Genomic DNA, 71846 nt, shown 5'->3' with positions numbered 1-71846 from the left:
GTCCCACACACTCCAGATTTGAACCCAAGGTTACAACCAGGGTTAACTACCCAGGGTAGAAAGTAGAAAGCTCTCAGACCTTCAGAACCCATTGAAAGTAGTGGAGGTACTCCAGAAGTCCAAATGCATCTCTTTTTTTTTTTTGAAATTTTCTTTTTATTGTCAATGGTCATTGGTTACAACAATCGTCATTACATTCAACATATCACAATCAACTCAGTTCCTATGACCAAAGTCTTTTTTTCTTTTTTTATATTAAGTAAAGTAAAGACAAGACAAAACGAAAACAAAAACAAACAAAGAAAAAAGAAAAACAATAGCGAGTGAACTTTGGGAGCTTTCATCTTACATATGATAGATTAGAATAGAAAATGATTCAAGAAAATAAACACAATTACATCACCCTCTCATGTTCTTTTAACAATTCAACAGAAATCTGACCTTACAGGTTTAACATATCCAGTCCATTTCGTCCAGATCCGATAGAATTTTTCTACCTGAATTCTAAGGGAGTATGACATCTTTTCCATTACATATATATCATGAATTATATCTATCCATTCATCCACTGTGGGTACGTCTGGCTTTAACCATTTTCTTGTGATAGCCTTTTTACTTGCTACCAGAAGTATCAATATCAATTTTCTGTCGTTATTGTCCCAATTTTCGAATGAGATGTTTCCCAGGTATAAGGTGTCACATTTGAAGGGGATGTTAATTTCAAAAATAGCTTCCAGATTATTGTGTATCTCCCGCCAAAAAGGGACTAGATTTGGGCATTCCCAGAATACATGGTAGTGATTGGCTTCATTCAGTCCACAGGATCTCCAACACGCTACACCCGTCCCCTGATGTCGTTTTTGTAGGGGGGTGATAAAAAACCTTGTAAGGTTTTTCCAACTAAATTCTCGCCACGTATTTGAGCATGTCGTTTCCCATTGTAGTTTACATAATCTGTCCCAATCCTCCCCAGAAATAGTAAAATTACCCTCTTTCTCCCATTTCTCTTTAATATATATTGTATTGACTGTTTTGAGATTGATCTGGCGGAAGCCATTGTATAGTCTAGATACCACCTTGTTGCATATCAATGATTTGCTTGCTGATGTAAATACTTCCATAATTCCTGTTACCCCCTCTTCTGATACTCCCCCTAAATTCTGATTGAAATGGTGTCGGACCTGGAGATACCTATAGAAATCATTTTGTTCCAAACCATGTTTTCTCTGTAGCGATTCAAAGCTATGGAATGCCCCCTTGTGGACAAAAGTTAAATAGTTCGAAAGGCCTTTTCCAACCCAGACTTTAAATCTAGCATCTGTTTTGTTTGGAGGGAAGTCTGTGTCATATGCACACCATCTTAGCATTTTAAGTGAGTCCTTTATACCACACAGTTTTACTGTCTCCTGCCAAATCTTCAAAGCCACGTTAATCCAGGGATTATTTTTATTTGTCATGTTGTTTATTAATTCACTATCTGCAACTATCGCTGCTATTTGAACCCCTTCTGTCATTGCACTCTCAATTTCCTTCCATCTTGCAGAGTATGATGGAATACACCAACACACTACAGGCCTTAATTGAGCTGCGCAATAGTATTCTCGTAAACAAGGAAGGCCAAATCCCCCGTTTTCTTTTCTTAACTGTAGAGTTTTGTATCTGATTCTGGGTTTTTTCCCTTGCCATAAATATCTAGATATTAATTTGTCCCATTCTATAAATTGCTTAGCAGGTATCTCCACTGGAAGAGTCTGGAATAAATACAGTAACCTTGGTAGGATGTTCATCTTAACAGACTCCACCCTAGAGCTCAAACTCAAGAAGGGAATGAGACTCCACCGTAGTACATCTGATTTTAGTTTTACATTCAAAGGGCCATAATTAAGATCAGATAATTTTGAGACATCTTTTGGCAGGTTAACACCTAGGTATTTGATTGAATCTGCATCCCATTTCAGGTTATATTTCCCTCTAATATCGTTGGGTGGGTCATAGTTAAGTGTTAGTACCTGGGTCTTCTGAATATTTAGTTTGTAACCTGAAAGTGTCCCATATTCCTTTAATAAACCCATCAATTTTGGGATTGTCTGTGTGGGCTGTGTTAGATATACCAGGACGTCATCCGCAAAAAGACCAAGTTTATGCTCACCAGCTGCCATGTCTATTCCCTTAATTTCAACATTTTGCCTTATCCATTGGCTCAAAGGCTCAATAAAAAGGCTGAATAGGAGTGGGGAAGCGGGACATCCCTGCCTGGTTCCACGTTCCAGAGTGAAGGATCCCGATAGGGCACCATTAATTTTGATCCTTGCGGATGGGCTATCATATAATGCTTGGAAAGTTGCAATAATAGACTCATGAAAGCCGAATCTCGATAGTACCTTGTATAAAAAGGTCCAACTAACTGAATCGAAAGCTTTCTCAGCGTCCAAACTTACAAGAGCTGCCTCTATTCCGTGTTGTGTGATATGTCTGATAATGTGCAATGACCTTCTAATGTTGTCTTGTGTTTGCCGTTGTCTAATGAATCCTGTCTGATCTAAATGAATGAGTTTAGGTAGAATCCTATCTATTCTTCTGGATAGTATTGATGTAAACAGTCGATAATCGAGCTGGAGAACACTGATAGGGCGATAGCTATTACAATCTAGTTTGTCTTTCCCTTCCTTCGGTATGACTGAAATTATTGCTTCCCTCCACGAGGGTGGAATTTCCCTTTTCTGTAGTACCCAATTAAATGCCTTCAGTAATGTTGGAGCTAATTGTTCTCTAAATGATCTGTACCATTCAGCAGTGAAACCATCTGAACCCGGGGATTTGTTTGCCTTCAATCTCGAAATTGCTGATTGTAATTCCTCTATTGTTATTTCGGCTACCAAGTCTTTATTTTGTTCATTAGTGACAGAGGGTAAATCAAGAGAGGCTAGGAATGACTCAATCTGTAGGTTGTTGTCCACTTGTGGTTGGGAATATAGTGTTTTATAGAACTTTTCGAAACTCTGTTGAATTTTGTCTAGCTTACATTCTATCGCTCCGGATTCGGGGTTCCTTATTTTATAGATTGCATTATCTGCTTGTTGTTTTCTTAGTCTATATGATAAGAGTTTCAATGATTTCCCACCTACTTCATAGTATCTTTGTTTTGTAAATAATAGTTTTTTTTGGATGTCCTGATTGCCTATTTCATTTATCTCGTTCCTTATGTCTTTCATTTCTTGTTTTACCCTGTTATCCAAATTGTTACTGTGTTGTCTTTGTAGATGTTTTAATTTAATTTCCAGGTCATGCAGTCTTTGTCCTCTAAGTTTTTTTATAAGTGAAGTAGTGGCGATGATGTTACCCCTCATTACTGCTTTAAGTGCATCCCAGAGCATATTCGGAGCCACTTCCCCGTTATCGTTTATTTCAAGATATGTTCTAATTTCAGTCTTCATGGCCTCCCTTGTCTCTGGGTTATTCAGGATACTTGAATTCAGCCTCCATATTGTAGACCTTGGCTTTCTATTGAGACACACAGACATGTAAATAGGGCTATGATCAGAGAGGGCAATCGGTCCTATGTCACATTGACTTATTCTATGTAGGTCTCTATTGTAAATTAAAAAATAATCTATCCTTGAGTATACGGCATGGGGGGAGGAGTAGTGGGTGTAGTCCCGGCTGGATGGATACAATTCTCTCCAAACATCTATGATTCCCATTTCCTTCATTAATGCTTTTATCTTCCTACTTATAGGTTTTGACTCTGGATTACCGCTAGATGCATCCAATCTTGGGTTTAAACGAACATTAAAGTCCCCCCCACAGATTAAGATTCCCTGAGATTTTGTGGCCATTAAGTCAAATATCTGTCTATAAAACGTCCAGTCACTACCAGGAGGAGCATATACATTCAGTAAACTCACTAGGGTTCCCTCTATTTTCCCTATTATCATTATAAACCTACCATCTTTATCTTTAAACTCTGATATGTGTTCATAGGTCACTGTATTTGATAACAGTATGGCTACACCCCTCCTATGACCTGGTTCGTATGAGGATGAATATACATATTTAAAACCCAGTTTATTCAATTTGGCATGCTCTGTATTGGTAAGGTGGGATTCCTGTAGGTATGCTATTTGTATTCTATCTTTCTTTAATTTTGTTAGGATCTTCCTTCTTTTTATCGGGTTAAGTAAACCATTAACGTTAAAAGAAACTATTCTTATATCTTGCATTTAGGTTATAACATGTGATATTTCCATCATGTACCTGAAAAGCTTCCCAGTCGCTACAGTAAACAGTTGTAAATGAAATACACAAACATAGTACTGAAAAATGAACAATGAACAATGAAAAACACAAAAATAGTACTGAACACTGAACTGGACTTCCGAAGGAAAAGGTGACATATCACCTTTGGTAATGAGGGGTGCTGGCCACTAAGTGGGGCCCCTCTGTTGCAAAAATAAAAAATAAAAAAGATGTGGCTCTTGGTCAATGACCGAATAGGCTGAAGGAAAAAAAAGAGTCTAGTGACTGTCTATGAACTGTCGGTGTCAGCCTATGTTAACATCTTGAAAAAATAATAATAAGAGTCTCTGGGCTGAAGTGAATCACTCACTCATTATCTGCTGTAGAATCCACATCTCCCCGACGAAACTGCTTCAATCTCTCCCGGACTTGCTGCTGATGTTGGTTCTGGGCTCCACCCCTCCGGGGCTCGGTTGTTTCCCACGGTAGAAGTCGAGTCAGCGTTTCCTCCGTTATGCCCTTGTCCTTGGTCCCGCGAACAGCTCCGTCCAAGATGAATCCCCGTCTCCGCAGGTCCTCTGCTGCTTGTGTCGCGCTGTTATACATGACGGTGCCTGTATCAAAAAAGACACGCATTCTAGCCAGCGGGGTCTGGAAGCGTATTCCCCTCTCCTTAAGCGCCTTCTTGATGGGTATATATTCCTTCCTTTTGTTCTGCACGTCCGTCGCATAATCATGGTCGAAAAAAACACGTTTGTTTTGGTAAGTGGGTTGCTTTTTCCAGGCGGTATAGAGGACCTTTTCTTTCACTGTAAACTGGAGGAACTTGATGACCATGGATCGCGGTGGAGCTCCTCCGGGTGGTCTGGGCGCCAAGGCACGGTGGGCACGCTCTATCCCCAGGTCACAGTCAAGATCACCTCCCAATTCTGACTTTATCAGTTTTTCAACAAACGCTGCTACGGAGGTACCCTCCGAGTCCTCTGGGATGCCGTAGATCCTGATGTTGTTGCGTCTAGACCTCCCTTCCAAGTCAGACACTTTATCTTGCAACGCCCGCTGATTACCAAGTAACTGGGTGAGGGCATCCTTGACACCAATGTCCCACCGCTCCATTTCAGCCACACCGTCCTCCATCTGCCCCACGCGCTCCTCCGCCCCCTCCACTCGGCCTATCACGTCTTGGATTTGCTGGTTCACTCCTGTCGTGAGTTCATCCATTTGTTTCTTAATGTCCTCTCGGAAATCCGTGAGGAATTCGGAAAAGTCCTTTTTCAATTCAGCTTTCCAAGTTGTCATACCCGCATTCACGACTTCGCTCACCACTTTACGAATCGAGTCCAGCGTTTCATTCTCTCTCAAGCCTCCATCTTGTTCCGTCGGGGTAACGTTAGCTCTGTTGCTAGCTGCTCCGTCTTTCTCAGTTATTCTCTCAGATGGCTTTCGGACCCCAGTACCCTTTCTCTTATATTTGTCCCCCTCCATCATTACGTTGATATATATCAATTCGAGTGCATAAAATATCTTGAATTAGGGGTAATTTAAGGCTGACACCGGAGCTCTGTTATCAGGCTGCCATCTCTGTTCGCGCGCCACCGGAAGTCCCAAATGCATCTCTAATCCTAGGAAACCCTAGGAAGCAAGTTGCCTAATGGCATGAAAATGCAACATGTTGTACTTGAGTGTGGCAGAGAGGTGGGACCCCCGGGGATGGTGGTGTGCTAACAGCTAGCCGCCGCAGAGGCACCGTGCTGGGCTGGCCACCTCCACATGTCACCACCCCGGGCAGCATGGGGCTGGGGACTGGTCATCTGGATGTGGGGTAGTTTAATACCCCTAGATGTGGAGTTGTCTGGCCACCGTGTGTGACTGATGTAGCCTGACCCAGCAGCAGGGAGGTGGGCAGCATGGAGACAGACCTCTGCATGGCCTGGCTGGGCTGCTAGCTGACAGACCTAGCCCTAAAGCCTGGCTGGGCTGCTAGCTGCTAGCTGACAGGCATGACATGGATGAATGAATGAACATGCTGCTAACCAGGAGAACTTGACACAGCTAGTTACCATAATACAATGCCATCAACTCTGCGTCTAGTAGGGCTGTAGGCATGGGCCAATGTGTGATTTTGGTGCAAAAATTGCAAAATCACTAATAAAAATGTGTTATAATTACATTTTTCACTGTGCTCCTAAATTTCTTTGTGTGCCCCTAACATTTTTCATTTAGGAGCACATGTGCTCCTAGTGAAAAAGGTTAGCGTAGAGCCCTGTAGAGGAGGCTGTGAGAGGGTAGAGGAGGTTGTGAGAGGGTAGAGGAGGCTGTGAGAGGGTAGAGGAGGTTGTGAGAGGGTAGAGGAGGCTGTGAGAGGGTAGAGGAGGCTGTGAGAGGGTAGAGGAGGTTGTGAGAGGGTAGAGGAGACTGTGAGAGGGTAGAGGAGGTTGTGAGAGGGTAGAGGAGGTTGTGAGAGGGTAGAGGAGACTGAGAGGGTAGAGGAGACTGTGAGAGGGTAGAGGAGGCCGTGAGATGGTAGAGGAGGTTGTGAGAGGGTAGAGGAGGTTGTGAGAGGAGGAGGAGGGTAGGAGGGTAGGAGGAGGGTAGAGGAGGTTGTGAGAGGGTAGAGGAGGCTGTGAGAGGGTAGAGGAGGCTGTGAGAGGGTAGGAGGCTGTGAGAGGGTAGAGATGGCTGTGAGAGGGTAGAGGAGGCTGTGAGAGGGTAGAGGAGGCTGTGAGAGGGTAGAGGAGGTTGTGAGAGGGTAGAGGAGGTTGTGAGAGGGTAGAGGAGACTGTGAGAGGGTAGAGGGGGCTGTGAGAGGGTAGAGGAGGTTGTGAGAGGGTAGAGGAGACTGTGAGAGGGTAGAGGAGGTTGTGAGAGGGTAGAGGAGGCTGTGAGAGGGTAGAGGAGGTTGTGAGAGGGTAGAGGAGACTGTGAGAGGGTAGAGGAGGTTGTGAGAGGGTAGAGGAGGCTGTGAGAGGGTAGAGGAGGTTGTGAGAGGGTAGAGGAGACTGTGAGAGGGTAGAGGAGGTTGTGAGAGGGTAGAGGAGGCTGTGAGAGGGTAGAGGAGGCTGTGAGAGGGTAGAGGAGGCTGTGAGAGGGTAGAGGAGGTTGTGAGAAGGTAGAGGAGGCTGTGAGAGGGTAGAGGAGGCTGTGAGAGGAGGCTGTGAGAGGGTAGAGGAGGCTGTGAGAGGGTAGAGGAGGTTGTGAGAGGGTAGAGGAGGTTGTGAGAGGGTAGAGGAGGCTGTGAGAGGGTAGAGGAGGCTGTGAGAGGGTAGAGGAGACTGTGAGAGGGTAGAGGAGGTTGTGAGAGGGTAGAGGAGGCTGTGAGAGGGTAGAGGAGGTTGTGAGAGGGTAGAGGAGGTTGTGAGAAGGTAGAGGAGGCTGTGAGAGGGTAGAGGAGGCTGTGAGAGGGTAGAGGAGGCTGTGAGAGGGTAGAGGAGGCTGTGAGAGGGTAGAGGAGGCTGTGAGAGGGTAGAGGAGGCTGTGAGAGGGTAGAGGAGGTTGTGAGAGGGTAGAGGAGACTGTGAGAGGGTAGAGGAGGCTGTGAGAGGGTAGAGGAGGCTGTGAGAGGGTAGAGGAGGTTGTGAGAGGGTAGAGGAGACTGTGAGAGGGTAGAGGAGGTTGTGAGAGGGTAGAGGAGGCTGTGAGGGGGTAGAGGAGGCTGTGAGGGGGTAGAGGAGGTTGTGAGGGGGTAGAGGAGGCTGTGAGAGGGTAGAGGAGGCTGTGAGAGGGTAGAGGAGACTGAGAGGGTAGAGGAGGCTGTGAGAGGGTAGAGGAGGCTGTGAGAGGGTAGAGGAGGCTCTGAGAGGGTAGAGGAGACTGTGAGAGGGAAGAGGAGGCTGTGAGAGGGTAGAGGAGGTTGTGAGAGGGTAGAGGAGGATGTGAGAGGGTAGAGGAGACTGAGAGGGTAGAGGAGGTTGTGAGAGGGTAGAGGAGGCTGTGAGAGGGTAGAGGAGGCTGTGAGAGGGTAGAGGAGGTCGTGAGAGGAGGCTGTGAGAGGGTAGAGGAGGCTGTGAGAGGGTAGAGGAGGTTGTGAGAGGGTAGAGGAGGCTGTGAGAGGGTAGAGGAGGCTCTGAGAGGGTAGAGGAGACTGTGAGAGGGTAGAGGAGGCTGTGAGAGGGTAAAGGAGACAGTGAGAGGGTAGAGGAGGCTGTGAGAGGGTAGAGGAGACTGTGAGAGGGTAGAGGAGGTTGTGAGAGGGTAGAGGAGGTCGTGAGAGGGTAGAGGAGGTCGTGAGAGGGTAGAGGAGGCTGTGAGAGGGTAGAGGAGGCTGTGAGAGGGTAGAGGAGACTGTGAGAGGGCAGAGGAGACTGTGAGAGGGTAGAGGAGACTGTGAGAGGGTAGAGGAGGTTGTGAGAGGGTAGAGGAGGTTGTGAGAGGGTAGAGGAGGTTGTGAGAGGGTAGAGGAGACTGTGAGAGGGTAGAGGAGGCTGTGAGAGGGTAGAGGAGGCTGTGAGAGGGTAGAGGAGGCTGTGAGAGGGTAGAGGAGGCTGTGAGAGGGTAGAGGAGGCTGTGAGAGGGTAGAGGAGGCTGTGAGAGGGTAGAGGAGGCTGTGAGAGGGTAGAGGAGGTTGTGAGAGGGTAGAGGAGGCTGTGAGAGGGTAGAGGAGGCTGTGAGAGGGTAGAGGAGGCTGTGAGAGGGTAGAGGAGGCCGTGAGAGGGTAGAGGAGGTCGTGAGAGGGTAGAGGAGGTCGTGAGAGGGTAGAGGAGGTCGTGAGAGGGTAGAGGAGGCTGTGAGAGGGTAGAGGAGGCCGTGAGAGGGTAGAGGAGGTCGTGAGAGGGTAGAGGAGGCTGTGAGAGGGTAGAGGAGGCTGTGAGAGGGTAGAGGAAGCTGTGAGAGGGTAGAGGAGGTCGTGAGAGGGTAGAGGAGGTTGTGAGAGGGTAGAGGAGGTTGTGAGAGGAGGTTGTGAGAGGGTAGAGGAGGTTGTGAGAGGGTAGAGGAGGTTGTGAGAGGGTAGAGGAGGTTGTGAGAGGGTAGAGGAGGCTGTGAGAGGGTAGAGGAGGCTGTGAGAGGGTAGAGGAGGCTGTGAGAGGGTAGAGGAGGCTGTGAGAGGGTAGAGGAGGCTGTGAGAGGGTAGAGGAGGCTGTGAGAGGGTAGAGGAGGCTGTGAGAGGGTAGAGGAGACTGTGAGAGGGTAGAGGAGACTGTGAGAGGGTAGAGGAGGCTGTGAGAGGGTAGAGGAGGCTGTGAGAGGGTAGAGGAGGCTGTGAGAGGGTAGAGGAGGCTGTGAGAGGGTAGAGGAGGCTGTGAGAGGGTAGAGGAGACTGTGAGAGGGTAGAGGAGACTGTGAGAGGGTAGAGGAGGCTGTGAGAGGGTAGAGGAGGCTGTGAGAGGGTAGAGGAGGCTGTGAGAGGGTAGAGGAGGCTGTGAGAGGGTAGAGGAGGCTGTGAGAGGGTAGAGGAGCCTGTGAGAGGGTAGAGGAGGTTGTGAGAGGGTAGAGGAGGCTGTGAGAGGGTAGAGGAGGCTGTGAGAGGGTAGAGGAGGTTGTGAGAGGGTAGAGGAGGCTGTGAGAGGGTAGAGGAGGCTGTGAGAGGGTAGAGGAGGCTGTGAGAGGGTAGAGAAGGCTGTGAGAGGGTAGAGGAGACTGAGAGGGTAGAGGAGGCTGTGAGAGGGTAGAGGAGGCTGTGAGAGGGTAGAGGAGGCTGTGAGAGGGTAGAGGAGGCTGTGAGAGGGTAGAGGAGGCTGTGAGAGGGTAGAGGAGGTTGTGAGAGGGTAGAGGAGGCTGTGAGAGGGTAGAGGAGGCTGTGAGAGGGTAGAGGAGGTTGTGAGAGGGTAGAGGAGGCTGTGAGAGGGTAGAGGAGGCTATGAGAGGGTAGAGGAGGCTATGAGAGGGTAGAGGAGGCTGTGAGAGGGTAGAGGAGGTCGTGAGAGGGTAGAGGAGGTCGTGAGAGGGTAGAGGAGGTCGTGAGAGGGTAGAGGAGGCTGTGAGAGGGTAGAGGAGGTTGTGAGAGGGTAGAGGAGGCTGTGAGAGGGTAGAGGATGCTGTGAGAGAGTAGAGGAGGCTGTGAGAGGGTAGAGGAGACTGTGAGAGGGTAGAGGAGGTTGTGAGAGGGTAGAGGAGGCTGTGAGAGGGTAGAGGAGGCTGTGAGAGAGTAGAGGAGGCTGTGAGAGGGTAGAGGAGACTGTGAGAGGGTAGAGGAGGTTGTGAGAGGGTAGAGGAGGCTGTGAGAGGGTAGAGGAGGCTGTGAGAGGGTAGAGGAGGTTGTGAGAGGGTAGAGGAGGCTGTGAGAGGGTAGAGGAGGTTGTGAGAGGGTAGAGGAGGCTGTGAGAGGGTAGAGGAGGCTGTGAGAGGGTAGAGGAGGCTGTGAGAGGGTAGAGACTGTGAGAGGGTAGAGGAGGTTGTGAGAGGGTAGAGGAGACTGTGAGAGGGTAGAGGAGGTTGTGAGAGGGTAGAGGAGGCTGTGAGAGGGTAGAGGAGGCTGTGAGAGGGTAGAGGAGGCTGTGAGAGGGTAGAGGAGACTGTGAGAGGGTAGAGGAGACTGTGAGAGGGAAGAGGAGGCTGTGAGAGGGTAGAGGAGGCTGTGAGAGGGTAGAGGAGGCTGTGAGAGGGTAGAGGAGGCTGTGAGAGGGTAGAGGAGGTTGTGAGAGGGTAGAGGAGACTGTGAGAGGGTAGAGGAGACTGTGAGAGGGTAGAGGAGACTGTGAGAGGGTAGAGGAGACTGAGAGGGTAGAGGAGGCTGTGAGAGGGTAGAGGAGGTTGTGAGAGGGTAGAGGAGGCTGTGAGAGGGTAGAGGAGGTTGTGAGAGGGTAGAGGAGGTTGTGAGAGGGTAGAGGAGGCTGTGAGAGGGTAGAGGAGGTTGTGAGAGGGTAGAGGAGGCTGTGAGAGGGTAGAGGAGGCTGTGAGAGGGTAGAGGAGACTGTGAGAGGGTAAAGGAGGTTGTGAGAGGGTAGAGGAGGCTGTGAGAGGGTAGAGGAGGCTGTGAGAGGGTAGAGGAGGCTGTGAGAGAGTAGAGGAGGCTGTGAGAGGGTAGAGGGGGTTGTGAGAGGGTAGAGGAGGTTGTGAGAGGGTAGAGGAGGCTGTGAGAGGGTAGAGGAGGTTGTGAGAGGGTAGAGGAGGCTGTGAGAGGGTAGAGGAGGCTGTGAGCGGGTAGAGGAGACTGTGAGAGGGTAGAGGAGGCTGTGAGAGGGTAGAGGAGGCTGTGAGAGGGTAGAGCAGGCTGTGAGAGGGTAGAGGAGGCTGTGAGAGGGTAGAGGAGGCTGTGAGAGGGTAGAGGAGGCTGTGAGAGGGTAGAGGAGGCTGTGAGAGGGTAGAGCAGGCTGTGAGAGCTGCTGTATGTAAAGCTGCTGTATGTAAATTAAAAAGGTGATCCACTCTTTATCCAACTCATCCATTCTATCAAAGAATACAATTCAGTGACTAAAAAAAGGTATGGCATCATCACTAGCTGTAGATGGACTCAGACCTCTCCTGACCTCAACAATGTATTTGAATACCTACAGTAATAGCCTACTGTAGATTTCTGAGTTACAAAACTGAACAGTAGTGAAAAGTGAATAAACAGAGGGAAAGACAAATGGTGAGGGGTAGGGAGGCATCAGCTAAGATGGATGAGATGAGAGGAAGAATCAAAGAAACACACTTCTGACTTACAGAGCGGAAGGCTACTGGCACAAGTTCGCTGGGAATCAATTTCTGGGGAGGAAAAACAGACAACTGCATAAGTAACCATGCAAAAGGTACAGTTAAGTGATCATCAGTTATTTTAACATTGATTTATAATCCTAGCAACACTAAATTCAATTCCACTCAATTATATTATTCTATTTTCTCCCTATATGCATAACTAAAGTAATCTTAATTTATCCAAAAATATCTAGCCCAGTCTAAGTAGCCTACATGAAATAAACATCTGTGTAGCCTAATGCAATATATTGGTAAAAATGTCTACAGAATTTCAAAATCTCATCTAGAAACGTTGCTGCTTGGGAGCTGGTAGCTAGCCAGACAATTGTTCAACAACCTAACACTCAATGTTCTAATTGGAACGTTTGAATATCCTGAGTGAATGCAAATAAGCCTGTACTTAGGTATAACCATAGCGGGAGGTGCTCGCCATACTCCGACATAGACCTCTAACGGTCGGAATGGCGATACTGCAAAGTTTCGGGTTAACGTTCCGCCTTTCCGACTAGGTGTCGGACTGGTGGCACTGCACCTTTTTTTTCAAGAGTGCCGCTATTCCGACAAGTGTGTGTGTGTGTGTGTGTGTGTGTGTGTGTGTGTGTGTGTGTGTGTGTGTGTGTGTGTGTGTGTGTGTGTGTGTGTGTGTGTGTGTGTGTGCGCGCGTCCAAGCGCGCGGCGCTGTCTTTCAGCACCCGCCGTGGTGAGGGCTGCTTTGCAGTTCTGGGGCCGGATTCACCAAAGTGTTCTTAAGATAATTCTTAAGACAATTCTTAAGAAAAAAGATAAGATGTTCCTAAGAATGTTCTTAAACGCTATTCACCATTTTTTTCCATGTCTTAAGAACTTCTTAGTTTTCTCACTTAAGAAGTTCTTAGATTTTGAACTGTGATTTTTACACCTGTGTGTCTCTCTCTCTCTCTCTCTCTTTTGAACTTCCATCTAAAATGTGAATATAAAATAAATAATAGTAAGGACATTGTTTCAGTTACTTGGCCTACTTAAATAACATGTTCATAATGATTAATTAAGTAGTATACATCAAATACAACAACTGCCTCCTTGATTTACTTTCTGAGTACATTGTGGTGTAATCTAGGAATAGGCCTACATGTGACACAGGCTGAAAGGCCCATTTCAGTTATATCTCAAACATACAAACATGTGATAGACATTCACACATTCACACAAAACATTCACACAAAAGTACTCTGACCAACTTGAATTAACACATTGTCTAGGGCTAAACTAAATATTAATAAAATCAAATAAATGCAATACAAAATTGTTCAAGTAAGACGTACCTTTCACTTTAGCTGCTTTAAGACAGGTGAGAGCTTCTCTTAAAGTTAATAAGACATTTGAGAAGAAATCTAAGAACTTTGTTTTGGAGAATCTCATTTGTTCTTAAGTTCTATCTTAGGAAAAATCTTAAGAAGAAAGTTAAGAAAAAACTAAAGTTAAGATAAGATTTTCTTCTGGAATACCAAATCTTCTTAAGTTTTGTCTTAAGAATAAATGTTGTTCTTAAGAACAAATTTGTTCTTAAAAACGCTTGGTGAATCCGGCCCCTGTTATTCAGTGTGTCGTTCAGTGACTGACAGCTTTAGTTTCCATCTCTACATATGTACGCCTTTAACTTTGAATCGTTGTTTTTATTTCTATTTCCTTGTCTGAGAAAACTATCTCGCCGAGATGTGGAAAACAACACTGCAATTACGCACGCTGCAATTACGCACGCATATTGGCCAGATCTCACACACGCATGCAAATGAACATCATTGCCAAACCCGCCCTATTCACCAAGATCAGCGCTAATTATCACATGAGGAATATCATTCCATTGCTCTATTTTGATCACAACACTCAGGTTGCATAGCCTACCACAGGTTGAATGCAATTGCAGAAAAGAAGGAAAATCAATGCACTTGTACAAAAATAGCTAACATTGCATTATTAATAAAAGCGTAGTAATGCATGAGAATGAAATAATACACTGGGAAGCAGCATGTCGGAATGGCAGCATGTCGGATAGCCATTTTCACTCAAAGTTTAGACTCATAAATCAATGACAGTCTACCACTAGCTACTCGTTACTCTATGATTTAGAAACTGTATGTCATATCTATATACCGTCGGGCTTAGATATGACATACAGTACCGTAGGCTACAGCTAAGCGTTGGCAGGCCGTCGGCTAACATTATCCTAGGCTAGGCTATCAACACTGCTAACATGTCAGTGTAGGCTTGCTTCAGATTTCGGTATTCGGTTACAGTAATAGAATCCTGGATGAATGTAAATACGTGTAATGTATGTAGGTTATATAACATTAGTCTACTTACCAGTTACAACAACGTGAATTTGGGGAAAGTGGGATGCTGACTGTATGAACCTGCCGAACATGTGCCGCGGTCGAGTGGAGTGTTTGTTGGTTGCCCATGCGGTGCGCTCTGATTAAATTGATATCACCTGGCACCTCCAGAGTCTCTGCAATTAGCTTTTTTAGAAACTCTCATATTGCTGGCTCCGTTTGTTTCCTTGACATTATATATACACATATTGTTCTGTCTGGATTTATTTTCTAAATAATCCACCTGATCTGAAAGCTCATCAATTCGATCCTTTGTCTGCTTCAGCTGCTTCACCCGTGTCTCCAAACAATCCACACGTGTTCCTGTTTTCTCCACGTCCTCACGCAGATCTGCTGTTTGGTCCATAATTGTTTTAATGTCTTTTTCCGTGCGTTGTTGAAAGGTTTTGGAGTCGTCTCTGAACTCCTGGATCTCTTTAGACTATAAACTAAAAACCACAGTGTGTTTGTTGAACTGAATCCTCCACTGTGGGACTGCAGACTAAAGGGAGCGGCAGCGGCAGGAGTCCCGGAAAAACTTCTTTATCGGCGGCGGACGATCCATCTCGAAGGGAAAGGCTGGCGGGTCCTCCAGTCTAGTAGTCGTCCTTCTCAGTCTTCAGATTCAACCCGTGCTGAACTTTTTGGGAGAATGAGGGAGCGAAGGACGCCCCTTTATATAGCACCCCAGGCGGGCGCAGACATTGAAAATTCAGTCATTGGCTACTTTAGGTAGCGGGTAAACCAATAGGAGCAGAGCTCCCCTATGGGGCGGAGCTCCACGATATAGAACAGGTGAGCTGCCTGCTGGGTGATTAGTGAATTGATTTCAGCTGTGCAGGCCATGACTGTCATAGTGCAGCAGATTAAATCAATATTTCATAAGAATCGTTCACTTGGTGATACAAGCACCAAATTGGGCACAAATGATGTCCAGGATGTACTTTCTAAGAAAAGTACGGTTTCCAGCTGAAAATCCAAGATGGCTGCCACTTTTCAAGATGGCCGCTTCATCAGATGCAAAATAACGTTTTTTGGAGTAGAACTTGAATGAACAGAAATGGGTTAATGGTCCAAACATCAACATGAATGTATCCTTACTGGAACTCAATTGTGTCAATTAAATTCCAATATGGCCGCCAGTTTTCAAGATGGTGGCTATTACGTAACTCAAAATAAGTGTTTTTGGAAGCTGTCTGATCACAGATATTGCATTAAATTGAAGGGCAGCATTCATCACCATTAATTGAGATGATGTGGTCAACCATCTGTCGACATCACTGCTGTGAAACTCACCATGGGGTTCAGTCCACCATGCAGAGAAGAAGCGAGGTCTTGAATTTGAAGTGGGCATTACCTCACTCTTGCCCCTTCTTCGTGATGAGGCACATTCTGTTGCCACAGTGAGGCATTCCATGAACAAAGTCAGGGATGCTATTGCACACCTCAACCCAAACCAGGTTCCCGTGATAACTGCAGACCAGCCTATTTATGCTCTTGCCAAACAAGTCCAGTGGCACTGGCCTGACCTGTAGCCTATGGCGAGGACAAATTTGTTGTAATGTTTGGTGGACTCCACATAGAGATGGCTGCATTCAGATCACTGGGGACCCTGCTTCAGAGTAGTGGGTGGACAGGTGCTCTTGTGGAGGCTGGGGTAGCTTCTTCTGGAAAAGCTGACTCCTTTCTTTCTGCCTCAAGTGTCACAAGAACACGCCTAATGCACCAAGTTACAGCATGCTGTCTCTACATGCTCCGAAAGGAAGCATATGAGTACCATTGTGCAGAGGAGAATGAAGGAGCCCTGAATTTCAGTGACTGGTGTGAGAAACGCAGGGAGGAGAGCCCCCAGTTTCAATTCTGGGAGCTTGTGTTGTCAATGGAATTGGTGGTTTTCTCTTTGGTCAGATCTTTCAGAGAAGCTAACTTCAACTTGTATTGTCAAGCACTGTCTGCTCTAATTCCATTCTTCTTTGCAAACAACAATGTGAACTATGATCGATGGCTCCCCATCCACCTCAGAGACATGGCGTCTTTGGAGCAAACTCATCCTCAGGTTTTCCATGAATTTCAGCTTGGAAAGTTTGTGGTCCACAAGACTCACAGGGAGTTCTCAGGCTTACCCATTGACCAAGCTCACGAGCAGGCCAATGCAGTTGTTAAAGGTGATGGTGGTGCCATTGGCCTTACAGAGGATCCATCTGCACTGAGGCGGTGGATGGTGTCTGGACCAGAAGTTAGCCAGTTAGTCAACCAGTATGAGTTGGCATCTCAAGTCAAAGAAGCAAACAAAGATGTCAGGCATCATGAGCAGACCAGTCATTCTCAGAAGTCCTTCACTGACAAGGTCCAAAAGTTGTTTGATGTGATGAAGGATCTGGGCAATCCTTTCCAGGAAGAGTCCAAAGATCTGCTCACATTGGACACAAAAACCATCGCACATCCCAGTGCTGCTGAGCTTGTAAGAACTCACTTTGAGAAAGGTCAAGCTGCCTTCAGAGACTTTTTCAATGGTCTGGGGGATGAGGGTTCCTTCTATAAGCCCATTAAAAAGAACAAAGCCGACTTCTTTCGCCAAGAGGCAGCTGCAGCTTCCAGTGACATGAAGAAGCAGGTACTCAAAGATGACTGTCGTCTGTTCTCGCAGCTTTTTATATCGTGCCAATCACGAGAGTGTGACTTGCTTGAGTTCTTTAAGCATGAGAATCAACCTTTCCCTGCTGCACTGAGTGACACAGGGAAACTCCACTCTGGCCAGAAGTCTCAGCTTTCAAAAATTCTGGAAGCTACCATTTCTCCTCCTGACAAACAACCAGAATGTGATGCCTTTATCATTGATGGTTCCTCTCTTGTGCATTCATTGTCTCCTACGACATCAAAGACCTTTGAGGAATATGCTGTCCAGGATGTAGTTCCAAAAATCCAGACCTACTCATCAAAGTATGAGCGAACAGATATCATTTTTGATGTCTACTGGACTTCAAGCCTGAAGGCTGAAACTAGGTCAAACAGAGGTATGGGAGGTCGACGAAGAGTGACAGACAAAAACAAACTGCCACCCAACTGGAAAAGCTTCCTGCGAGACAGCAACAACAAGACTGAGCTCTTCATGTTCCTAGCCGACAAGATAGTGACCCTGTGTCCCAACAATGTCATAGTTGTGACCAAAGGGGAGCAGGCTCTATCAAACAAGCCCATCAGCCTTGAAGGCTTAAGTCCATGTAACCATGAGGAAGCTGACTCCAGAATCTTCATACATACTCTTCATGCAGCCAAGCAACAGATGAAGTCTGTGTTGATCAAGGCATGCGACACAGATATTCTTGTTGTTGCAGTCAATGTTTTTGCGACTCTTCAGGATGCAGGCTTAGTAAGGCTTTGGGTAGAATTTGGCCAAGGTCAGTCCATTAAGTGGTTGCCTATCCATGACATGGTGCTTTCTCTTGGCCCAGAGAAATCCAGTGGCATGCTGTTCTTTCACGCCTTCACTGGCTGTGATGTTGTGTCAGCTTTTCGTGGCAAAGGCAAAAAAACGGCATGGCAAGCATGGGAGGTTTGCCCTGAAGTGAGCCCTGTCTTCAAAAAGCTCAGTCAGTACCCACCTATCATAGAAAATTCAGACATCAACATCCTTGAGAAGTTTGTCATCACCATTTATGACAAGCAGAGCACTACAGGCAAGGTTGATGAGGCAAGACTAGAATTATTTGCGCGGAAGCAAAGGTCTTATGATGCCATTCCACCGACAAGCGCATCCCTCGTTCAGCATGTGAAACGGTCTGCCTTCCAAGCTGCCTGCATATGGGGCCAGGCAACAGTGTGCAAAATGCAAATTGAAAGCCCTGCCAACTGGGGCTGGAAAAAAGATGGTGAGGTCTGGCAAGTGGTCTGGACAACCCTTCCACTGATTGTTCAGACGTGTGAGCAGTTGACGAAATGCGGCTGCAAGACTGAATGCAGAGGACGATGCAAATGTTATCGATTCGGCCTGAAGTGTACCCAGTTGTGTGCCTGTGAATGTGAGGACTAAAAGAAGAAACAGCCATGATTGCCAGCCATGTTTTGCTCAGAATTGTACAATGCAGCCTATGCTTGGACATGTTTTCTGTGTTTCCGCTAACTACAGTATAAATAAAAAATAAAAAAAATAAATAAATTAAAAATAATAATAATACAAAATACAAAAAAAAAGACAAAGACAGCCTCTACGTGGCCTTACCTACAAGTAGCTTACAGGTCCAATAGCCAAAAGTGAAACTAATGTCTTTAATGCATCTTTTAGGAAATTGCTCAATCATTCTGGTTATTTTGTGTCCTTTTTGAAATGATAAAATAAAATAAATTTGTAGCACTGCTTAAATGCAATATGTGTATTTTGCGTATCGGAAACAACACCAAGAGAGTGTTTTTAGTTTAATTCCCATTTTATCACCATAATATTCAATAATTTTGATATTCTAAATGCAGAATTGGATTTCTCACACTCAAAAACATATATTTCAATGTATAGGCCATCAAAATAGGATTATTCAGTCAAAAACGCTGTTTGAATCCATTTCGAATGGCGGCCATCTTGAAAAATGGTGGCCATTTTGTTTTTTCAAGTGGAAACCGTACTTTTCTGAGAGAGTAGGTTCCAAAGCACTTGTGTGCCAAATTTGGTGCTTGTATCACCAAGCGAACGATTATTTCATTAATCTGCTGCACTATCATCTGATGTTTCGATGTAGGCCTCCATAAATGGTTAGACGCTGCGCTCTTGTGGGTGAAAATGGTACTCTCTATGCTAAAACTATTTCTGAACCTTGCAGTTTACGTCAGGTGCGGAGGGATTTGCGGAGGGATTTTACTAAACTGTGCGCACAGTTTACTCTTCTTTTTTTTCCTTTCTCCTAGGTGACCCCAGAGGGGCTCCGTAGTAAATAGATAGAAGCCTGCTACAATAAAGCTTGTCGCTGTCGGGCTCTCTCTCAGATCTAGATGAGAATTTATATAATAGGAACTATCCGCTCACAGACAACAAGAGTCTCTAGCCTTCTCTACCACAGCACAGCAAAATGGGAAATATGTGTAAAGTTAAGCAATACAGACAGAGAGAGAGAGAGAGAGAGAGAGAGAGAGAGAGAGAGAGAGAGAGAGAGAGAGAGAGAGAGAGAGAGAGAGAGAGAGAGAGAGAGAGAGAGAGAGAGAGGGGGGGGGAATTCAAGCACTTTCAATGACCCATGTCTATTTTCAAAAACCTTTAAGACCTTGATTCTTTTTTTTCTCAAATTCACAAACCTTCAATGATTTCAAGGACCCGTGGGAACCTTGCATAGAGGACTTGGGCTGTTTTTACTTTTACTGTGTTGTATTTTTTACGTGTTGTTTTAACATTGTATTAACATTGTGGACAAGGTGCAGCTTGGTCTCAGTGTGTTCCCCCTGTATAAATAAAGGTTAAATAAAATTAAAATTGAACTTACAATTTTTGAAAAACAAACACACATCTTTGTTAAAATGGCAGCTAGAATAAAAACACATAGCTGTTTACCTAGCCTAGTAAAAACAATATATAATCATATATTTATGACCTTGACCTTTACAAAGCGATGGGTATTCGTTTGCTAAATTGCTGGATCACTCTGTCTGCCCTACTGTGTTCACATGTACCCAGCATTCAGGATCTTTAATGCAAAGCATGTTCTCCTCGCCAGCAATCATAACATTTCCTTCTATCGCATATTTGTCATCTTTTATCTCAATTCTACCTCAAATTAACCTGCACTTTTCAGTGGAGTAGTCATAGAATCGATTCTTGGTTGGTTTCAGTTCTGTTCTTTTGGACAATACTCTCTTATACAGATTTTCTCCAATGAAATGTCTACTACTTCCTGTATCTAGTAAGTAAGTAAGTAAGTAAGTAAGTAAAATGTATTTCTATAGCACCTATCCCAGACCAGGGGTCACAAGGTGCTTTACATATACAAGAACATAATTAAAGAGCAAAAGTCATAGCAGGTTAAAATAGGCAAACAAGTGAAAATAAGAACAAGTAACAAACAACAAGTGTACAACAATATCAACAGGACACAGAAAGACAGGCGTTTGGGTTAGGGTTAAAACCTGTCTATACAGGACAGTCTTTAGCTGTTTTTAAAAAGCCTCGTGCCTTTTGGCCATTTACTTTTATTGTCTCAGCACCTTCAGGATCAACAGCATGAATAAACTCATGGTCTGAATCTGTATCAGAAGGCTCATAGCATAGTGAAGCTATGAACATGACTTAAGTAACTGTATTCAGGAATAGGCCCTAGACACTAATAAGAAGAGCAGAAGAGAGAGAGAAGTCTATGGAAGCATATAGCTGACCTAATTCAAATGCTAATGCAATATGAGATTGCAATTGCATGTTCCTCTTTTGCATGCATTCTTTCAGACAATATTCAAATTCAAATGCAATTCTAATGATTTGCATTTTCATTTTCATGTACCCGATGTGCACATTCACTGTCAATATTAAAATCATAATGCAAAGCCATTTGACATTTAATTTCCAAAGTCATGCGCTGCTTTGTAACTGACAAAATTCAAAAGTTCATTCTAATGTGCAAATGACTATGCAATCCCAAAATAGCATATTCATTTTAATGCAATATTCAAATTGTAATGCAATAATGTGATACGCAATTGCATTTACATGTTCTAGGAAACACATCCGCTTTGTAGCGGACAAAATTCAAACTCTCTATGCAATTCAAACGCATCCGGGTACTTTGCTCTCCCGTAATGTCCACGCCCCTTTTTGGGTGATAGAAGAGTAGAAGTTTGACTGGCGGTCAATGGAAATTTCTGGTCTTTGCTCCTTTAATCCGATAAAATAAGAAAACCGTAGTGCTTTGTAGATATTAGGAGCCCAAATCCGATGGCCAGTTAGGCAAACTATTATATAGTGTCGTTGCCGATCAATGATCGACGTCGTTATATAGAGAAAATTAATGAAATAGGGGTTGATTCATCAGAGCAGTCATATGTCATCTCCCTGTCATCAGGGATTTGTCGATCTTTGATTTGATTTGCCGTGTAAATCCCCAGATGAGAGTGTTACATTCGTTTTCTTAAGATAGGATAATAAATAAATCTGTTCAATGGGCATTTGCCTACTGTTAATCAGTGCCTACTGTTAATCAGTATTTAGCCTGTATGGTGTATATGAAGATGTTATAGCTGGCTAGCTACGAGTTATCATGAAAATAATTAACAGCAAGCTAGATCCAAAACTAGGGCCGGTGGAGGAGGGCAAGTGTCACATTGGACAGACTACCAAAACAGAAAAATAAAGTATCTTAACGACAGCAAAAGTGACTGATGTCAGAAATAGCCTACATTACCTGGAGATTCAATAAGGTACTTTTATATGACAGGATATGGGTTAGGGTTATATGACACCTGTAGCGAGATAGATAGATAGATAGATAGATAGATAGATAGATAGATAGATAGAGCCCAAAGTAAAAAGTCGCTGAGAGACGCAACCAGGGTCTGGCTGGTAATTGTATGATGCGCCAAACAATCCGCTGAGATGAAAAGTACGTTTTAGAGCATTTATTGAATAGAACAATCAAACTTGGCGACATACAAAAATAATCCATAAGCGATCTAAACCAGAAAAATAACGAACAATGCGTATAGAATATAGAATAGAATAGACTTTATTGTCCTTGTACAGTTGCCTATACAATGAAATTGTAGTGGTTCTTCTGATGAACCACTGGTGAACCAGATGAGACACTGACCTCATGTCTTTTAGCTTGCTTAAAGCGGATGTGTTTCCCAGAACATGTAAATGCAATTGCGAATCACATTATTGCATTACAATTTGAATATCAAATAACGCAGGCAAAAGTGGCAAATGAATATGCTATTTTGGGATTGCAAAGTCATTTGCACATTAGAATGAACTTTTGAATTTTGTCAGCTACAAAGCAGCGCATGACTTTGGAAATTAAATGTCAAATGGCTTTGCATTATAATTTTAATATTGACAGCGAATGTGCACATCAGGTACATGAAAATGAAAATGCAAATCATTAGAATTGCATTTGAATTTGAATATTGTCTGAAAGAATGCATGCAAAAGTGGAACATGCAATTGCAATCTCATATTGCATTAGCATTTGAATTAAGTCAGCTATATGCTTCCATAACTGTGACGTATGTGAAACTGAAAAGCGCCACTTTCAGTTTCTCTGAAAACACGTGGGCAACATTTGGCTCTTCCGTCGACTCTTACCCTCCCCCCCTGTAGTTTCTAAAGCGGCTGTTGAGAATATGTCATTTGGTTTGAGATAGTCTTTTGGTAATAGCTTGTTCTCGACCAAACTGCTAAGAAAACGTAGAGAAGGATTAATCTCAGTGTCCGATAGTATTCCCATGTAAGGATCTTTACCGGACGAGAAGGTTGGGGAGGGCGCTTCACTGTCAGAACAGCTCGACCCTCTCCATCCTGATTGGTCATCACAAAAGGGGGCGGGTATTCCTGGTGAATACTAAGCTCTGGTTGGATAAGACCGATATCCGTATTATTACTGCTGTTTATTATGATCTTTCTAGGTGTGTGTGTGTCTGAACTGTGCTGCCAGAGAGACTCAGGGAGCTGCAGGGAGGAGACATCATTACAGACTTCATAGAGTTATTATAACCTACGTGTCCAGACGGCTTTGTTGTGACTTCGTCAAAGTAAAAGGTAAGATTGTTACTGTTAGTTAGTGTCCTTTCAGGGTGAAGGGTGAAGGAGAAGTGGGGCTGTGTGGCCAACTAAACATTGTAGTAACACAAGTCTACTGTGTGACAACCCTCGTGTACATAAGGTTCAGAGATAGGAAATGTTAGGATATTTATAGCATAGCATAGAGTACAGCACAGTGTTTTATTTGTATAGTATAGTATAGTGGATAGTGTACATAGCCTTTATTTATGTAAACCAGCTCTTTTCCCTTCTTGTTCTTAGTATTTTCTTCCTAGCACCAGGGGAGCCACCCCTCCCAAATGTCGTTGTATGGTACCTGTACTATATTAATGACAATAAAGACCATTAATTCATTCATTCATTCATTCATTCATTCATTAACCATGCTGTGCTCTGGGTCCCTTTCTAATCTCAGTTGACTCCTTGGTCTCCAGATGGCCCAGTGGTGCCAGCTACAAGTCCTGGACTGTAAGTACCTGGAACAGGTGGACCAGCTGTACGATGACTCCTTCCCCATGGACATCCGCCAGTACCTCAGCAAATGGATTGAGAGCATCGACTGGTAAGCTTTGATTTGTTTATCGTGTCATCATGACACGGAGAATAGTCAAACCAAGTCATCCCTCTGGCAGAAGGGGTGGACTGTCACTGGATATTAATCTGAAATATGTCCTTCTGATTTATGATTTCACAGATGCTAGTTGTTTCTGAAATCACAGCTTATGAAAAGGAGATTTGTTGTAATACCAAGTAGTAATTAAAGTGTTGGTGTTTATATTTATATGTTTTGTGTACCAGGGATGTGATCAGGCGTTCAATAATAATAATAATAATAACTTTTTATTTGTGTGCGGAGGAGCTACATTTGAAAAGCTTATCTCAGAAATACACGTTAGTTTAGTTGAGTTGAGTTGAGTCATTGCAGATATTACACAATAATATCCAATATTTTACACATTACATTATGTAAAGTAATACATTATGTAATGTGTAATATACAATATATTACACATTACATTACACACACAGTGATATATGTAACACAATCATATGTCACTATTTGCACTTTTGGTTAGATGCTAAACTGCATTTCGTTGTATAGTACTTGTACTCTGCGATGACAATACAGTTGTAGTATTCAACTCTAAGTCCTTGACCATTGTCTGATTTCCTTTGTGGTCCTCTTAAGGCAATTGATTATTTTCTTAAGCTTATTTCTGACAGCAGCTGGTGAAACTGGGAACAAGTCACCAACCAATCAAAATGTTCAGACGTTTATTTTTTTAAAGCTTTATTTTTGGGGAAGTCCCACTCTCATTTCCTCAGTTCTTTTTGGACAGGAACAGTAGAGAAAGAAGTTAGGAAGAAACAGTATGTCAGCAGGGCATGGGCCGGATTCAAACCCATGCAGACATGGGGCATGTGTAGGCCACTGTGGGCCGTGGTGCTAGACCACTGGACCACCCCAGGACACATGAGCCAGTTTTTAACCTTTGTTTTGAAGTTGAACAGAGAAGAAGTTGTAGCATACAGGATTGTGCAATCAATGCATAACCCCTAAATTACACCGCAAGCGTCAACCTCAGCAGTGCGTGTGCGTGGCTGAAGTCCTGCGGCTCTTTCTGTTCCGTCTTTCACACTGCAATAATAATAATATAATGTTTAATTTCACTTCATTTATATTGAGTTTAGACAGAGAAGTGTGCGCTCAATTGTAAAAAAAAAAAATAGAAAAAAAAAAAGAAGAAAATACTACTACTAGGCCTAATAATACACTTTGGCTTAGATGGGGAGATTCGTTTACATGTGAACAGAAAGTGAAACGTTCAGTTGTGTGGGGGATGTTGAGCGATAGAAAGAGTGGGTCAATCTCACCTTTCGGTTATGACGGTGATTTTTTTTTACAAGTATATTAGAAATAGATCACAGTACGCTACAGTAAGAAATAACATGTATAGCCTCTCTAAATGAAGACACAGCAGCTAATCGCTCAAACATTACATACGTTACTTATCTGAGGTGAAAGACCACATTTCCTGCATCACAAATAAATAAAACATTTTACATACAACCTTCTGCATTAACAGCTGAAGCAACTTCTTCCCATGCATGAAGTGTTGATTTAAAAAATCTACATATTTACAGATGTAGACATTGAAACTGTAGTGTATGTTGCTGGTCAACAGATCATTTTCAGGCGTGTGGCGCGCGGAATAAATAGGCGAGAGCCCGAATCTCTGGATGGCATGTCGCGGCAGCCAGCACGAGACACGCGTCTCACCTGCGTTGTACAGCTGCTCTAACCCGTTAACGTGTGCGCCGAAATGAAAACTCACACTGCTGAGGTTGACGCTTGCGGTGTAATTTAGGGGTTACCTCCACCCAACCTCCCCCGTCTCATCTTGATACCTGTCACTCAAACACATTTGCAGGGATAATGTGGCTGTTCAGGACTCCCTAGCAACCGTACGTTTCCATGAGCTCCTGGCCCAGCTTGACGACCAACACAGCCGCTTCTCCCTGGAGAACAACTTCCTGCTTCAGCACAACATCCGCAAGATCAAGAGAAACCTCCAGGTAGGTCTACGTGTCTCAACAGAGACAGACACTGCTGTCGGGAACTTTAATTACATAACCCGTTATTAGAGCTGGTTAATTCCCCCCTTTTCCTTCCTGGACAGAGCTGCCAATTCTGTGGCGCAGTTAACAGTTCTGCCTGTGGACAGTGCCAATAACTTTTCGCAATAACCTGTGGCACAGATTTGTATGATATGATTGGTGCGCAAGAATAGTGATCTCATGACCAAGGAAACTTCTAGAAATATGTGTCCCGCGGGGGAAATATGTGGGCGGGGGATTTTTTTACTTTTGCTTTCTCTCTGATCACATGTACGTTGCTTAATAAAAGGCTTCATTTGAGCCAACTGATTTAAGCTCTTTGTGATTTTATATTACTGCTAAATCTACTAAGAATCCATTAAATCCACAACATGATCTCAAGGCAGCTGGGACCACAGTCACCAAGATGACCATTGGTAACACACTACGCCGTAATGTATTGAAATCCTGTAGCGCCCGCAAGGTCCCCCTGCTCAAGAAGGCCCATGTACAGGCCCGTCTGAAGTTTGCCAATGAGCACCTGGATGATTCAGAGGAGGCTTGGGAGAAGGTGCTGTGGTCAGATGAGACCAAAATCAAGCTCTTTGGCATCAACTCGACTCGCCGTGTTTGGAGGAGGGAAAATACTGACCCCAAGAGCACCATCCCCACCGTCAAGCATGGCGGTGGAAACATTATGCTTTGGGGCTGTTTCTCTTCTAAGGGGACAGGACGACTTCACCGCATCGAGGGGAGGATGAACGGGGCCATGTACCGTGAAATCTTGGGTGAGAACCTCCTTCGCTCAGCCAGGACACTGGAAATGGGTCGTGGACTCGTGGGTGGGTGTTCCAGCAAGACAATGACTCAAAACATACGGCTAAGGCAACAACGGAGTGGCTCAAGAAGAAGCACATTAAGGTCATGGAGTGGCCTAGTCAGTCTCAGGACCTTAATCCCATAGAAAATGTGTGGAGGAGCTGAAGCTTCGACCTCCAAACCTTAAAGATTTGGAGAGGATCTGCAAAAAGGATTGGGCCAAAATCCCTATTGGGATCTGCACAAACTTAGTGACCAACTACAAGAAACGTCTGACCGCTGTGCTTGCCAACAAGGGTTTCTCCACCAAGTACTGAGTTATGTTTTGCTAGGGGGTGAAATACTTATTTTACTCAATAAAACACAAATACTTTTTCAAATTCATATAATATGATTTTCTGGGATTTTCTTTTTATATTCTGTCTCTTACTGTTAAAATGAACCTACCATTACAATTATAGACGATTCATTTCTTTGTAAGGGGGTAAACTCACAAAATCAGCAGGGGGTGAAATACTTATTTTCCCCACTGTATGAGCTATGTACAGTTAAGGTAGCTATGTACAGTATGGTATGTACAGATGCATACATAGAAAAATATGGTTTGTGCAAGGTTGTATTTGTAAACAGTAGTAGCTCAAAGGGTAATTGATTCACATTGACCAGGGGTGTGTGCAACCAAGCAGTAGTTATAGTGCACCTAACTGCTAGAACAATCTACAGTTGGATGTTCTGGTGCCGCTTGGGCAATTTAGAGTGTTAATGGACCTATCGCTAAGCCACGCCCCAAAATAGAAATTGTCCAATCATATCACAGCAAAAGTCACTACAGGCAGAAAACTCGGACAAACAACTCGCTAATATCTGATGGTGAAAAGCTTCTAGACAAAATATTCTTGTCATCTTTCAAATCAAATCAAATCTTTAAAAAACATGTCTATTACTTGCTGTGGTAAGTCAGAAATCAGAAATTTGCCAACTCCCGCCATTGTACGTTTTTGAACGTCATTCAGTCACTGTCAGTGAAGCGTAGTTTGTTTGTCCGAGTTTTCAAAGGGGGCGCGGCTTAGCGATAGGTCCATTGATGACCTCGGTGACCTTGGTGAAGGTACTTTATCCATATTGCATCTCTGGTAAAGACATGAACATCCCATGGTTGATGTTGAGTATTTGACCACACCCTTTTACAGGACCGGTTCCAGGAGGATCCCGTTCACATGGCGATGATCATATCCAGAAACCTGAAGGAGGAACTGAAGATCCTGGCCAATGCCAAAAGTATCGAGGTACAGCCCCTCAATTCTCTTTTTTAACTAGGCTAATTCATTGATCACCACCACACGTTTGCATCCATGTCAGCCATTACTCTCAATTTCTGTTGGCTTGACTGTCAGGGTTCCCACGGGTCCTTGAAAGTTTGTGAATTTGAGAGAAAAAAAATCAAGGTCTTAAAAGTTTTTTGAAAAATAGACATGGGTCAAAGTGCTTGAATTCCCCTCTCTCTCTCTTTCTAAAAAAATCAATATATATCAAAAATGTTTTACTTAGCTCGTCAACTAGTAAATAAGTCTCTGTATTGCTTAACTTAACACATATTTCACACAATAAATTGTTTTGCTGTGCTGTGGTAGAGAAGGCAAGAGACCATCTAGTGTTCACACATTCAAGCCTGTCTTTTTAATTGTTTTCTGTGAGCGGATAGTTCCTATTATATAAATTCTCATCTACCGGTAGATCTGTCTCAGAACTATGCTGTGTTGGGTCCTTGGATTTGAGGGAATTGAGTCTTGTTGAAAGTCCTTGAAAGATGCTTGAATTTGATGTTTCAGAAGGTGTGGGAACCCTGGACTGTGGAGGGGTTCTAATTAAATGCTCTATGTCTTTTCAGACCGATAGAGAAAGCGAACAGCCTAACATGGTTGTGGAGAAACAAAAGCTTGAAATCAAAGTGAAAGGGATGAAGAACAAGGTTCAGGTGAGTTATCTTTTCCATAAATGTCTGCCTGTTTATGAGTGTAGGCAGCCTGGCCCAGTCATCCCTCATGTTGGCCACCATGGATTGGTGTATCATGCAAACCCATAACTTTGACCTCCCTCTCTCTAGGAGACAGATCATTACATCAAATCTCTAGAGGACCTTCAGGATGAGCATGACTTTAAGCTGAATACCCTAAAGAACAGAGGTGAGTCAATCTGAATCATTATTATTTTTAAGATTTGTGTTTAAGCTTTTTTTACACCGTTTTTTTCCCCGAAAAAACCGGTGTAAACGGTGTAATACAGTATAAACATAACTCTTTTCCTTTGAATGTGTTTTAGAACATGAAATGAATGGGATTAACCAGAAAGAGATCGAGCATGAGAAGATGCTAATTTCAAAGATGTGTTTCGAGCTGAAATACAAACGAGGGGTAAGAAGGCTCAATACTGTACTGTACTCTACTCTACTCTACTGTACTCTACTCTACTCTACTGTACTGTACTCTACTCTACTCTACTGTACTGTACTGTACTCTACTCTACTCTACTGTACTCTACTGTACTCTACTCTACTGTACTGTACTGTACTCTACTCTACTCTACTGTACTGGGGTCGGTTGCACCACTTCTTACTAAGTACTAACTAACCCTAGTTATAGCATAAGTATTTACTAAATCAAGATTTAGTCACTACTAAACTTGAATGGGTTGCACCAAGCACACTAGTTATGACGTAGAGCTTAGTAACTACTAAATATGTATACATACCCCTAGGGTGGTGTAAGTTATAACTTAGCTGTTACTAAGAAGACATTAGCCAATCAGCGAGCAAAGCAAAACCCTCCGTTTTTAAATCCTCAATTTTGGCCGCAATTGGCTAAAAGCTGTAATTTGGCTCTACAAGTGTTAATGTCATTTTATGAAGTTTTAATATGTTTTCAGGCGAGAAAGTAACCATATATATTCACAAAATGTATCCGGTTTATCAAAAGAACCCGTTTATATATCTGATCTGACGTTTTTTTCCCCACTTCTGTGGGAAACTTCGCTAGCAACATTACGTTGCTAAGATACCTTACTTTATCTCCGCTGAGGTAACGACGGTAAGCTCTACTCGTGTTGCTAGCGAAGTTTCCCACAGAAGTGGGGGAAAAAAACGTCAGAGCTAAGATTACTAGCTAAGATTGGCAGAAGGTTGGCGTGGTGCAACCGAAATTAGTAAACAACTAGTTTGAAACTAGCTAGTAACTACTAGGGGTTTAGTAACTACTAAATGCCTACATTTAGTAATGACTTACGCCAAATTGGTGCAACCCAGGCCTGTACTCTACTGTACTCTACTCTACTCTACTGTACTCTACTCTACTCTACTCTACTATAATCTACTCTACTGTACTCTACTCTACTGTACTCTACTCTACTTTACTCTACAATGAACATCATATTGAAGAGTAGAGTCATTTAGAAGTGTTGTTATTAAGTGGTCGGTCTGCCGCACAGGAAGTGGTGAGGGAGCTGGCAGAGGTGCTGAACCTGGCAGACGGCGTGCAGTCAGACCTGATCTCAGAGGAGATGCCGGAGTGGAAGCGTCGGCAGCAGATAGCCTGCATAGGAGGCCCACCCAACGCCTGTCTGGACCAGCTGCAGAACTGGTGAAAGTTTTTGAAAATAGACATGGGTCATTGCTTGAATTCCCTCTCTCTCTCTCTCTCTCTCTCTCTCTCTCTCTCTCTCTCTCTCTCTCTCTCTCTCTCTCTCTCTCTCTCTCTCTCTCTCTCTCTCTCTATCTCTCTCTCTATCTCTCTCTCTCTCTCTCTCTCTCTCTCTCTCTCTCTCTCTCATTAAAATATTTGGAGTTCCGACATGGTATGAATTCAGTCCCAAGTTTAAGACAAGACGACATTCCACAAACAAGGATCCATCTGATTATAACATTAAATATCACAAACATAATTTAAGGGGAGAGTTACCAAAACCAACTAGCCAGCCTACATACCCCACATTCAGACCAAAGATGGCCCAGTAACAAGCCTTCCTGCCCTGTCCTGTAGGTTCACAGTAACGAGCCTTCCTGCCCAGTCCTGTAGGTTCACAGTAACGAGCCTTCCTGCCCTGTCCTGTAGGTTCACAGTAACCAGCCTTCCTGCCCTGTCCTGTAGGTTCACAGTAACCAGCCTTCCTGCCCTGTCCTGTAGGTTCACAGTAACCAGCCTTCCTGCCCTGTCCTGTAGGTTCACAGTAACCAGCCTTCCTGCCCTGTCCTGTAGGTTCACAGTAACCAGCCTTCCTGCCCTGTCCTGTAGGTTCACAGTAACGAGCCTTCCTGCCCTGTCCTGTAGGTTCACAGTAACGAGCCTTCCTGCCCAGTCCTGTAGGTTCACAGTAACGAGCCTTCCTGCCCTGTCCTGTAGGTTCACAGTAACCAGCCTTCCTGCCCTGTCCTGTAGGTTCACAGTAACCAGCCTTCCTGCCCTGTCCTGTAGGTTCACAGTAACCAGCCTTCCTGCCCTGTCCTGTAGGTTCACAGTAACGAGCCTTCCTGCCCTGTCCTGTAGGTTCACAGTAACGAGCCTTCCTGCCCTGTCCTGTAGGTTCACAGTAACCAGCCTTCCTGCCCTGTCCTGTAGGTTCACAGTAACGAGCCTTCCTGCCCTGTCCTGTAGGTTCACAGTAACGAGCCTTCCTGCCCTGTCCTGTAGGTTCACAGTAACGAGCCTTCCTGCCCTGTCCTGTAGGTTCACAGTAACGAGCCTTCCTGCCCTGTCCTGTAGGTTCACAGTAACGAGCCTTCCTGCCCTGTCCTGTAGGTTCACAGTAACCAGCCTTCCTGCCCTGTCCTGTAGGTTCACAGTAACCAGCCTTCCTGCCCTGTCCTGTAGGTTCACAGTAACCAGCCTTCCTGCCCTGTCCTGTAGGTTCACAGTAACCAGCCTTCCTGCCCTGTCCTGTAGGTTCACAGTAACCAGCCTTCCTGCCCTGTCCTGTAGGTTCACAGTAACCAGCCTTCCTGTCCTGTCCTGTAGGTTCACAGTAACCAGCCTTCCTGCCCTGTCCTGTAGGTTCACAGTAACCAGCCTTCCTGCCCTGTCCTGTAGGTTCACAGTAACGAGCCTTCCTGCCCTGTCCTGTAGGTTCACAGTAACGAGCCTTCCTGCCCTGTCCTGTAGGTTCACAGTAACCAGCCTTCCTGCCCTGTCCTGTAGGTTCACAGTAACCAGCCTTCCTGCCCTGTCCTGTAGGTTCACAGTAACGAGCCTTCCTGCCCTGTCCTGTAGGTTCACAGTAACCAGCCTTCCTGCCCTGTCCTGTAGGTTCACAGTAACCAGCCTTCCTGCCCTGTCCTGTAGGTTCACAGTAACCAGCCTTCCTGCCCTGTCCTGTAGGTTCACAGTAACGAGCCTTCCTGCCCTGTCCTGTAGGTTCACAGTAACCAGCCTTCCTGCCCTGTCCTGTAGGTTCACAGTAACCAGCCTTCCTGCCCTGTCCTGTAGGTTCACAGTAACCAGCCTTCCTGTCCTGTCCTGTAGGTTCACAGTAACGAGCCTTCCTGCCCTGTCCTGTAGGTTCACAGTAACCAGCCTTCCTGCCCTGTCCTGTAGGTTCACAGTAACCAGCCTTCCTGCCCTGTCCTGTAGGTTCACAGTAACCAGCCTTCCTGCCCTGTCCTGTAGGTTCACAGTAACAAGCCTTCCTGTCCTGTCCTGTAGGTTCACAGTAACGAGCCTTCCTGCCCTGTCCTGTAGGTTCACAGTAACAAGCCTTCCTGCCCTGTCCTGTAGGTTCACAGTAACCAGCCTTCCTGCCGTGTCCTGTAGGTTCACAGTAACGAGCCTTCCTGCCCTGTCCTGTAGGTTCACAGTAACCAGCCTTCCTGCCCTGTCCTGTAGGTTCACAGTAACGAGCCTTCCTGCCCTGTCCTGTAGGTTCACAGTAACGAGCCTTCCTGCCCTGTCCTGTAGGTTCACAGTAACCAGCCTTCCTGCCCTGTCCTGTAGGTTCACAGTAACGAGCCTTCCTGCCCTGTCCTGTAGGTTCACGGTAACGAGCCTTCCTGCCCTGTCCTGTAGGTTCACAGTAACGAGCCTTCCTGCCCTGTCCTGTAGGTTCACAGTAACGAGCCTTCCTGCCCTGTCCTGTAGGTTCACAGTAACCAGCCTTCCTGCCCTGTCCTGTAGGTTCACAGTAACGAGCCTTCCTGTCCTGTCCTGTAGGTTCACGGTAACCAGCCTTCCTGCCCTGTCCTGTAGGTACACAGTAACGAGCCTTCCTGCCCTGTCCTGTAGGTTCACAGTAACCAGCCTTCCTGCCCTGTCCTGTAGGTTCACAGTAACGAGCCTTCCTGCCCTGTCCTGTAGGTTCACAGTAACCAGCCTTCCTGCCCTGTCCTGTAGGTTCACAGTAACGAGCCTTCCTGCCCTGTCCTGTAGGTTCACAGTAACGAGCCTTCCTGTCCTGTCCTGTAGGTTCACGGTAACCAGCCTTCCTGCCCTGTCCTGTAGGTACACAGTAACGAGCCTTCCTGCCCTGTCCTGTAGGTTCACGGTAACGAGCCTTCCTGCCCTGTTCTGTAGGTTCACAGTAACCAGCCTTCCTGCCCTGTCCTGTAGGTTCACGGTAACCAGCCTTCCTGCCCTGTCCTGTAGGTTCACAGTAACCAGCCTTCCTGCCCTGTCCTGTAGGTTCACAGTAACGAGCCTTCCTGCCCTGTTCTGTAGGTTCACAGTAACGAGCCTTCCTGCCCTGTGCCCTGTCCTGTAGGTTCACGGCGGTGGCTGAGAGCCTGCAGCAGGTGAGGCAACAGCTGAAGAAGCTGCAGGAGCTGGAGCAGAAGTACACCTACGACAACGACCCCATCCCCCTGCAGAAGAGCTTCCTGGAGGAGCGGGCCCTCTCCCTCTTCAAGAACCTCATAGAACAGTGCGAAGCTTTCACATGTAGACGAGAGAGAGTGGCCGTCACGAATGGACCTGGCTATAGCTAAGCCACGCCTCGTTTGTAAACTCGGACAAACAAACATCGCTTCACTGACAGTGACTGACTGACCGACCGTGACTGAATGACATTCAATGACTTACAATGGCGGGAGTTGGCAAATTTCTGATTTCTGATTTACCACAGCAAGTAATAGACATGTTTTTTTAAAGATGACAAGAATATTTTTCATCTAGAAGCTTTTCACCATCAGATATTAGCGAGTTGTTTGTTTTCTGTCCGTACTGACTTTTGCTGTGATGTGATTGGACAATTTCTATTTCGGGGCGTGGCTTAGCGATAGGTCCATTGGGGTCGGGAAGTCACTGAACCGTTAAAGTAGCAGATGGATGGTGAACTCTTGTTTGTTTGTGTCCAGGTCTACTCCCAGTGACTCAACTGAAGTTGATGTTCGTCATATAGAAATGTTTGCATATTTGTAATAGAAAACAACACCTCTCAGAACTCAATGATGTGATCACGATTACAACTGCTCCCTGATGTCAGTCAGGTGGAAGCAATGTAGAGTAAAAGGCCTCCGTGGCCGGTGTGTGGTGCTCGTCCGTGGTTCATAGCTGCTGGTCATCACTAATTGTGTGTGTGTGTGTGTGTGTGTGTGTGTGTGTGTGTCAGCTCCATGGTGGTAGAGAGGCAGCCCTGTATGCCCACACATCCACAGAGGCCCCTGGTGCTGAAGACGCAGGTGCAGTTCACAGTAAAGCTCAGGTGAGTCAAGATATATCAGCTCTTTCAGTTCGTCTCTACTTGTTCTTCTGGACATGGGCACTTCTCAAAAAAAATAACTTCTCACTTTTCAAAAAATGACAGTCGAGAGAGGACGCTGGCGTTGCGTGTTCGCCGCTTCTCTGAATGAATGAATGAATGAATGAATGAATGAATGAATGGTCTTTATTGTCATTGCTATAGTACAGGTACCAAACAACGACATTTGGGAGGGGGGGCTCCCCTGGTACTAGGAAATAAAAAAAATAAAAATAATATTCAACAACAACTATCCACTATACTATACTGCACATTAATTTAAAGTGTCGCAGTTTGCAGGCTTGAAATGTACACATTTGTGCCTCAGCACTACACCTGATTTTTTCAATCCAGCAGCTGCCATCAATCCGTCCAGACTGTCCAGAGTGTTTGAGTGTCTAGAAAAGCGCTATATAAGTCTAATGTATTATTATTATTATTATTCTCACTCGGCTAAATTACACCAGAAGCGTCAACCTTAGCAGCACGTGTGAGTTTCATTTTGGCACCCATGTTAACGGGTTAGAGCAGCGTTTCCCAAACTGTGGGGCGCGCCCCCCTAGTGGGGCGCGGGGGTACTGCAGGGGGGGCGCAGAAATTAAAAAAAATTAAAAAATTAAAAAAAAGCTGTGGGAATACTGCTGCCTTTTGCAACATCGTACCTGTGTGAGATAGGCTTTTCTGCTGTTGCTGCTATCAAAAGCAAATACAGGTCGAAGTTGAACATTGAGAATGAACTGAGAGTGGCAGTCTCAAAACAACAACCCCGCTTTGAGAAGATTTGCAAGGCAAAGCAAGCACACACAAGTCATTGATCGTAATTGTGATAGGAATGTGTAGAGTAAGAATAGTGATGCAGTAGAAATTAGTTAATGTTGATATGTTGAATATTTCAGTGGCACAGGATCATTTGCCAAGCACTTATGTTCCTTTTCAACCCATAATCAAATATACAACTATAGTTGGATATACTGTATGTGTCTTGTTATTATTAGAAGAGAAAATGTAATGTTTGTACAACTTTATACAATTAATTATATCAATCTAGGTGGGGACCGGGTTAGGGGGGGCTCGAAAATATTTCCAATTACCCAAGGGGGGCCTGATTGAAAAAGTTTGGGAACCGCTGGGTTAGAGCAACCATACAGCTGCGTCTCACGCGTGTCTCATGCTGGCTGCCGCGGCACGGCAGCTACAGAGTGTCCGACTCTCTCCTATTTTCTCTGCGTGTCTCTATTTTTGTTTGTTGTGTTTCTTTTGTTTATTGTCCTGTTTTTTTTTCTTTTTTTCCTCTCTTTTCTGTACAGTGTCCTTGAGTTTGAGGCGCTTTTAAATCAAATCTGTTATTATTATATTATTATCATTATTTTTATTATTATTATTATAATTTCTGTTTTCTCTCCAGATTTCTTGTGAAGCTCCAGGAGTTTAACTATCAACTCAAAGTCAAAGCCTTGTTTGACAAGTAGGTTGACTGTCTTTAATTCAATGAATTCATTGTAATGATCTTAACAGACTTATTCTCTGAACATACAGTACCTCAAATGACTGCATGTTTTCTTTCCCCCCCAGGGATGTCACAGAGAAGAAGGGGTATGTGCCATGTCATTTAATGTTGAATCTCTCTATATATTTGCTCTACTACATTTATTGATCAAAACTGGCTTTAACACCGACAGGTTACGTAAATTCAACATATTGGGGACCAACACCAAAGTTATGAATATGGAGGAGTCCAATGGAAGCTTAGCTGCAGAATTCCGCCATTTGGTAAGCAGTAGCCCAATCTCAAATGAGATACACTGATTTATTAGGAAACGTCCATTTGGACCTGCACTGGTGTCAGTCTTTACAGTGTACTCTTATGATCTCAACACAGCAACTGAAAGAACAGAAAGTAACCGGCAACAGAAACAGTGAGGTAAGAAACCTTTCCAGCATCTCGCTGGGTCATTAACATGTTTGCTATGGTATGGTAATTACAGTACAGTCGTTATACTGACGTGTCTCTGGCCTTGGTGTCTCAGGGCCCTCTCATCGTGACGGAGGAGCTGCACACCATCTGCTTTGAGTCTGAACTCAGTCAGGCAGGCCTGCAGATCAAACTGGAGGTAAGCTGAACTCACTGAAAACATCTGAGAACAATTGGAGTAGTTTTTCTACACTCACATTGTCCTGAGGTCCACCAGATTCCTGGCCAGTTTCTGACAGACCTGTCTTCTCTGACCCTGTCCTAGACCATCTCCCTGCCCATCGTGGTCATCTCTAACGTCAGCCAGCTGCCCTGCGGCTGGGCCTCTATCCTGTGGTACAACATGTTGACCAGCGAGCCCAAGGTAGGCACTGGAACCACCCTAGGAACCTGCTGTTAGAACCACCCTAGGAACCTGCTGTTAGAACCACCCTAGGAACCTGCTGTTAGAACCACCCTAGGAACCTGCTGTTAGAACCACCCTAGGAACATGCTGTTAGAACCACCCTAGGAACCTGCTGTTAGAACCACCCTAGGAACCTGCTGTTAGAACCACCCTAGGAACCTGCTGTTAGAACCACCCTAGGAACCTGCTGTTAGAACCACCCTAGGAACCTGTTGTTAGAACCACCCTAGGAACCTGCTGTTAGAACCACCCTAGGAACCTGCTGTTAGAACCAAACTAGGAACCTGCTGTTAGAACCACCCTAGGAACCTGCTGTTAGAACCACCCTAGGAACCTGCTGTTAGAACCACCCTAGGAACCTGTTGTTAGAACCACCCTAGGAACCTGCTGTTAGAACCACCCTAGGAACCTGCTGTTAGAACCAAACTAGGAACCTGCTGTTAGAACCACCCTAGGAACCAGCTGTTAGAACCACCCTAGGAACCTGCTGTTAGAACCACCCTAGGAACCAGACTAGGAACCTGCTGTAAGAACCAGACTAGGAACTGGAAGAAAGGTATTAGCTACGGAGTAGGACCCTTGCAGGGTAGAGGATGCTAAATGAAGGTGCATTAGGGGTTAGGAGGCGGAACATAATTAGCTCTATGGGGTGAGATACAAACACCAGACGGATCTAAATCTCTCCCCCTCTCTTCTCCCTGACTGATCTCTGTTACTCTGGGCTTGTTGTGGACAGAACCTGAAGTTCTTCCTGAAGCCCCCGCCGGCGACGTGGGGCCAGCTGTCTGAGGTCCTGAGCTGGCAGTTCTCCTCCATCACTAAGCGGGGCCTCAACGAGGAGCAGCTGGGCATGCTGGGAGACAAGCTCCTGGGTGAGTCTGGGGGATCTGATGTTTGTTTTTAGAGTTCCATCTCCCTCCTCTGTCCCCATCAGACAAGCCCCTGGGAGCTCAAAAGTATCACCAAATTAACGGGCATCCCTAACTTAGTTGGAAATGACACCGTAAGTGTTTTTCTACTCTGTTTGGTTCCAAAAGTAAGGGTGTTTGAACATTAGACATTAGCACCTCTCCTGGGCCTCTGGGGTCTGAAACCATCTGAAAATGAACCTTATGGTATAAACTACCTATGGTAGAAATGTCATGCTTTCTTAAAAAAAGTGCACAATTCTTGTGCTAAGCCGCTCCACTATGGGTGAGCCTGAGGGATCTGATGTTTGTTGAGAGTTCCATCTCCCTCCTCGGTCAACATACAGATTATTGGATGTCTGTTACGTTACTATACCTACAGCATTGTGGGTCGATTTACCAGATTCAGATACCCTGACGAGTCTGTAACCCAGAATGGTTTTTTCTTCTACAGGTCCGAGCGCAGCAAGGAACCCAGATGGTCTGGTCCCCTGGACTAAGTTCTGTAAGGTGGGTCGTGAGGACAGGATACAGAATACAAGGTTACATATTAATTCACACCGATCATTTAGGACACATGGGGTCTGAGTGTTCATGGTTCTTTCTGGATCAGGGTGAGAAGAACTTCCCTTTCTGGCTGTGGATCGAGGGGATCCTGGATCTCATCAAGAGACATTTGCTAACCCTGTGGAATGATGGGTAAGTTACTCATCCACATGTTACCTAGAACCAATCATCAGAACAACATTAGCCAACATTAGAATCTGCGCTCGACATCCACACACACATTTGGCGTGTCGATCACAGATCTGTGCGGGTAAGATGGTGGTGCATGAGAACGGACCCCGAAGTTAATTAGACGTATCTGCTGAGTGACACATTAGAAAAGCAAACGACTGCATTCTCGTCCTAAAATCGATGTCACTTCTTCTCTGTGTTTCTCTCGGTCCTCCAGGTGCATCCTGGGCTTCGTCAGTAAGGAGCGAGAGAAGGCCATGCTGACGAGCAGGTGGCCAGGAACGTTCCTGCTGCGCTTCAGTGAGAGTAGCAGAGAGGGCGCCATCACCTTCACCTGGGTGGAGTACGACGTGAACGGTGAGAGAGAGAGAGAGAGAGAGAGAGAGAGAGAGAGAGAGGGAGAGAGGGAGGGAGGGAGAGAGGGAGAAAGACTCTCCTCCCTGGGTGAACGGTGAGAGAGGAAGGGAGGCCTCTTCTCTGGGCAAAGTACACACACACACACACACACACACGCACACGTTGAAATAATTGCCTGTGTGTGTGTGTGTTTCCACAGAGAAGCCTGTGTTCCATGCGGTGGAGCCCTACACGAAGAAGGAGCTTACTGCGGTCCCTCTGTCTGACATCATCCGCACGTACAAGGTCATGGCTGCGGAGAACATCCCAGAGAACCCTCTACGCTTCCTCTACCCAGACATCCCCAAGGACAAGGCCTTCGGGAAGTACTACAGGCCCGCCGAGAGTAAGCAAGGACCTCGTTTCTCCAGTCCACCATGTCTGGTGGACCTACCCCAGTAAACAAAGAGTCCAAAAGACGTCCTCAGGGAAGCCGGAATGTGGGTTCAGATGACGTCTTTCTAGGACGTCCAGGTGACGTCTTTAGGACGTCTTAGTCCATAAGATTCATTCATTCATTCATTCATTCATTCATTCATTCATTCTAAAGACGTCAACTGTACGTCCTAGAAAGACGTCATCTGAACCCACATTCCGGCTTCCCTGAGGACGTCTTTTAGCCTCTTTGTTTACTGGGACTGTACTGTAAATGGGTTGTTTAAGCTTTACGTTTATAGTACAAACTGACAGCTGTTTGGCCATTGAAGCTTACTGTACATTTCTGGTTGGCCATTTTGTTTTCCAGCATCAGAGCCCATGGACGTGGAGGGCCCCGCGACCACAGGTTACATGCCGACAGAGCTCATATCAATATCTAATGTGTAAGTGTTTACAGAGTATCACACATATACAGTACAGAGCCCTCCATGAGGATTGGAAAGAGGAAGGATTTTGTCTTCTTTTAGCTCCATACTCTATATTTGACCTCATAGGAATTGTTTGATTTCAAATATAGAGATTATTAGCTTTAATGAAACAATTTAAAAGACAGAAACACCTGTCAAAACAATATTTGTGGTGCCCTGACTATGTATAAAAAGGGTTGTAATTTCTAAATAATAACGTTAATGTGAAATCAATTAATGATTGATTGTTGGCGGCTGAATAATGTACAAATGTGTGTAGTCCCCCATCGAGACTTCAAGAGAGCATCATGCCCATGTCACCTGACGTCTACGGAGTATTGGAGCAGATTGTAAGCCCGAGGGATATCGATGCTGTGGTGAGTACAGTTCAGTCCACTGTTCCTCATATCCCCTCACTATAACTAGTGTTGTTCCGATACCGATACTAGTATCGGCATGGCCACCGATACGCACAAAAATGCTGGTATCGGTATCGGCGAGTACTAACAAATAACACCCGATACCAAACTTGTGATGCGCGTTTTGCACAGGCTGCATTCGTAATTCGCTCTTAGAACGCTGGAGCGCACAGTGGTATCAACGTCATAAAGGGACCAAGCAATTTGATTGGACAAGAGGCATTCCTTGAGTGGTGATCAGATTTCCAGAGCGAATTTACGAACGCACCCACAGCGTCCCGCAACTCGGTGAATGAATTGTCTCCGGTGACGGTGACGGTGTGAAGACACGAGAAACATTCAATTTTTAAAGTTGAGCAAAGTAAATAGGATTTTACAAGTCCCGTTAACAAGTATATCATCACCTGTGATCGGCAAGCATGGCCCCTAAGGATTATGTGGCAGAGAAAGGTACGTTTTGTTTTACCGGCGTTACTCATACAGACAGTGTGTGGTTGAGTTGCTGCTACTGTTCAATGAACAGAACATGCAAAGCGACAGGCACTGCTGGGGATGAAGAGCTATGTAATGTTATACGCGTAACTAATAACTAGCTAGCGTTCTTGACTTTTGATTTCAACAATGGTGCCACGTTTGCCCACTTTTCACCAGGGTAACTAATTCTGTTGGCCAATGCATGGTAGCTAAAAAACCAACCCCGTTTCATGAAGCACACACCGGACTGTCAAAGTTATAAAAACCAGTGTCTAGAACTTTTAAGTCTACTTGCGTTTAGCTAGAAACTTTGCTAGGAGTCTCCGACTAGAAGGTTTAAACCCTAGCAGCATTCTTTGCTTGTCAGGCTTCAAAACTACCCGGATGGAATAACTCGGAAGAAGTCCGGGCCAGTCTCCGTGTCAAACCTAGTCGAATATGGAAGTGATTTCACAAATTCATTGAACTGCACTTTGACAAATCGTGTGCCTTCACATATATTAGTACCTGGCCACATTCTTCTTTTGATGGGCGACACCGCCTTCACTCCCCAGTCCCACAGGCCGGCCCTGCTGTTATGATTAGTTACAGAACCAAATGGTACCTTGATTGAGTTGGTTAATAGATTTTTGTTGATACTTTTCACGATACCAAACACCCGATGCCAGACTAAGTGTTAGCAATAATTTTACATCGAGGTGAGTATGCGGCTCAAAAAACATGTTTTTTTGTTTTGTTTTTTCAAACGCCGTGGTATCGGATCGGTACTCGGTATCGGCAAGTACTGCACGGTCAGGTATCGGTATCGGGATCAAAAAATGGTATCGGAACAACACTAACTATAACCACACTCAATACATGCTGCCTGTCATGGTTGAGGATGTTTTTGATTGACGGGTGTGTTTCGAATTTGAATGCATTCTGTCATCACTCACTCACGCCCAGAGCGTTGAGGCTTTTAAAAAATTAGCTAAAACACACCTTTTCTCCCTGGTCTTTGACCTGAGGTGAGCCTGCCTCCTGACACTGCACTTTTGTACTTTTATTTCTGCACTTGTATTTTGTATCGCACCTTGTTTTTAGTGTATTTTATTTGTTGTTTCTCTTTTACTAGTTTTTTTTTTTTTTTTTTTTTTTTTTTTCAGATTTTATCCCTTTTTCACCCAATTTGGTAGCCAATTTAACCCAACTTAGCATCCAATTATCCCCTGCCTATTGCATTGGATCCGCCGCCCGACCCCGTGGCCGGCAGTCCCAGAGGAGGGCGCCAGGCAGACTAGGCTGACTGGCTCCTCGAGCCCAGTACCGTTATTCCGGCACCCCAGGGGGCGGTGTTGCGCGACGGATCCTAGTCCAGAAATACTCCTATACCCCCCCTCGGAAGCGGCCGGCCAATATGCCGCTTCCCGTGTGCCTCGGCCATTATCTGGATCTGGCGAGCCGGGATACGAACCCCGGCCCCGGTGGGCAGCATGCACTAGCGGCCAGTGCGTAGACCGCTACACCACCGCGGGGCAGCTTACTAGTGTTTTCTGTTGAGCACTTTGGGCGGCTGTTTTTGTCATTGTAAAATGTGCTATATAAATAAACATTACTTAATTACTTTTCGGGCCACGTACTGTACCTGGTTTTGGATTCATGAATATGAAATGTTGTTGCTCATGTCAACTGTTGTTTTCTTCTGTAGATGAACGCTGAGTTTGAGGAGGGGGCTGCCCTGGATCACAGCTAAGACATGGCCCAGGCTGAAGCCTGTTGACCAAGCCTGTCTGACTGGATTACATCTTATCTTTCACGTCTCAAACCACTTTATTCTTTTTCTAACAGAGCACATTAAGACATTATCAAATGAAATTCATAAAAAATATATACCGTTAGTTGTACTGGATCTGTACTCTGTACTGTTGTGGTTATTATATTAACATACATCGCTTTGTTACCATGTGTGGAAGGCCAATCATTCTATATAACTATACATATCATTTTGTATAACTACAGTTGCATATATTAGGGTTGGGGTTAGGACACAGTGGTCTGTAATGATGCGTATAGGGTTTAGATTTTTGCAGGCTTTGAGCAGCTGTTTTGGTGTGAAAGTTTGAGTTTTGAAGAGAGAAGGTGTGGTTTTGTTTATGTAGCTTTAGAAAAGTGTGTTGTGTTTAGAGTTTTGGGGAAATGGAGGAAAGTTTTGTGAAATGTGTTTTAGCAATTGAGAAAAACTGTAAATGTATGATTGATTGATTGTTGGCAGTTGAATAATTTACAAATGCGTGTAGTCCCCCATCGAGACTTCAAGAGAGCATCATGCCCATGTCACCTGACGTCTACGGAGTGTTGGAGCAGATTGTAAGCCCGAGGGATATTGTTATTGGATTTGTACATCTTCCTTCACTGAATTTTGGAGTTAGATTTTTTTTTACCAAATTGAACTTATTAGGAAGAAAGGATTATTTTCCATCCACACATGTATTTAATACTAACACATTAATTTCCTGTTTGGTCTTTCCATGCCTTTTGTTTGATACAATGGGAATAAAAACACAGAATAGGAATAAAATAAAGCTTTACTTTATTTAATGTTTTCTCAGTGAAATAAATATTTTAAATTGCCTGCGACAAACAGTTACTCGCTGCCATAGGGACTAAAGCAAATACACTTTGAACAGGAAACAAACTGATGACATCAATATAGTACATTCAAAATAGTTAATGTTGACCAACGGACCATGTTGTAAACACTCGTACAACGTTTGCAAAAGGACTGAGAAGTCAAAGTCAATTGAATCCAACGAAGGCAACGCTACAGTTTTACACTTCAGACTCGTTACTGAATACAATGTTGTATTAATGTCAATATCAATTCACTTTGATCACTTGCCAGTTCCTTTTAGCACAATTCGGTTGTTAAGTCTGACGTCAAACGGGACGTTTAGCAATTTCCGGGTCCAAATAAAAAATTCCCCGCACCAGAGTACCAGTGTACTAAAGCGGTAGAATGACAGTTCAATCGTTTTTTAGACTGATCTATTCATACAACAAGGGACACAGCACTTTCCCGTTTTTCCAATATTGTCAGCGTCTTTGAGCCTCGGAAAAGCAGTATACAAATATAATGAATTATTATTATTACTGCGGCATTTCCAAGAGAGCGCCTCAGCCAACGTTGGACCCGGAAACACGTCACGACTTAACAACCGAATTATCAAACACGCATATACACAGACAAAACTAGCAACTGGATTTACTGCTTTAACTTTTCAAGTATAGGCAAGGTTATTATTACACTCTTACTCTAACAGTTAAACAATCAATGTGCATATCTGCATACAAAGTGCTCCATCAGTTTTGTTTGGGATCGTCTTAGAGTTGAGCTTTCATTTGGTCACCTTTCAGACCTGAGGGAGGTCATTTATAGTATGGTGAGATTAAAGTCCAATATTCTGAGCTCATAGATTTCTTCTAAACTGAATATGTGACTTGGGTGACAAGAGTAAAGCACTAGAATATTGTAATGAGTTGTCTATAAAAAAAAATATGAGGTGAATTATCATCAAGTTTCATGAGTTTTTCATGTTTTGTTTTCAAATTTGACTTGTGATTAAGCATAGCCGACTACTATAGGTGGGTCATTTGTCTCTCGAGTCCAATTTGCTTTTTAAATTGTAAAGGAGGCTTGTGTTTGATATGTTTGTTTGGAAACTTGCTGAATTGTGGAGTGAACAACACACATAAAGCTTTGGCTGACACTGTTACTTAGTCCATTCTACTACAAATCAAAGAAGACAATCAAGTATGAACATTTGTCATTTTGGAGAAAGGTGCAAAAAAAATGGCTAGCTATCAGATAGCAAAAACATAAACAAAAAGTGCTCCACATGCCAATCCTCTGAATAAGGGATGCACCGATACTGGTACTGTGCTCATGTACTCGTACTCAAGGACTGTGATCATCAGGTTATGTGTAGTTATGTGTTTTTAGCTTGTTCATGTTCTATCAGCCAGTTGTGATGTGCTGCTAAACATGCAGTTAGATGTTACATAGCAATGTTTTTTGTTAGCTACTAGCTAGCGACCAATGTGATGGTAGAAAATGCATCTGTTTTGATTAAGAGCGATTTTCTCCGGTATTCGGTTTGCGGTGTAGCAGCATTCAAATAAGCATAATCTTCTTCAACTATTTTCAGATCTCAATGAATGACACATAATTTCAAAGCTTACAATCTGCACTTTTCATACTTTGTAAAAAAATAAAATAATGTTGGCCTGGGGACCAACACATCGGACCCTGTCACATATTTAATTTGTTACAGTCAGAAAATGAGGAACAGCTGATGAAAATAAAACATCAAAGTCACTGTTAGAACTGTAGTGGTATTATTAAGTACTCGGTATCGGTACTCAGTATCAGCAAGTACCCAAATGTAAGTACCTGTACTTGGTCTGAAAGTGGCATCGGTGCATCCCTACTCTGAATTCACATGAAGCTTTCAAATTAAAATATGATCACTGAACCTGGCTGATATTAGACATCAAGTCTGCTTCCTAGAATCAACTGCACGGTGCTTAAATCCATCCCCTTCAAAAGCTGTGCCAGTGTGAGTTATTTTTACTACAGATAAAATAGTATTTACACAGAATCCTACCACTATTATATTAAAGTCATTTCACACACACACACGCACGCACACACGCACGCACACTACATAAATGTACAGTTTATATCTTATAAATAGGTTAAAGGTTTACACACTATTGTACATGAATGACCAATTGTTGTGCACTTCAATATAGACAATACTGTACATTCCACATAGTGCCAACGTCGAGGGAAGAAAGTTACACAAAGTGAGTAAGACTACATATACAAAAAGCCAAACATAAACCAACCAAGAGACCAAACATGAGGGAGAGGTCGATTCAAATCAAAACCAAATGTGTTCGTCTTAGAAATGCACACAAATACTAGGCTTATTGTACAAAATTAACAATACAGTATCATCACACGACAACATGACAGGGAACCGTACACGAAATATCTTCCCACTTGTACATATACATACACTCTGGACCGGTCCGGTCGGCGGGGCTCACAGCAGGCCGTCCAGGTTCTTCTCGGCCGTCTCCTTGTCGGAGGAGGTCTCCTGGGGGCTGTACTTCTTGTGGTAGTCCTGGAGGATCGTCACTACGTCATGGTGGCCAAAGTGCACGGCCTCGTCCAATGGTGTGTTCCCCCACCTAGAACACACACACACACAACACTGTAACTCAGCCTCATCCATGGGTGTGTTCCCCCACCTAGAACACACACACACACACACACACACACAAAACACTGTAAAACAGCCTCATCCCCCCAAAAAAGGTGTTCGCTCACCTGTCTTTGGGCACGGGGTTGACTTTGCATGCCTCCAACAGGAAACGCACCACCTCACCGTGTCCTGAAACACAAACCAGACGACTTAACATCGAAACTACTTATCATCGGTGGCACGGTCCGCTGGAAGACGGAGAAAGAGTGACGGTATAGACTCAGTAGGAGAGAGGCACAACATAGGGACTGCACTTGTAGCGCCGTTATCCAAAGCGCTTTACACCGGCCTCTCATTCACCTATTCACACACACATTCACACACCAATGGCGGCAAGCTACCACGCAATTTGGGGTTAAGTGTCTTGCCCAAGGACACTTCGACATGTGGCCAGCCGGGGCTCGAACTGCCAATCTGCCGACCTTGCGATCATTAGACGGCAGCTCTACCTCCTGCGCCACAGCCGCCCCATAGTGAGCAGTATAGAAGACAGTAGCTCCATGTGAAGGGGGTGGGGCGGCGGTGTCCTCACCTTCAGCTGCGGCCACGTGGAGGGCGGTCCTGGAGTCGTAGTCTCTCTGCTCCATGTCCATGGACGACAGAGCAAACCTGAGGACAGAGACCAGGATGAGTCAAACGAGCCCACGTGTAACGCATGCATAAAAAGCCAACGATAAGAAGAGAATTCAGCGCTCTGCCTCTTGGTACAGCTGGTTTCCCACCAGGGTGTCAAGAATGAGCAGAATACATTTGTTCCTTCTCCACACCCATCTCCATCCCTCTCACTTTGACGAGCTGAAATGGCTCAAGGTAGAAACACAGGGCGACCAGGTTTACTACTCTGGATGTTCCATGTCCCCAAATATCTGCGCAACTATTTCAACTGGAGGAATGACCACCAGAGGGAGCTCTACTGTAGATTCAAGAACTCCATGAGGAAAAACACATTGCTGTACTCTGCTGCAGTTCTCTACATTTACATTTACATTTACATTTTTGGCATTTAGCAGACGCCTTATTCCAAAGCGACTTACAATCAATACATTTGAATACTAAGCATGTGAATCAGCAATCCATCATTCGTTGCAGGAAGAGTAATCTAGCTCGGGCCCGGGGCCACTGATAGAAGGAAAAACCTTCTCCCTATCGCCTTCTACTAAAACCTTTTTTTTCTCTACAACGGACTGCCAAGCTATTTTGAAAACGTGCCAGTCTTGCCCGCCCTCTGCCATCTCACTGGAGGACCACAGTGGAAACAAGCCTTTGGGTTTTGTTGGGTTTTAATCCTCAATATTTGTTTTTAATGTCTGCACTAATGTCTCCAGCTGGAGCGGAGGACTATTATCTAATTATCTAATAAAATCAATCAACCAACCTTCTCAGTGCAGACACGTCCCCGGTGTAGGCAGCGAACAGGAGGTTGATGACAGACTTCACCTGAGAGAGAACCACAAGGGGAGTTACAACAACACTGTTTGTCATGTCACACTTTGTCATAGTAAGGTAAGTCAAATGTATTTCTATAGCACCTATCCCAGACCAGGGGTCACAAAGTGCTTTACATATACAAGAACATAATTAAAGAGCAAAAGTCATAGCAGGTTAAAATAGGCAAACAAGTGAAAATAAGAACAAGTAACAAACAACAAAGTGTACAACAATATCAACAGGACACAGAAAGACAGGCTTTTGGGGTTAACCAAAAGCCTGTCTATACAGGACAGTCTTTAGCTGTTTTTAAAAGCCTCGACCGAGACCGCTGATCTAAGATCCAAGGGGAGAGCTTTCCAAAGCTTAGGAGCCACGGTTTGGAATGCTCCATCACCCTTGGTTTTCAATCTGGCATGGGGGACAACCAACATGTGCCAACTCAGAATCAGTGCTTTTCATTGCTATCAATAAAATATGAAAGCTGGGGCTGAAGCTTTTGAATTGTTTGACATTCAATCACCTTCATGGTGCACTACCTGAATCGTCCAGAAGATGTCCGTATTGCTTTAAATGGGAACAACTGCAAAACGTGGGAAATGCGTCTTACCTTTCAGGGTTAGGGTTATTTTACGGGCTCAATCCACCAGATCCAATTTCGGATATAAATATATTGGCTCCTATCATGCAGTGCATAATGGGACTGTGCGTGAGCGAAGTAGGCTGGGTAGCGCAATGAGAAATGTTGAATCTGTCTGAATATTAATTTAAATGAGTGTGAACTTCTCAGAGCGAGAGCAAAATGGCTGGTTGTCTTCCGACTGGATATTAATTTGAGAAACATTGGTTCCACACACTCAAGCTACTACTTGACAAAAATGGAGGACACAGGAGTTGATTGTACCGGTAGTTGTCTCGGCTAATCCCAAACTGTACGGCCTCCTACGATCAACCACAAGGGGTGATGCCATGTCATGATCAGGGCTTCCTGGTCATAATCTGCTCTCTGCGACAGAATATAAAAAAAAGTTTTGGGGGGAGATTTGCTGAATCCTACAATCCTTCACTACAATCCTACAATCCTTCTCTGTAGTGAGAGTTGGGGGGGGGGGGTGTAATCCGCTCTCTCTCTGTGCACTTTGACAAGACACTCTTCCACTGAGTCAGAGAGGTTAAGGCACATCGACACATATCCCAAATCTGCAGATGTTCTCCTTTAAAAACATCAGAGCCAATCACAGCGTATCCAGGTGGTGGTGCCGCTGTGCTGCTCCCGTCAGTACTCACCCGCTGGTCTCCCCCCTCCCTACGGGGGTCCAGCTTCTTAGCAAAGTGCCTCATGTTGTCGTAGTTGTGGAAGTTACAGAGAGACACCAGATCCTGCAACACACAAAACATCCCCATGTTGGTCAGGTTTGGTACTGCTTTAGAATGGTTCTCTAATAACACACACACACACACACACACACACACACACACACATTCATCAGTCACTCATTTCAGCATTGACAAATAAGTACGAGGGTGGTGAGAATCGTACCGTGCAGAACTGGATGCCCCGTACGCTGTTGCCCAGCTTGTCCAGCGGGGGGGACCAGCACATGACCCCCATCACGTTGGGCACCACCAGCAGAATGCCCCCTGCCACGCCAGACTTAGCTGGAAGTCCCACCTGAGTTATACAGTAGAGGAACAAGAACCTGAGTTATACAGTAGAGGAACAAGAACCTCATAGTCATACAGTAGTGGTTGGAATAAAATTGCAGGGGGGTATTCCATCAACGTCACTAAAGGAAAATCCAGGCTTATTTTTGGTAACTCATAAGATTTATCAAAATAAGCCTGGATTTGTAGACAAATCTTGTGAGATTGATCAGAATAAGCCTGGATTTTCCTCTAGCAATGTTGCGTCCCTCAGGGCTCCGTTCTTGGCCAGCTACTGTTCACCATCTACCTCCTCCTACTTGGCGAAATAATTCGGAAACACGGCCTCAAATTCCACACATAATATGCTGACGATACCCAGCTCTACCTCCACACCAAACCCTCTGTCGCCCTTCCTCCCCCTCCCTCATCTCCTGCCTCCACGAAATCAAAGAACGGATGACCACCAACCTTCTCAAACTCAACAGCAATAAAACGGAACTCATGGTTGTTGCACCCAAGAACCCCCTTCAAAAGATCAGTAGCCTCGTCCTCACCATTGACAGCTGTTCCATCTGCCCCTCCTCAGAGGTCAGGAACCTGGGGGTCTACTGGACCCAACCCTTTCCTTTGAACCCCACATACGGTCAGTCACCAAGTCTGCCTTCTTCCATCTCAAAACCATCTCCCGTCTCCGACCCTCACTCTCTGATACCTCTGCCGAAACATTAATACATGCTTTTGTCACCTCCCACCTGGATTATTGTTCTTCTTGGTGTTTCCAGCAAGGCCCTGAACCGACTACAATATGTCCAAAACTCAGCTGCCAGGATCCTCACCCACACTAAACCCTGGGAGCACATCACTCCCACCCTGTAACAACTTCACTGGCTCCCCATAAAACATAGAATCTCCTTTAAAATCCTCCTCCTCACCTTTAAGGCACTCCATGGCCTGGCTCCTACCTACCTAACTGACCTACTCCAACCCTACTCCCCTACACATGGTCTCTGATCCTCCGATGCTGATCTCATACCCCGCACTAGGCAACGCATACTTGGCGACCGTGCCTTTTCTGCTGCTGAACCCAAGCTGTGGAACACCCTTCCACCAGCCATCCCATGCTCTGATACGCTCAACACTTTCAAGACCAGACTCGCATCTGTTCAGACTATCCCCCATAGCTGCCTTTTCCTTTTTGTTTGTTGTGTTTCTTTTTGTTGGTTATTGTCCTGCTTCTCTTCTTTTTTTCTGTACAGTGTCCTTTTTTAAAAATATATATTTTATCTTCAGTTTTATACACAAGTCAAACAAACAAATTAACTAACAAACAAACAACAAGCTGCCAGGCATACATGTCTAGTATGATTTGGTTCCAAGCAATTCCCAAAATGCAACATCGTCAGGTATTACAAGGATACAACTAAAGAGTACAAGTCAAATAAAATAGTAAAAAAAAGTACAGGCTTGCCCTGTACAGTGTCCTTGACTTTGAGAAAGGCACTTTTAAATAAAAATCTATTATTATTATTAACCCCTAATTGTTCCAGGGGCACCGACTATGGCTGATCCTGTGCCTAGAGCAAAAAACACCAAATTCCAACAACTGACTGACAAGTTGATTGCATGGCAATAAAACAATGATTATATTATTACAGAGTCAGCCAGAACCTACTGCAGGGTGAGGTGCTGTGGAGGTTGGCAGATTGGGGACGACACAGTGGGGAAACACAGGGAAAAAACAGGGGGAACAGCAGGGCCAGAGAGAGGAGGAGGAGGAGGAGGAGGAAACAAAGCGAGGGGAGAGAGAGAGCAAGAATGTTCTAGCAGCGCAGACTCACGTGGAAGGCAAACTGGCCGGAGAAGTCGTACATGCCGCAGGAGTGCATGAGGCTCAGGGTGTTCCTCACGGCCTCGGGGCTCAGCACGCGCTCGCCCGTGATTGGGCAGAAGCCCCCGTTGGCCAGGGTGGCCGCCATGACGCTGGCGCTCTCGCAGGTCACCTCGATGGAGCACAGCTACAGGGACACAGAGAAACCCAGGGCCATAAGTGCACTAAACTCAGCTAAGATCTAAGCAAAACTTAACAAGAAATCCCCTCTGTAACCTCCCCCCCCCCATGCAATATGAGAAACTACTGTGCAATAACCAAGGGAATAGTGCAATGTTCTATAACCGTGCAATATGTTTCCATTCTTGTGTTTAGGTTTACATATACTGTATATAAGTTACTAGTTTATGTTTAAAGTACATAGTTACATGCTAACAGCCCCCTGTGAATAGGCCATAGTGTATATAAGTAGCCTATACGGTATATGTTTACATAATAGATATATTCTCAGATTCCTACCGATTACTTATCCCCCTATTTATATCCCCCCTATTTATGTCTATTTATGTCTCATTCTTGTTTTTTATTATCTTAGGACTGTGTTTTATTATCCTAGGACAGTGTTGATTGTTAGCACCTAGGGTTTGCATTTCAATTTCGTTGTACCCGTACAATGACAATAAAGATCATTCAAACGTACAATGACAATAAAGATCAGTCAAACGCACGCAGAGGACACACATGAACACAGTCAAATCACAGCTCCAGATGTGAGCTGTGTACAAAACAAAAAACAACACTCGACTGTATTCAAAATCAGTAAACACACGAATGCACACAGACACACTACACAGGGACGCCACGGTTAAGATTTTCATACACACACGTTAGACATTGTCGAGGGTACGAATGCTATTACAGAGTGTCACTGAGCTGTTGTGTGAATGTTCAACATAGGACACGCCCACGCTAATGTACGTGAGAGCGCAGACATCCGCGTCCCTGTAGGTGGTTGGAGGCAGAGAGAGGAGAGAGCTAGATGGGAGCTAATTGTGTGCCTGAACAGATGGTGAGGCAAGGTACGGTGATGGCTGGGGGAGAGAGAGCTCACACACCACGACCAGGGCCTGCAGGGGTAGTGGATAGTGAGTTGGGCTGATGATCAGAGGGTAAGATCAGAAGGACATGAGTTCAAATCACCACCTGGGAACACCACCACTACTTGAAATCTGTAATTGTAACTCCTTTGGATAAAAACGTCCTGCTAAATGGTTAAAATGTAGAATAAAAAGAAGAAATGCAGGGCCTCGCTCACCTGGAAGTAGAAGTCCAGTATGGAGGTCATGTCCGTCCCCTCGGGAAAACACTGGAGGAGGAAACAGCACACCGACAGTCAGAGGCTTGCAAAAACAGCAACAACTAAAAAGGGTTGTGAACATAATGACACAGAGCACTTAAAACCACTCACTTAAATAAAACATGTGTATACTTAATGTGATCATATCGACAGTGGCAAGAAAAAGTAAGTGAACCCTTTGGAATTACCTGCATTTATGTATACATTAGTCAAATACAATATGGTCCGACGGTATGGTCTGAATATGGTCCACTAATAAAGACATGAAAGACTATAATTGTTTGTGTGTTATTAGCTTATAAGCACATTGTGTTTGTCTATACCGTATTCTACGGACTATAAATCGCACCGGAGTATAAGTCGCATCAGTCCAGAAATGCGCCATGAAGAGGAAAAAAAATGTATATAAGTCGCACTGGACTATAAGTCGCATTTATTTAGAAATGTATTCCATAAAATCCAAGACCAAGAACAGACATTTAATCTGGAAAGGCATGAAATTATATATTTTGATATATAAGTTGCACCTGACTATAAGTCGCAGGACCAGCCAAACTATGAAAAAAAGTGTGACTTATAGTCCGGAAAATACGGTACTTAGGTTAGACTTAGATGAAGATCAGTTCACATTTTATGACCAATTAATGCAGAAAACCAGGTAATTCCAAAGGGTTCACATTACTTTTTCTTGCCACTGTATATCTACCGGTATATGGGGGGAAAGCACGTGTTAAGCACATTCCACCGTCCTCACCCTATACACCCATAGAGAGAGAACAGCAAACACTATACAGACCACTTCTGCCGTGTGTTCCGATTACAGCTGGTTTAGAACGGGACCAGAGTTAAGATGGTTGCCAAATGGCTCTATTCCAGAACACGAGGTGTCTATGACATCAGCCTGTCTGTTGTTCTGTAGTCGTGCTATCAACACTCACCTTCTTCTCCTTCAGGTAGTAGCCAATAGCAAAGTTTCGATCTCCAGACTCCCGCTCAGACTGGAATCTAGAGACAGTAGGGTTGTCGGAATCAGGTTTGCTGCAGCTTTCTTCACTTTCTATTCTCCAAACCAGTGATTGCTATCTATCTATCTATCTATCTATCTATCTATCTATCTATCGCTGGCATTGTTGTGCTGGGTTAAAGCATCTGAGAAACAACATAGCAGAATCCTGAACCCAAGGTGGTTAACCGCAACAACTATTTAATTTGTTGTGTTTCCTCTTGTGTACTCACGTGGCATTGCTAAAACCCACATACTCGTTTCCTGCCAGTTTATTCATGAAGTTCATGACCTGCAGTAACAATGAGAACATCGCTATCACACCAAGACAGATCAAACATAATAAATGCACTTTTGGCCAGATAGAGTTTGGCCAAACAAACATAAAAGCTATGCATTACTCACATAATCAAATTTTTCAGCATTGCTTGCCCCTTGCTGTAAGACAAAAAGAAAATCACAAGTATAAATGACAAAATAAACATTTGGATTGACATCCCCTAGAGGGAAAACTTTAGACCAATTCAAACAATTACAAGATGAAGCTATCAGTAACATTACACAAACATCAAGATAATACATCTATACATTTGCCTAATAATTAACTATATTGTCTATAATGTTGATGAAATTAACAATAAATTGGATGTGGGTTGATAACTGTATATATTTGATAGATTTTGTTAATCAATAATCGGAAATAAAACAGTATTTAGTAACTAATTAAGTCATAATATTAAAAAGGAGTTAGGATTAGTGCCCAACTAGTTGGAGATGAAGGAGATTAACAAATAATAAACAACATTCAAGCATTTTCAAATGGGAAGATATTCTACTGTAACACCAACTGCACAACACTAAAAAAATTGTTACTGTTAAAAGGAGCGGTTTGGTTTCAATGATCAGAATAAACATATAGTTAAGTACAATCCATGACTGTAGGTCTCTATTAACAGGTGGGCTCTATCTGAAGTCCATCTATGTGAGTATAGTATGTGCCGATTTTCTACCACTAGCGTGTGGTTAATGCGGTGGGGTGGAGAGGTTTCAAAGTAGTGGAGAGCTCTAGGAGTGCAGACGTGTGTGATAAGGGGTGCTCAACACGTCACCACCCAGTATGGTGGAACACACTGCATTGTGGGATATGAGGAGTACTGTACTATAGGATGATCCATAGTTTACAGCTCAAATATAAAATAAATAAAAACAGAATGTTTGGCTATAATAATTACAAATAGGGCAAATAATACAGAAGCCAAATAAATAACAATAAAACAATAAACACAAATAATTAATCATCTATGAAAAATGGCACATGTTTGTAACTAAACCAGCTGTTAGGACCATAGTGACTATTGTGAGCCGTTAATACTCGATAATCGAGTATATAAACAGTTTTAAAACTACGAGTAGTGAATACAGTATGTGCAGCTGTAGAGCAAATCCAGATTTGGATTTTCAACAGGGAAAATAATTGAAAGAAAAAATTACCAACGTCATTGACCTGTTGCAGTGGTCATAATATCCCACAGATCCTATTGCTGTAAAATATGCAACAACAAATAAACCACAAACGAGCCTTCAAAATACATTCACAAGTTCCATAGTTTTGGACCCTGATTTACCATAGAGAAAACACATGTAGATCATGCATTGTTTCCGATTATTTCACCATCTGAGACACATATGCTTTTTATTGATGGATGCACTAGGCTACACTGTGGGGAAGCATCCAATCAGAGGATCAAACCGCCCCAGCCTATATAACAGTGTACAGTGATTGGGTTAAAGTTGAGGAAAGATTAGCTTGCAACATAAACAGAAAGGCACCACATGATTACCCTGTCGAACAAACACCCAAACCAAATCTATTAGGTAAGGTAGTAGGGCGGCTGTGGTGCAGGAGGTAAAGCCGCCGTCTTATGATCGCAAGGTTGGCAGATCGGCGGTTCGAGCCCCGGCTGACCACATGTCGAAGTGTCCTTGGGCAAAAATTGCTCCCAGTGAGCGGGCCGGTGCCTTGCATGTAGCTTGCCGCCATTGGTGTGTGAATGTGTGTGTGAATGGGTGAATGAGAGGCCATTGTAAAGCGCTTTGGATAAAGGCGCTCTATAAGTGCAGTCCATTTACCATTTTAGTATCTATGTGTGCATGTGTTGAGTACGGGATGACAGTATCAATAAAGCCAATGTGAACATTCACTCCTGTTTTAGGTATATCCACTTTTCCTCTCAGACAGGATAATCATAGAGCACCTTTCCATCAGATTTCAACCCCAAAAAATCCAACCAGATAGGAACCCTCTTAACAACCAGACAGGAAGTAGGAACACTCTTAAGAACTAGCTTGGTTATGGTTGGGAGACGCAAGCTCAGTGGTTTGCGTCTGTAGATAGACAAGACATGCCTCATCTATCTGGGAAAATATGGCAAGATTAACTGAAATATGGAACTCATAATTATGACAGTCATGTTTTTGAAGGTGGTAATATTATTGCTGAAGCTGAAGAGGTAAGACAGACTTAGTTTGCATCCCTAGAGCTAGTGTCGTATATTTCTGTAGTATGTATGATCTATGTATGAATATGTAGTATATTTTAAACACACACACATACCAGGGCATGCAAGGACATGAATGATGCCCTCTAACAATGAGGGTTCTATGGCAACCAGATGACCAACTCTGGGGGTTGGGCAAAGACACACATGCACGCTGGCCCCTCCCCTCTGGAGCGGAACGGGGAGAGAGGGAGGGAGAGCGCGCTCTTCCAGCCCAGGGTCCACGGGGAACAGACGTAATGTATAAATCTGCCTGTAACTGATTAAATTGTCTTAAACTCGATATCTGTTCTTTGATTCATGATCAATAGAAAAGAAGCAACACTAGAATAAGATTTTAAAAAATGTATCGGGAATAGGTCGCTCGTTACAAGGTTACATGGAAACTAAAATGATTAATAATAAAGTTTAACTTATTTTGAGTTGAACACCTGTATCTCAAATCATTGAGGCACAGGGCATCATTTCCTGAATTTGTATCAAGAGGAGAAGGAACAAATAGATCCAAATCAGAGATAAAGGAAGCTCTAATCTACTGGATTATGTTGCTAAAATTTTGACATTGCCTGGCCACAGTACAATGACCTGAATGACCTGGGAAGTTATCAGTCGTGCAGCCCACCTGCTGTGGAACAACGTGAAGAACATTAGACCAGGACCTAGAACCAGGACCTCTTTAACTGTGGCTGCTTTTCTTACGGCAAAAAACACACCGCAATTTCGGCGCCCATGTTAACGGGTTAGAGCAGCCGTATAGGGCGCGTGAGGCACGTGTCTCAAGCGTGTCTAGGCTGGCTGCCGCGGCACACCATCTAAAGATTAGGACTCTCGCCTAGTTTTTCAGAGTGCTGCGTGTTGCAGGCAAAACTCAATGTACAAAGAGAGGGCTGGCAGTAGCAGCTCCGCAGTTAGAGCCACAGACGACACGCAGCAGCCAGTGTGGAAGCCGCAACAGTGAGAGCCGCAGCAGTTCCGCAACGCTCTGCTGAGGTTGACGCTTGCGGTGTGTTTTAGGGGTTATAATTGGAGTGCTTGATGTGTTTAGTGTGTACAGTGTAGTTTCCATATAATGTCTGAGTATTGTGGCCAAGCAGATATCATCAAATACCATCAATTGTTGGGATGACATGAAAACAAAGGCTCTACAAGAGAAGGTCTAAAAGTATTATTTTTTGGGAGAATAAGAGGAAAAGAGGAAGAGAGGAATCATTTCGATAGTACCCCTAATCCTTGATCGACGGCATGTAGTTAAAGTGATTGCTGGGAGTTTAGTATGAAACATACTTGCGTCCTCACGTGAAAATGAAACATGGGCTGGTGGGTTATGTAGTAAAAGCACTACAAGAAGAAATCGTATGCACACAAACATACGTGTCCCCGCTCTTGGTCTAGTCTTCAGCGAACCACCTACAATATGGCATTGGAGGTGAATGTGTTTAACCCCTACTATGGTCCCACAAACAGATAAACAGTGCAGAGTGAGATTTCAGAAATCAAATCCCACATTGAACAGAAGAGGGCGCCACCCCTTATGTCTAACAGCACTTCCTGACAGGGAGGAAGTCGCCGGGCCTGCCTGTTCACAGACATGCACTCCCACCCACCCAGCCACCCACCGGTCTTTCATTCAGATGGCAATTATCCACGATTATATGTGCTTACAGAACGGCCTCTCCCTAGCCCCATCCAGACCCAAAACACACTGTTCTGTGTGAGCTGTGTGTACAACTTTGGGAGGCAGCAAGCTCAGTGATGCTTTCACTCAAACAAATCCCCTTATCTACAGTGTAATCTTAATCCTATAGAAGCTGGTAATCTGGCTAAAGTAACCCCCCCCCCCTTTTATTAATTTATTTTGTAACATATTTCATTCAATTCGACTTTGTCAGTCAGAAGGTGACAAGCCTACGTAATTACACGAGTGCGACCAGCGACAGTAGCATTTGGTAGAACTACACTATTGAACTGAACACAGGCAAAGGTTCCATTTTTCCTTTTTCAACATGTTTTTCCAAAAACATACATTAAACCACATGAAATTTAAATGTTACCTTGATGAGGGACGTGCACACGATCGCGCCGGCGTTTACCATGGGGTTATGGGGTTTGTCTGTGGGGGAATTAATGTGAATACAATGTTTAAAGATGCATTAGGAGGGAACATTCAGTCACTGAGGTCAATTTGAGTTTCTCAAAACATAACAGACGTTAGAAGACAACCTTCCTATCATTCATTGGAGGTGATGAAGCGTGACAAAGTGAGACTGTCTAAATGAGGCTTCCAAGTGGTTTCTGAATCCACTCAACCATTGAACCATGAAACTAGACATGACACATTTCAGGCATAGGCAGCTGTTTGTAAGCAGTTTTAGAACACTCCAGAAGGTGAATGAGGAGCAATAAAACTGATAATGAATGCTTCCGGGTCACAGGCCACACGGCGGTGTCGTGGAGCACAGAAATAACGAGGTACAGTGCCCTCCACAATTACAGGTAAAGATTAAATAATTACTTCTTGATGACAGATTTATTCATTTATTTTCTCAGAATACATTTACCTCAGTTAAATGTTTCAAAAAGTTTTCAGTGTGACATTAAGCTAATTCACCAGAAGGTGGATTTTTTAATAACCCGTTATAAACATCTTTACCAGGGGTGCCAATAATTGTGGAGGGCACTGTACATAGTGTGATGGAATAATATTGCCTAAGACATTTTATACATTAATAAGAATATTCTTTCAGGGCAGAACCAACATTGACGACCTCAGCCTAGCACACAATGAAACCTGTTTTCTCTACTTGTCCTCCTGTGCCATACATTTGAATATATGCAATTACCCTTTTGTGTTCCATAGTCTGTCTCTGACCCTAGAAACTCAAGACAATGCTGAGTCACACCAGAGTGATTGGCCTGCATTGTTCACTCTGGTGCCATCATTCCTCACCTTTGTTATACTGTAAGGAAGGGAGGGCCAGATTCCCCCCTAACCTTCATCCCCATCATCTTCCTCAATGTACAAATCCACACCCCTTGTAAATGATTGGCCTAGACCTCACCCGAGGGCGGACGTGTTACCTGAGGGTGCCTGAGGGCATATATACTGAAATTGAATGAATGATCTGGACTTTGCGAGAAACTTTGACTGCTCAGACTCGTCTGACGAACCTGTAAACTTTCTCCTTCTATAGAGGAAAACATTAAATATCTTTTTCTTATGCATTTTGAAACGAAGCAGGCTGCCTTTCTTTAATTGCACTAACAATAGCCCAATCCCTACTTCTGCTGTGTCCACTTCCCCCTGTCGCTTTAATCTCCTTACGCAACAGAACAACAACACAGGACAAAACAATAAAAGCCCTTCTTCCTCCGAACAGGTTCTCTAAACCCTTCCTCCTCAAGGGGAGGCTGTGGCGCAGGAGGTAGAGCCGCCGTCTAATGATCGCGAGGTTGGCAGATCGGCGGTTCGAGCCCCTGCTGGCCACAAGTGTCCTTGGGCAAGACACTAAACCCCAAATTGCTCCCAGTGAGCGGGCCGGCGCCTAGCATGGTAGCTTGCCGCTATTGGTGTGTGAATGTGTGTGTGAATGTGTGAATGAGAGGCCGTTGTAAAGCGCTTTGGATAAAGGCGCTATATAAGTGCAGTCCATTGTCTTCTCTAAACTCATTAGATCCTGAGCTTTCATCTCAGTCCGTTGTTTACCAACACAACTAGGCTACATTGTTATGAGCACAGCTTCCCACTGCTGCCGCTACACAATACACCTGTATAAAGCTGACTATTGCTGCTACATACACTTTGACAATGTATTACTATTGTTATTACAATCATTACTGCCGCTACTTATGCGACACCCTTATGCACTACTTCTGTCACTGTTTTATTATTACTATATTATATTGTATTGTTGATTTGTTGGTTGTTGTGGACTGTTGTTTCCAAAGCGTTTCATTATATCAATTACGGCTCTATGCAATGTACGTGACCAACTGTTTTTTTTATTTTGATCAAACAATAATGTATTTTGGTGCGTTGTAGATTGTACAGAGCCTACGGACACAACACTGATTTTAATTCTGCACCGGCAACACTGCACAGCTCATTAACATTTCATCACACTACCATGGCAACAGACGACATCACCTCGCGCTGAATCATAAGACAGATAAGCCAGGGGGAGACGAGTTCTTTGCAAATCAAGGTCGGAAACAATAGCCTGCATGAAAAATGTATAAGACACGATCCTGGATCATGGTTAATATGCACTGCAATGAGTATTGACATCCGAGCAGGGTTGTGCTGATGTTAGTGTGCAGTAACCATGTCAGTTGTGAGTGTGTCTCACCGTCCTCGTTCAGGAAGAGCTTGTTGAAGCGGAGGCCACTGGGCTCCTTCCCGATGAAGCGGTGCACGTACTCCGTGCCGTGGTCGTGCACGGCGATGGCGTACTTCAGGGGCTTCACACAGGACTGCAGGCAGAAGGGGACTTTGGTGTCACCCACAGTATGTCTGAGGGAGGGAGAGAGAGAGAGAACCGGGAAAGCGACGTGTCAACAAGCAGTTTTGTCATTGTCATCAGCTCAGTGTTTAATTGAAAAAGAAGAGAACGCACACTGCAGTTCACTTAGGAGAGGTGCTGGCGACGGAGCAGAATACTATTGAATGAAGTAGAAGCCGCACACTCTTGTTCCAGATGCAAAAGTGTATTTTAATTGACAACGGTTTCGGCTGTAAGTAAGACTTGACAAAGACTACGGCCGAAAACCGTTGTCAATTAAAATCGACACTTTTGCATCTGGAACAAGAGTGTGCGGCTTCTACTTCATCCAATGAGCTCAGTGTTTCCCATGAATTACCAGACTGTGGTGGCCCGCCATGGTGTCCCAAACTAACCGAAAATAACACACAAGTGTCGTGACTTTTACACTTGAGTGATGCGACCTTTAGGATTCGCACTGCATCTACTGTAGTAGGTCCATACGATTCAGTAAGTAAGTAAGTCAAACTTTATTTCTATAGCGCCCTTCACAGCACGGATGCACAGGGTGCTTTACATCAAAAACGAGAAAAGTGCAATCAAAACATCAATGGTTAAAAACAAAAAAGGGGACAACATAAACATAAACATAAACAGGAACAATAAGAAGGCTTAAGGTGACTACCGGCCTGCCTAAACAGGTGAGTCTTTAATTGCGGCTTAAAAAATTGTTCTGAGGGAGCGGCTCTCAGGTCAGGGGGGAGGGCGTTCCAGAGGCTCTCAGGTCAGGGGGGAGGGCGTTCCAGAGGCTCTCAGGTCAGGGGGGAGGGCGTTCCAGAGTCTTGGGGGCGTCACCTCAAACGCTCTGTCCCCTTTCGTTTTAAGTCTCGTCCTGGGTACGACCAGGAGCTCCTGGTCGGATGACCTTAGTGACCTCAGTAGCTCTATCGATAATTCTCCCCCCCCTCCCCCCCCACCCCAGACTTTAGAGAGGCCGAGGTCCACCCGCCACAGTCTCACACAATCCCGTGGGAAACACTGTGAGCTACTACTGTACAGTATGTCAACATGACAGAACGCTGGGGCCACATTTGTATTTGTATTTTATTTAGCCCACAGTAAAAAAAAACACATAATTCATACACACAACAACCATGACACATCATAGAGAGTAGGTAGACAACGCAGACAAGGCACCCAGAGGGGTTTATGGAGCGTCTCCCTTAGTCATAGAATGTGATTACAGTTCATGTAGAATAAATCACATTTGCCATATCGCTGCCGCTTGAGAACGACATAATGCATTCACTCACTAACTGGCAAAGAATTCTGGAACACTCACCAACAGATGTTACACATGGTATTTACCCATCAACAATAATTTGCCTACAAAATGAATGATCTATGCATTTTTGGTGAATTAAGTCACCCTTTCTAGCACTCTAGAATGTTGACGATTCGGGCGACTTTATTCACCCTCCGCACTGAATGAGTTAGGGTTAGGGTTAGGGTTAGGGTTAGGGTTAGGAAGAAAAAAAGCTACCTTTGTCCGTCGACAGTGCACAGGGACACGGCCCAGAGGTCAGGACTGAACCTGGCCAGCTGGGGGATGTAGTCAGCCACCTGCACCACACAACACAGGACAACCACATATAATAATAATAATAATAATAATAATAATAATAATAATAATAATAATAACAATAACAACAATAATAATACATTAGAGTAGACTTATAAAGCGCTTTTCTAGACACTCAAAGACGCTTTACAAACTGAAAAGATAGAGTAGTAATAATAAAAAGAAACAAAAAATAAATAAAAGAAAGTATAGGGGCCTAATTGAGGTAGTGCTGGGGACACATGGGAAGGGGAGGGGGAGAGGGTTAACTGGTGAAGGCGAGCTTGAAGAGGTGGGTTTTGAGGGCCTGTTTAAATGTTGACAACACAGGACAACCACATATAATAATAATAATAATAATAATAATAATAATAATAATTATAATAATTCATTAAAACAGAACACACAGAAACAACAAGCAACAGATAACATCACCACATAGAACACAGAGTTAACGAACTGGGAACAACTAACACAGCAATGTCCAGGGGGGGAGGGGGGTGGCAGGGTTAGGGGAGTTGGTTAGGGGAGATGGTTAGCGGTAGGGAGGTTGTATGCATGGGAGAACAGGTAGGTTTTGTGGTGGGATTTAAAAGTGGAGAGTGAGGGTGAGTCTCTGAGTGGTTGAGGGAGAGAGTTCCAGAGGCGGGGTACATATAACACTGGCTTCCTTATTCCTCAGAGTCGTTTAGCCTACACAGGAAGTCTCAAAAACGATGACACCCTCTCCTGCAACCCACCTGCCCTCCTGAGAGGTTCTTGGCGCTGGCATGGAGCTCGTCAATGTGGGAGGCGAAGGACATGAAGTCTGGGATGACGAACTTCTTCCTGAAGGCCTGTGTGAGCAGCACAATGTTGCTCTGGACGCACCTGGGAGAGAAGGAGAGGACAGTAGGGATTTAGGCACAGGCATTCTAGGCACATGCCTAGGGCCTTCTCGCCACTAGGGGGCTCAGACAGAGAGGGCTAAAGAACATCAACTGCCTAAATAATGTTAAACATATATTTTTTAAATATATAATCCTTTCTAAAACTTTATTTCACTGTTTATATAGCCTATATATCTATATCTATATCTATATATATATATATATATATATATATATATATATAGAGAGAGAGAGAGAGAGAACATATATATTATTATTATTATTACTATTATTAATTAATTAACTATAATAATTAATTATAACTTAATTAAATAAATAACTAAATTAAATGATGATTAAATTATACTTATTAATATATATATATGTATGTTTTAATTATTATTATTTATTTTTAAATTATTATTATTAAAACCTTTATTTTAACATATACAACCTTACGTTAGCGCCAATGTGCAGGAATACATATGTCTGCCTAGTGTAATCTATCCATTTAATCCTTCCCTGCATGTGTCAGAGTCGAGATGTGACATACGTGGCCTGGGGTGGTCCAGTGGCCTATGTGAGCGCACGCACGCAGACACGTTCCTGTCTCTCTCCACTGTCTTTAGCCAATAAAGACAACAAATATAAGAGTGGGACTGCCCTCGCTCAAACAACCTCTAAGAGGTGGCACACGTACACCAATGGAAGAACACATTACTGAGAAATAACACCAGAAGCAATTGGCTCTGATATGTTGCCCTGCAGCTATAGGAGTTAAATCAGATGTACTCTGCTTTTCCTGCCCTTACTGTAGGGTCTATATGCTCTCTCAAGAGTGTGTCATCACGCGCTTCCTGGCCAAGCCTGGTGCCTATAAATAAATGCAGAGTGAGTTGGCGTGGAGTCAAAAGCTGTCGTGCCTGGTGTGTTTGTGTTTTGCCTCCCTGACTGGTGGTGTGTCGTCTTATTTCCTGAATCCTGCAGCGTGATTCGCTTCAGGGCTGTTCCCCAAGCTGTCACTCAACTGGGCTGTGTGTGTGTGTGTGTGTGTGTGTGTGTGTGTGTGTATGTCCCAGGGTTGAGTGTCCCAGAGTCACTCACTAGGCTGTGTGTGTGTGTGTGTGTGTGTGTATGTCCCAGGGTTGAGTGTCCCAGAGTCACTCAACTGGGCTGTGTGTGTGTGTGTGTGTGTGTGTGTGTGTGTGTCCCAGGGTTGAGTGTCCCAGAGTCACTCACTAGGCTGTGTGTGTGTGTGTGTGTGTGTGTGTGTATGTCCCAGGGTTGAGTGTCCCAGAGTCACTCACTAGGCTGTGTGTGTGTGTGTGTGTGTGTGTGTGTGTGTGTGTGTGTGTATGTCCCAGGGTTGAGTGTCCCAGAGTCACTCACTAGGCTGTGTGTGTGTGTGTGTGTGTGTGTGTGTGTGTGTGTGTGTGTATGTCCCAGGGTTGAGTGTCCCAGAGTCACTCACTAGGCTGTGTGTGTGTGTGTGTGTGTGTGTGTGTGTGTGTGTGTATGTCCCAGGGTTGAGTGTCCCAGAGTCACTCACTAGGCTGTGTGTGCTTTGACCTCGAGGAGATGGAGAGTAACAACCCTTGTTTGTTGGAATAAATAACTGTGGGAAATAGAGGAGCAGAGTTTACGTTCTTTTTTCAGCTGCTCAGGAAACAGACATGAGTCTCTTGACAAATGGCGTGGCGTGTGTTTTCCCAACGTGCGGCTGCAGTAAGAGGGAGGCGTCTCAAACAGAATGAGATCAATAGATGACCTGAGACATCGGAGAGGAAGCTAGTATGCTTCCACAGACCGTGAATGAACGTGAATAATTAATGTGACGCACGCGGGGACTTTCCCTTTAGATCCTGACTATTGAATGTGATGAACTGTTCAGATAATAATAATAATAATAATTATAATAATAACTATTTATTTGTATAGCACTTTTCCTGCAAATGTTGCAGCTCAAAGTGCTCCAATCATTATATAATGATAATTCAATGATTTAGTCATTTAGGTAATATTAAAAAGATGGGTTTTTAGTCTTGACTTGAACATATTTGCTGAGGTTGCATCCCTAATGTAAACTGGCAGTGAGACACAATCTGGGTGCATAAAATGAGAATGCAGCCTCACCAAATCTCTCCTTTTGAGAAAACCAGCGTCAGAAGACCTGAGAGCTCTATTGGGCTGATATGCTAGCAAAATATATTTCAGATGAAGACAAAGGGCACACAACAGCAATATCCTTCTATTACAAAATTACCCTAATGCTGGACAGTTTACCATGACAACCTAGCTAGAGATGGAGACAGGCCGACTTACTTTTATGTTTTTATTTTTTATTTTTTATTTTCTGAGTGGGGGCGGTCCCACTCATATTTTTCCTTTTATCGACAGATACAGTAGAGATTTAGACAGAAAGGATGGGTGAGAGAGAGAGAGGAGGGATGACATGCAGGACATGTCCACGGCCGGAATCGAACCGGGAACCCTGCGGTTACGTGGTCGACGCTTAACCCACTACACCACCTAAGCGCCCCCCAACCAACTTACTTCTTGAAGAGGTCCCGGTCCAAGGTTCCGTCTGAGGTGGTCTTCACCGTGATCTTCAGCATCTCCATACACTCCTTCAGCCGGGGGTCTCCAGTACGCAACCCTGTGGCCTTCAGCGCCTGCAAGAACATGGCTCGTTTTTTTTTTGCAGGCTTCACAAACAGCAGGGTTGTATATTCAGGGTTCCTACAAGTTTCAACAAGTCAGATTTAAGACCTTTTTAGACCTTTTTTTAGATCTCTTTGAATAGGATTTCTGACCTATTCGTGACACCATATGATACTTTTTTGTCATCCCCGAGGTGATGAAATTAGGGATTTCACTGCCATACAGACAAAAAAGGAAGCGAATTGGCATTTTTTGGGTTCCAGCTTGATTAATTTCCTCGTAAATAGACGGACTGGTCGGACTGATTTCCTTGCAGGATCTCATTTTTAAGACCCAGCACCTCATTTTTAGGCTGAATAACTGGAATACAAGACCTTTTTAGGCCTTAAAATTTGGTTTGCCGGATTTTAGACTTTAAGGCTTTTTAAGACCAGCGCGGGAACCCTGTATATTCTAACAACAAAGATACTGTGTCATGTCCAGAATAGGATCAGGTCTTTTCTTGAGATATCCAGAGAAAAGAGAGTAGGGGTCAGACAGAGAATCATTACGCCGGCCTCCCAGACACATTGGATTGGAGGATGTCAAGCAGGTTCAATGATGCTGCAGACCTTTCCTGATCGTTCAACCATCCAACTGTCTGTTTACATTTTCAGAGCACCAACAAACAAAAAACATTGAAATGTTAGGCCTATCACCTTGACCAATGAGATCGATCGTCTCCAGTCATAATGTCATCCGATGGACGAATTGCAACAAAAATGAACACAGGGTTATAGGCCTATACTGGGCCTACCCTACACACACACACCCTAACCCAGACAGAAATAGTCCCTGTGGTCAAAGGCACCATGACCAGTGACCATCATTTGTGCAGGGCGCAAAACCACGGAACAGACTTCGGACCACTCACTGTGGTAAATTTGTGAGCTGGGATTTTTTCTTGGCCCTCTGCGATGGTGTAGAACAGCAGGTCCTCGAGACTAGGCAGGATGCCTGCCTTTCTTCTCCTGGGGAGGGGAGAGAGACACCACAGACAGACGGTAAGGAACATCCAGGCCCTCTGACGAGAACAAGGAGCTCTAGAGGACAACAGGTTAACTGCAGCAGGGGGGCGACTAGCTATACTGGAGGGAGAGGCGGTGAGTGTTTTAACAGTTTACTGCCCCAGCTTGAAGGAAAAGATTTGGAACACTGCTCTCAGAATACCAGTCAGAGTTTTTTTTTTTCAAGCCATTATGGTTCAAGGAGAGTTTGGAATCACATGAGGCTATTTACTAGCTGTTCGCAAGGGTTAGCTTTGTCAGTTTGACATCACCTTAAAAGATCCCAACCTAGATCGGTTACAGCCACAGCTGTTGTGTAGAGTCACGCACATAGTACGTATGACCATAGCATTTCTTGCTGGTCACTGACTAGTATTATGCAGTAGCAGTTCTAAATCCTTTCCCAAATGGAAGGAGAGTTAGTGTATGTTAGAGGAGGGAGATAGGAATAGTCAAACGAGCTCACAGCAAAAGCTCTCTGCTATGATTCATATGCAACTGATTGGATTTGTAAAAGCTCCGGGTTGACGGGGAGCTCAGGCCGTGTCCTGCGGTGCGTCGCGGACAGACAAGGGAGCGGTCGACCCCGCTCCGCCGTCTGCTCTAGAGAAGACGTTTAAGAAAGTAGAGCTTTAGTAGGTAGATCCCTTCATCGGACATCCAGTAATGACTTAAGACTCTCTCCTCCTCTTTGTGTTTCCCACTGAGGTTGATTGGGGGTCACACTGGGGTCAACTCTGGGGCCTATACCCTTTTCTGGCCTAGAAAACTCTTGTAGGAGGAGGCCCATTTGTAGGCCTATTCTTTTCCCGAAATCTGGTAGAAGGGGCCTGTTTAATTGTGTGGGTCCATTTGTGACGTCATTACTAGATGACCGATACCTGCTAGTGAGGAATGCTACGATACGCGTAAGTAGGGGGGGGGGGGGGGTCAAGCGCAGTCGCTTGGGGGGGGGCTGAGGACATTTCAAGGTAAAAAGAAATGAAGAGCAGTCAGCTGCAAGGCTTAGCCTGTCAAAACGACACGTCACATCTACAGTGTATGAATAAATAGATACAAATACTTACAGACAAATGCAAAGCAAGCAGATCAACAGGAGGGAGAGAAAATATGCAGTGAGTAAATAAGTGGCAACAAACTCAATAGCATACACATCATCATCATCATCATCATCATCATCATCAGGCAGATACCATTTCAAACAGAAAGAGGTCAAAACAAGATATGCTGATTCATGATTAACAACAGACTTGAATTCAATAATCAGGACACTCAACCATAGATGCAACGAAAAAGAAAAATCATTACTTCCTCTTGGTCAATTAACTAACTAACTAACTAACTAACTAACTAACTAAGAGATGTTGTTGCTATGACCAGAACATCAAAGAATCCAGTGTAATTTTTGCCATGTCCACTGTACTCGACAGATTGCCTCCTACTAGAGGCATGCTACCAGAAGCGGCAGGTGAGAGGTGGAGAGAGGGAGACATCTGGAGGGGACAGGGGGGCTGCAATCAATTCTCAATCAATATGCCCTTCCTTCTCTGCCCCCTCCCCCGCTCAGTCTCTTCTGCGTGTGAGGTCAGCTGTGTGCGTGGCTCACAGGGCCTCGTTATAAGCCCGGCACGCCACAGAGCCAACAACAGCACGCGGCCCCGCTTTGATCCCCCCTGTGGAAAATAACTAAACACATCTCCCAAACTAGACTACGGCTGGGCGGATGATAGCCCAGACTAACACTGGATGATACAGTAGGAGCTGGGATCCATACAGCACCGGTATTTGTATGTCTCGGCATGACTCTTAAAGCTGACCACTACATACGATGGATGCGATGGCTTGTAGCGGCGACAGCCGAGCTTCGTCTGTCCCCAGCTCCGTTGACTGGTGGCGGCGGCAGGAGCCTAGAGGTTAGAGAGGCCGGCTAGCGATCGGAAGGTTGCTGGTTTGATCCCCGCCTCAGGAGGGAGCTGCATGTGCTCTTGAGCAAAGCACTTAATCTTTAATTGCTCCAGGGACGCCGACTATGGCTGACCCTGTGCCTAGAGCAAAAAAAGACCAAATTCCAACAATTGACTGTGGACAATGGAACTGAAGTCATAGGCTAATCAAACTAGGCCTCTATTGGGCCTTTCACCCCGCCAAGGCTCTGTGCCGGTTCCCCTTCTCGAGTTTCAGAACCGTGGTGCTTTCTGGTGAACCAGCCCGTGTTCATACCAGTTTAAGCGGAACCATCAACGTCATCAACGTCGGCTGACGAGATGGTTACAGCTCGGCCAACCGATCAACCATAGTCTGAGTCTGAGCTCTGACGACGTGATCAATGCCCTTGTACCTGACATTTTGTCTGCCATCTTTATTTGACCAAGTGTATCACCACGGTGTCACAGTAGACCGGTTGGAGTAGAGGGGTCTTGTAGATTATAATCTGTTGCTGACAGCACCACAAAAATCAATCAGTGATAGTGAGTGACTCATCTTGGTGCTGCAGTGCAGTAGCCTACAAAGATCTAAATCTCTCTCTCGGCACTAAATTGGATCTCCTGGATACTAGACGGAAACTGAAGCTTACTCCACTCAATCAAAGCAGAAAAAAACACACACTCAAAGAACCAGTCCCAATGCAACACTACAGTATGTAGGTCTATATCAAGCTAGCCCCCCACCCCAGCCTCCCAACACTGATCCCACAAGATTCTTCTGAGGCTGAGCCTTGACTGAGGATGCTGTTGCCACTAACAACACAAGTACAGATGGCTGGCAACTAGCAAATTAACCATTTAGCCTAGGCCGATAGAAAACCCAGAGGGGACTTGTTGTAGTAGGCTACAATAAACCTTGAGCAATGAGGCATAGGCCTATCACTATCATGCATGTTTTCGGGGGAAAAGTGAACGTTTGGTAATAGAATAGCCCCTTCCTCCCCCTCCTCCATTTGAACAGAGAGTGTGGCGGCAAATCGGAATTCAAGTGGAGCTGGGAGGCGGTTATGCATCTGGTGAATTTCACCAGCGCCGCAGATTCTATCCAACTAACGCTGAACTTTCTAGGATTCAAAAATTCATTATATCATGAGTTGGATGATGGACATTGAATATGCTGTGTTGGCCTACCAGTGGACCCTCCACCCTGCATGCTAAGACGAACAGCGCTTGCATTTGGATATGAAGGCCATTATTGGACATTTATGGCAGGGGCACAACATGTTGATGGTCTTATCAACTGGTCCAAGTCCAACAGGAGAGCAAATATCCACAAGATAAACGGTTCCTAGCCTGCCAACTCAAAATACAGTTTTCTGACGCAGGTTTAAGCCTCGTCCAAAACATTCAATTGAATGACATTATCATGCGGTCTGAGGAAACAGCTGTGAAACAACAGGGGGGAGTTCAAGGAGACTGAGCACAGACTGACCTTCAAGCAACATTGGGAACAGGCAAAACTAGGTCTGTCTCCATCACTGGGGGGGAATACCCTCTTTCTGATAGCAGACAATATGAGAACATCTCACAGTCGTTTCTCCTGTACAGTCAAGAGACCCTAACTTTGTAACATCATCAACGGGGCTACACCAACCACCCCCCCATCACAAGCCTCAGTAAAACACAGGGGCTAAAACCATCAACATATCGCTAGAGGAGGCTATGCATGGCATAGGCAGCTTGTGACATGGTCATGTATCCTTCATCCCACCGAAATCTGCAAATGACAACCAGCTATACTACCACACATCATTATAGTACAGCAGACAGAGGTACTGGTGGTTTAGTGACAGAGGTACCGGTGGGTCAGTGACAGGTAGGGGAGAGTGTGGCAAGTTGACCCAGTGGGTAAGTTGAACCACAAGACCACTTTTTTTTATTTTATCGTGTTTTCACAGCCCTTTGTCACAGATGCATTCTTATCATTTCAATTCGATAGGAAACATCCTGAAATAGAGGTAGGGCCTAGATGATTTTGTTTTACTTCTGTCTCATTTTTCTTTGCCTGTAGGACAACAAAGGTACAAATTGGTTCATCTTACCCCACTCTCCCCTACCAGTGGCTCAGTGACAGAGGTACCGGTGGCTCAGTGACAGAGGTACCGTTGGGTCAGTCAGTGACAGAGGGACCAGTGGGTCAGTCAGTGACAGAGGTACCGTTGGGTCAGTCAGTGACAGAGGTACCGTTGGGTCAGTCAGTGACAGAGGTACCGTTGGGTCAGTCAGTGACAGAGGGACCGTTGGGTCAGTCAGTGACAGAGGTACCGTTGGGTCAGTCAGTGACAGAGGTACCGTTGGGTCAGTGACAGAGGGACCGTTGGGTCAGTCAGTGACAGAGGGACCGGTGGGTCAGTCAGTGACAGAGGTACCGTTGGGTCAGTCAGTGACAGAGGTACCGTTGGGTCAGTCAGTGACAGAGGGACCGGTGGGTCAGTCAGTGACAGAGGTACCGTTGGGTCAGTCAGTGACAGAGGGACCGGTGGGTCAGTCAGTGACAGAGGGACCGTTGGGTCAGTCAGTGACAGAGGTACCGGTGGGTCAGTCAGTGACAGAGGGACCGTTGGGTCAGTCAGTGACAGAGGTACCGTTGGGTCAGTGACAGAGGTACCGTTGGGTCAGTCAGTGACAGAGGTACCGTTGGGTCAGTCAGTGACAGAGGTACCGTTGGGTCAGTCAGTGACAGAGGTACCGTTGGGTCAGTCAGTGACAGAGGTACCGTTGGGTCAGTCAGTGACAGAGGGACCAGTGGGTCAGTCAGTGACAGAGGTACCGTTGGGTCAGTCAGTGACAGAGGTACCGTTGGGTCAGTCAGTGACAGAGGTACCGTTGGGTCAGTCAGTGACAGAGGTACCGTTGGGTCAGTCAGTGACAGAGGGACCGTTGGGTCAGTGACAGAGGTACCGTTGGGTCAGTCAGTGACAGAGGTACCGGTGGCTCAGTGACAGAGGTACCGTTGGGTCAGTCAGTGACAGAGGTACCGTTGGGTCAGTCAGTGACAGAGGTACCGTTGGGTCAGTCAGTGACAGAGGTACCGTTGGGTCAGTCAGTGACAGAGGTACCGTTGGGTCAGTCAGTGACAGAGGGACCGGTGGGTCAGTCAGTGACAGAGGTACCGGTGGCTCAGTGACAGAGGTACCGTTGGGTCAGTCAGTGACAGAGGTACCGTTGGGTCAGTCAGTGACAGAGGGACCGTTGGGTCAGTCAGTGACAGAGGTACCGTTGGGTCAGTCAGTGACAGAGGTACCGTTGGGTCAGTCAGTGACAGAGGTACCGTTGGGTCAGTGACAGAGGTACCGTTGGGTCAGTCAGTGACAGAGGGACCGGTGGGTCAGTCAGTGACAGAGGTACCGTTGGGTCAGTGACAGAGGTACCGTTGGGTCAGTCAGTGACAGAGGTACCGTTGGGTCAGTCAGTGACAGAGGTACCGTTGGGTCAGTGACAGAGGTACCGTTGGGTCAGTCAGTGACAGAGGGACCCCGGTGGCTCCAGTCAATGTGCCATCCCACAGTCCTTACTACCGGCAGAGTAAACATCAACATGACGTTATCGCTCCTCATGTTCACTGGTGTAACCCAGTATTACAATGTAATAACAGATTAAAAAAGTATAGTAATAGTCTAATCGTCAGTAGTATAAGTATGGGCTAGTTAGTATCAGAAGAAAACCAGATTGTTAAGAGCCAAACCTGAACATCAATAATGAGTCGGACAAGGAGGATTATACATTTGTCAACACTGGGTCAAACCAGAGCAAATAGCAAATATTGACTGATATAATCTGGTACTATCTATGTCGTTTAATTGAATGAAACGTGATTATATCTATATATTAGACCGGTGACA

The 71846-nt window shown here is 44.7% G+C and overlaps 2 protein-coding genes across 2 annotated transcripts; one reads left to right on the top strand and one right to left on the bottom strand.

Moving 5' to 3' along the window:
* The first annotated feature begins 22841 nt into the window (after positions 1 to 22841).
* Positions 22842 to 42671, top strand: stat1a (signal transducer and activator of transcription 1a). Its single transcript, XM_080526106.1, has 24 exons — positions 22842 to 22923; positions 23342 to 23488; positions 25359 to 25503; positions 27534 to 27629; positions 28232 to 28318; positions 28448 to 28526; positions 28663 to 28754; positions 29824 to 29975; positions 33082 to 33240; positions 33928 to 34020; positions 35462 to 35521; positions 35629 to 35649; positions 35736 to 35826; positions 35936 to 35977; positions 36084 to 36167; positions 36294 to 36392; positions 37171 to 37306; positions 37797 to 37852; positions 37956 to 38041; positions 38298 to 38437; positions 38637 to 38822; positions 39222 to 39297; positions 39602 to 39698; positions 41902 to 42671. Exons 2-24 carry the CDS (start codon positions 23361 to 23363, stop codon positions 41944 to 41946), a joined length of 2250 nt encoding a protein of 749 aa, XP_080382232.1. The 5' UTR covers positions 22842 to 22923; positions 23342 to 23360; the 3' UTR covers positions 41947 to 42671.
* Positions 42672 to 45301: 2630 nt separating this feature from the next.
* On the bottom strand, positions 45302 to 65976 carry glsa (glutaminase a; the record flags this gene model as incomplete). Its single annotated transcript, XM_080526687.1, has 17 exons — positions 65887 to 65976; positions 64866 to 64984; positions 62184 to 62313; positions 61366 to 61445; positions 59691 to 59854; positions 57396 to 57454; positions 53192 to 53224; positions 53020 to 53078; positions 52722 to 52788; positions 51742 to 51792; positions 50437 to 50613; positions 48492 to 48623; positions 48239 to 48331; positions 46899 to 46960; positions 46056 to 46132; positions 45589 to 45652; positions 45302 to 45449 (listed from the first exon to the last, which is right to left on the bottom strand). Exons 2-17 carry the CDS (start codon positions 64931 to 64933, stop codon positions 45302 to 45304), a joined length of 1464 nt encoding a protein of 487 aa, XP_080382813.1. The 5' UTR covers positions 64934 to 64984; positions 65887 to 65976.
* Positions 65977 to 71846: the final 5870 nt, after the last annotated feature.

The sequence above is a fragment of the Nansenia antarctica genome, assembly GCF_963989245.1.
Source record: "Nansenia antarctica genome assembly, chromosome: 3".
Lineage (NCBI taxonomy): Eukaryota > Metazoa > Chordata > Actinopteri > Argentiniformes > Microstomatidae > Nansenia > Nansenia antarctica.
The sequence above is the reverse complement of the archived record's forward strand: the minus strand, read 5'-3'. Positions and strand labels throughout refer to the sequence as shown.

What these genes read in the sequence shown, in the direction of transcription:
- stat1a (XM_080526106.1), top strand. Translation starts at nt 23,361, where the DNA reads ATGGCCCAGTGGTGCCAGCTACAAGTCCTGGACTGTAAGTACCTGGAA. An exon ending in GTCAAAGCCTTGTTTGACAA is followed by an intron (nt 35,522 to 35,628) that starts GTAGGTTGACTG and finishes TTTCCCCCCCAG; the next exon opens with GGATGTCACAGAGAAGAAGG. An exon ending in CGAGGGATATCGATGCTGTG is followed by an intron (nt 39,699 to 41,901) that starts GTGAGTACAGTT and finishes TTTCTTCTGTAG; the next exon opens with ATGAACGCTGAGTTTGAGGA.